At 42.1% G+C, this 60948-nt stretch overlaps 3 protein-coding genes across 5 annotated transcripts; 1 reads left to right on the top strand and 2 right to left on the bottom strand.

Moving 5' to 3' along the window:
* The first annotated feature begins 767 nt into the window (after nucleotides 1-767).
* Nucleotides 768-14542, top strand: LOC106579029 (delta-1-pyrroline-5-carboxylate synthase). Of its 3 annotated transcripts, none has more exons than XM_014158459.3 (18): nucleotides 768-890; nucleotides 1081-1215; nucleotides 2911-3062; nucleotides 3233-3382; nucleotides 3550-3654; nucleotides 3760-3912; nucleotides 4520-4610; nucleotides 5134-5258; nucleotides 6179-6323; nucleotides 7126-7199; nucleotides 7513-7612; nucleotides 7857-8077; nucleotides 9775-9912; nucleotides 10249-10444; nucleotides 10935-11056; nucleotides 12121-12307; nucleotides 12983-13078; nucleotides 13166-14542. In XM_014158459.3, the coding sequence occupies exons 1-18, from the start codon at nucleotides 872-874 to the stop codon at nucleotides 13369-13371; spliced, it is 2415 nt and encodes an 804-aa protein (XP_014013934.1). In that variant the 5' UTR covers nucleotides 768-871; the 3' UTR covers nucleotides 13372-14542. The 3 variants fall into 3 exon arrangements, with proteins under 3 accessions (XP_014013934.1, XP_014013933.1, XP_014013935.1); XM_014158458.3 differs by having other exon boundaries at nucleotides 3760-3918; XM_014158460.3 differs by having other exon boundaries at nucleotides 773-882; nucleotides 3760-3918.
* A 1603-nt stretch (nucleotides 14543-16145) lies between these two features.
* On the bottom strand, nucleotides 16146-21458 carry LOC106579031 (gamma-crystallin M2). The gene is made up of 3 exons (XM_014158461.3): nucleotides 21328-21458; nucleotides 17100-17342; nucleotides 16146-16769 (listed from the first exon to the last, which is right to left on the bottom strand). Exons 1-3 carry the CDS (start codon nucleotides 21334-21336, stop codon nucleotides 16494-16496), a joined length of 528 nt encoding a protein of 175 aa, XP_014013936.1. The 5' UTR covers nucleotides 21337-21458; the 3' UTR covers nucleotides 16146-16493.
* A 1022-nt stretch (nucleotides 21459-22480) lies between these two features.
* Nucleotides 22481-24406, bottom strand: crygmxl2 (crystallin, gamma MX, like 2). The gene is made up of 3 exons (XM_014158478.3): nucleotides 24298-24406; nucleotides 23239-23481; nucleotides 22481-22807 (listed from the first exon to the last, which is right to left on the bottom strand). The coding sequence occupies exons 1-3, from the start codon at nucleotides 24304-24306 to the stop codon at nucleotides 22532-22534; spliced, it is 528 nt and encodes a 175-aa protein (XP_014013953.1). The 5' UTR covers nucleotides 24307-24406; the 3' UTR covers nucleotides 22481-22531.
* Between the last annotated feature and the right edge of the window lie 36542 nt (nucleotides 24407-60948).

Below are 60948 nucleotides of genomic sequence, written 5' to 3'. Positions count from 1 at the left end.
CATAAAGATTGCAAACTTCCTAACATAACTAAGTGGTTGTTGGACACACACACTAAAGATAAACAATCTGTATTTAGCATCAAGTCTACAATATTGTTAGTTTACCTATGATTCATTTTTAATGTATGTATTGAAAATAAAATGTAATGAAAAGCACTATACAAAGTAAATGTATTATTTATTATGGTCTGACATGTCTGCAGGAATGTTGCAATTTTGTAATGTGTTTTGTTTGGTAAGTATGAACTCACATTTGTGGTGCCACTAAATAAACAATGAATATTTAAATCAATATTGTCAATATTGTTATTATTATTAAAATATTTTTCATAATGGAGGGAGGGTGGACAGGGAGTTAACAAATTGAACCCCAAAAGGTTCTTCGAGGATCCATTGTAAGGGGTTCTTCAAAGAACGTATAGGGGTTCCCACAAAAGTTTCTTCGAATAACCTTTTTCAAGGGTTCTTCGAATAACTTTTAGGGGTTCCCCCACAGTTTCAATTTGAAGAACCCCTAAAGGATACTCCAGGAACCTTAACTTTTTAGAGTGTAGTAGAACCCCCTCACTGCTTAAACTTTCAGAGGTTCAACTGTGCCTGTGTGAACACATTAGCAGCTTTTTTTTTATCAAGAAGGGGCACGTAATAAGTGATCCTGCAAGGAGCAGGGACAGTTTCATCAGCTACCCCATATAAACACATGAGGGGGAGGAGTTTCTGTGATTTAGGCCGGCTTCGACTCTGCCATTGGTTGAGGGCAGGTCTTGTTCATACTGTCTGGAATGTTGAATAAAAACGTTGGACGGTAACCCATTTCAAAGGAGATGGGCTTGATAGACGTGGCTGGATAACAGACATAAACAGGACTTGGATGCTAAGCAGGTATCACCGTGAGTTTTTCTTTCCTTTATCCAAATGCAGAAAGACTATGTCATTCAATAAAACGTGGAATACTAACTTCTGTGACTTTTTTGAAGTGTTTAGCTGTGATGTGAATTCTGCAAGTTCAAGAAATGAAAAGAGAGACAGAACATTGAAGATTTGACAGTGATTTAATGTATCTCTCTCTCTCCTCTCTAGCTGTTGTAGTGTCTGAAAGTGCGGGTCAGTTGACCATGCTGCTACAGAGGCTGTCTCTTTGTGCCGGGCTCCCCCTGAGCCCCAGGACTCAACGTACCACCATCTTCCCTCGTCTAGCCAAAGCACTGACACAAGGCAAGTGGGAGTGGCAAACATATGCATACATTCACATACCCGCACACATAATATAGGCCTACGTGCACCAGTAATTGAAGAGATGTATAGATGTCTATGTAGGATAAATGTTGAAAATAATAGGCTATTATTCCAGTGATTATAATTTCAATGATTTCAGTAGCTTGAGTTTTTACTAATAACATGATCATTTCCCCAAGCAAGAAGGATAGCCTAGTTCCCTAAATGTATCAAGTCCCGATCATTCAGTGATATCATCTTGCATACTTTGCATACTTGTGTATAAGTGTTTATCCTCCTGGGCCACTCTTAACATGGGATTGATAGCTTTAAGATAATGGAGGCCTGTCCCTTTCTGTCCATCTCAATCTATCTCTCTGATTCTGTTATTACCCCTCACCCCTGCACCCCAGTCTTTTTCTTTTTCCATCTCTGTTTCTATCTCCCTCTCTCCCTATCTCTCTCATGCGATTGGCTGCTCTTTAGTGGAGAGATGTGTGCAGTCAGCTCTGGCTTTGGCGGTTGCCATGCTGATGTGGCAGTTTGCACCCTGTCATTTTCCATCTCCATGGATACCAGGGAATTTAGGAGGGGGGAAAAGGGGGTTCCTGGCTGCTCTGTTAGCCTAACACTTTATATAATCAGTGATGGACCAAAACAGAACCCAGCACACACACTGGTAGGAGATGTACTGTTGTGTGCTTGTTAGGCACAGTGTTTATGAACATTGTCTCAAGCTAACATGGTGTGTGTGCACAGCACAATGTATGCATATGTAAAATGTGCGGAAAGCTGATCTGTTATCTTATATCTTTCTCCATTTAGGCCCTGCTTTAATTAATATGTCATCCAAGTAAGGGAGGGAGGCAATATACATGTATAAAGCATTTGAACAGGGCTTCCGACTAGAGCTGGGACGATAAACCAGAAATGATCGACAACGACCATACCAATCATTTATCGTAGGCATTTTGCTGATGTCGTTCATTGCGATAAGTAGCCTATACTAGAGAAATGTGAAGTTTGAAAATGTAATACGTTTGCTGCATGATTGTTGATGGGATAATTGATGGCTACAACTATCAAACTAGTAGTAGTAGATTAAAGGTGTCACGACTTCCGCCGAAGTCCGTCCCTCTCCTTGTTCGGGCGGCCAAAGTCACCGGTCTTCTAGCCATCACCGCTCCACCTTTCATTTTCCATTTGTTTTGTCTTGTTTTCCCGCACACCTGGTTCACATTCCCTCATCAGACTAAATGTTTATTACCCTCTGTTTCCCCCATGTCTGTGTGGCGAATTGTTCTTTGTGTAGGGTGTTACGCTACAGGCTGGCTTGCGCTAGGTTGTTTCAAACCTAGGTTTGTTTGTTTTGTTTAATCCGGTTCATGTTACCGTGGTTGTGCTTTGTGCTGCCTCGCCTGTGCCTTTGGGCCAGGGTGTATATTAAAGTTCTCCTGTTATCACCCATCTCTGCTCTCCTGCGCCTGACTTCCCGGCAACCAGTCACTCACCCCGTTACAAAAAGATAATCAGAAAAACAACTGTGGTGCACATTCATGTTATAAATCCATCGTTCTATTTATTGTTAGCGGATCAATTCAGGTAATTTAGCGCGATATAGATTTTTGTCCATATCTCCCGGCTCCACTTCAGACTGACACTATAAAGCACCAAAACGTGTATTCTTTCTCACAGTGTCCCTGGCGCGTGCCAACAGTAACTCCTTCGCCCACCGCGGGGAGCTCCGCAAGGCTAAGAGGATTGTGGTCAAGCTGGGCAGCGCCGTGGTCACCCGGGGCGATGAGTGCGGCCTGGCGCTGGGCAGGCTGGCCTCTGTAGTAGAGCAGGTGAGGAAGGTCTTAAGGCTGACGGGATAACAAGACCTCCACACTAGATGTCTTGAAGCTTGTGTTTTAACAACTGTCTGCTTATTGTAGTTTATTCATTGTTGCAAGAACACTTAAAAGGCTTTAGATGTGGCTCACTGAGGTAGAAAGTTGTTTGTGTTGTGTTGCAGGTGGCCATGCTACAGAACCAGGGGAGAGAGATGATGATCGTCACCAGCGGGGCGGTGGCCTTCGGCAAGCAGAGACTGAGGCATGAGATCCTGCTGTCGCAGAGTGTCAGACAGGCCCTGCACTCTGGACAGAACCAGCTCAAAGACATGGTGAGACAACAGTCCAGTTCTTATAGAACCTTACCAGCTCAAAGACATGATGAGTCCAGGTCTTATACAACCTGCAAAAAAAATATGGTGAAATCACTTATTATAAAATCAACTCAAAACATTCCTCCCTCTCTCAATCTTTCTCTCTCTCTCTCTGTCCGTTTCAGTCAGTACCAGTTCTGGAGGCGCGGGCCTGTGCGGCAGCCGGACAGAGTGGTCTGATGGCCCTGTATGAGGCCATGTTCGCCCAGTACAGCACATGCACTGCACAGGTACCTACGCTATCTCTATGTATTTGAATTCATACTGTGTTACCCAGCACAATTACCACTCAATAAAGTTTTATCGAAACAGGATTTGCTGTGATGTAATCCCAGGTCCTGGTCACCAACCTGGACTTCCATGACGACCAGAAGCGGCGGAACCTGAACAGCACGCTGCAGGAGCTGCTCCGCATGAACATCGTACCCATTATCAACACCAACGACGCCGTGGTACCCCCGCCCGAGCCCAACAGCGACCTCCAGGGGGTAAACGTGGGTAAAGGGCACAGGGGGGACCGGAGGGGGAAGGACAGGGGCGAGAGGTGTGTATAGCAGAGTAGTGTTAGCTGCTAGCATACTAGCATACTAGCATACAGCTATTATGTTTCACCGCCTCGCCTCGCTCTACCCGCCCTCTACCCCTCCTTTCCCCCCAAAATATGTGCATGCAGGGAGGGCTAGAGGAGATGGGAGGGGTGCATGCATCGCTTTAGTTCTTTTATGGATGGTGGCGGACTGGGCCTAGAAGTGTGGCTGTCTGGGGCTGACTCATGGAGGTAGAAGCACACTTCTATACTCTTTTCTCAAGCCCAGGCGGAACTAACAAGTTCTCCTGCTGTTGAAAACGCACTACTACTAGTAATAAACGACTAAACATTGTAGTATCAGTGGCTTTGCTAACCCACACAGTAGACAAGCTAATATCAACGATAGCTTATCATGAAATGCTTCGATTTCAATTATGTATTTTCTTATACATTGTCCTGAATTTCAACTGATAAGAAACATCAGTAACAGTCTGGTCATTGACCCTTGACCTCATAAATGTCTATCTCTTGCTGTGAGACTAACTCATTTTTTTCCTCCCCTGCAGGTCATCAGTATAAAGGACAATGACAGCCTGGCGGCACGCCTGGCCGTGGAGATGAAGGCAGACCTGCTCATCGCTCTCTCTGACGTAGAAGGTACGCTGCTAACACAACACATTTTATTTAACTAGGCAAGTCGGTTATGAACAAATTCTTATTTACAACGACAGACTAGGAACTGCCTTGTTCAGGGGCAGAACAACATATTTGACCATATCAGCTCAGGGATTCAATCTTGCAACCTTTTGGCTACTGGCCCAACGCTCTAACCACTAGGCTACCTGCCTTTAGGCAGCACACCAGCTGCCAGCGCTCTGGGTCAAAACCACACACGCTCATTTAGGAGCATTCATGTAAGAGGGAGAACTACAGGTCTTTTGGGTTGTGTTTATCAGGCACCGAATGGAAGAAAACAGACAGAAACAGGAAGTGACAACTTGGACTTGTACAATAGGAAACACACATTTTCCATTGCAAAACGTTTTAAAACGTTTTCCATTGCGTGCCCGAATAAACAAAACCCTGGTTGTATTTGGAAGTATCACTGATGGATTGGACTGGAAGGTAATCTTTGCAAGTAAACAATCATGTAACCATAAAAACCTCCGATCTCTCGTAGGACTGTACGACAGCCCTCCTGGAACGGATGACGCCAAACTCATTGACATCTTCTACCCTGGTGACCAGCTGTCGATCACCTACGGCACAAAATCCAGGGTGGGGATAGGAGGCATGGAGGCCAAGGTATGTACACAGATGTCATTGTTTACATTTAGTCTAGTTATTCTCAAAATGATGAAAATAATGGGCCATTTTAGTCAACTAAATACCCTTTTCATTTTAGTCACATCATATTTGTATTGCTTCATTAACCTATAGTAAACATAAATCACTGAATTCCATGTGCGCAAACATACGTAGCCTTATAAATAAAGGAAACACCAACATAAAGTGTCTTAATAGGGCGTTAGGCCACCACGAGCCGCCAGAACAACTTCAAGCACCTTAGCATAGATTCTACAAGTTTCTGGAACTCCATTGGAGTTCCAGAAATTCCATAGTTTTGTGTTTTGTTGATGGTGGTGGAAAACACTGCCTCAGGTGCTGCTCCAGAATCTTCCACAAGTGTTCAACTGGGTCTGGTGACTTAGACGGTCATGACATATGGTTTACATCGTTTTCATGCTCATCAACCCATTCAGTGACCCCTCATGCCCTGTGGATGGGGGCATTGTCATCCTGTGGGGGCATAGCCATGGTAGCCAAAATAGTGGCTTGCCCAGCATTTTGATACATGACTCTAAGCATGATGGGATGTCAATTGCTTAATTAACCCAGGATTCACACCTTTGTGGAAGCACCTGTTTTCAATATACTTTGTATCCATCATTTACTAAAGTGTTACCATTATTTTTGCAGTTACCTGAAGATTAGAATAGGAAAGTGTGTCGATCAAAACATGTAAGAGTGGAGGACTACAGAGTGTCTAGGTCTACATGTCTATAATAAGGTTTTAAGAAAGTCTTCTGAACTCAATGTGTGTCGGACTGAGATTTGGCTTCAACCCACTGTTAAGCAAGTCTTTACATTGGGGGCCAAATCTTTACTTGAGAAACAAGTGGGGAATAGAAAGTTGTCTAAGTGTTCCCCCCCTCTACCTCCAGGTAAAGGCTGCCCTGTGGGCCCTACAGGGGGGCACGTCGGTAGTCATTGCCAACGGCACCCACCCCAAGGTGACGGGTCACGTCATCACTGACATCGTGGAGGGCAAGAAAGTGGGCACCTTCTTCTCCGAGGTCAAACCTGCCGGTGAGTTCACCCCGGGTCATCTCTGTGTGACAGACACTGACGATGAAGGTTATTAGATTGATGATGATCACCATGACAACAATGAGCATAAGGATAATGGTGATAATTATGGTGAGGATCACAATGATGAGTATTGTGGTTCTTATAATGAAGAAGATGTTTGTAATTCTAAATGATGATGAAAATTATGGTCACCGTAGCCTCATCGAGAACCAGGCTTCCCTAATCGGGAAAGCCTGGTGAAGTCTATGGCAGAAAGTAGCTACAAAGGGGTGGAAACCAGTGATGCCTCGGAACACGTCAAACCAATGAAATGCCTTGCTTGAGTGGAGCTCAAAAGTGTGTGAAGATGGCTGGGAAATCGCAGATTAAAACCCCATCGAAATATGTTGATATATGCCGTGTTTGTGGTGGCTTTTAATTTCAATAAATGGCAGACAGTCGGCCACACTTGATACTCTAAACATTTACCATATCCTGTGGGTAGACATGGGATAATGTCTGTTGAGTGATCAAGCAGAAGAGTTGCATTGCCTTCATCGACTCGGAAAACAGTGACGAACCTAACACACGTGCTGCCCTTCTATGGGCATGTGCGGGGAGGGTTCTTGAAATGTAACATCCAATAAAAATGTAGCCGCTCCTCTGGAATCCAGCCGACCGTTCTAGTCGTTTCGGCTAGCACGACATTATCCAGACTATGGCTACACGTGACTATGGTTACGATGATGCATGCGGATGTTGGTCCCTTTTGTTGTTGGTTTGTGTTGCCTGTGCTCATCACTGTAGTGTCTATCTCCAGGCCCCACCGTGGAGCAGCAGACTGAGATGGCCCGGAACTCCGGCAGGACCCTGGCAGCCCTTCACCCAGACCAGGTCACAGTTCTACAGTATACAGTCAGACCCTCATACCCAGTTGTACAGTATACAGTCAGACCCTCATACACAGTTCTACAGTATACAGTCAGACCCTCATACACAGTTCTACAGTATACAGTCAGACCCTCATACACAGTTCTACAGTACACAGTCAGACCCTCATACACAGTTCTACAGTATACAGTCAGACCCTCATACACAGTTCTACAGTATACAGTCAGACCCTCATACACAGTTCTACAGTATACAGTATACCTGATTCTATTCTTACTGCGGTTTGTTTAATCTTATTGAATTGTCTCCACCCCAGAGAGGTGAGATCATCTGTCACCTGGCAGACCTGCTGGTTGAGAAGAAGGAGGAGATCCTTGCTGCTAACAAGATGGACATGGACCTAGCAGTCAGTGCAGGTAACTATTCCTATCTTGTCTATCTCTATGAATGGGTTCATGGTATTTGTCAAACCAGCTCATACTTGTAGGGTCATTTACTTGTCAACATCCCATTGTGTAACTATGTGAGGATGTGGATCATTTGAGGGTGTGGTTGCATTTAAACGTTCTGTATATACGAGCTGCGCTAACTGAGTGGTCAAAGTGATCGTCCGGTGTTTTCTACTGTATTGGATTCTTTGTGTTCTCCATCCCCTATCAGGTCAGTTGTCGTCAGCCTTGCTGAACCGTCTGAGCCTGTCCCCGGCCAAGCTGAATAGCCTGGCTATAGGCCTGAGACAGATAGCCGTGGCCTCTCAGGACAGCGTGGGCAGAGTGCTGCGTAGGACCAGAGTAGCCCACAACTTAGAGCTGGAGCAGATCACTGTGCCCATAGGAGTACTGTTGGTCATCTTCGAGGCCCGCCCCGACTGCTTGCCACAGGTCATTTGTGTGTGTTTCTGTGTGTTTGGGCTTGTCTGTGTGTGAGAGAGAGTTTGGGGTTCTGTTTGTGCACTGCTAATCATTTTTTGGTAAGATGGGGTGTTCGTGCTGGGGGTCAGGCTATATGTACAGTACCAGTCAAAGTTTGGACACACCTACTCATTCAAGGGTTTTTCTTTATTTTTACTATTTTCTACATTGTAGAATAATAGTGAAGACATCCAAACTATGAAATAACACATATGGAATCATGTAGTAACCAAAAAAGTGTAAAACAAATCAAAATATATTTTAGATTCTTCGAAGTAGCCACCCTTTGCCTTGACGACAGCTTTGCACACTCTTGGCATTCTCTCAACCAGCTTCACCTGAAATTCTTTTCCAACAGTCTTGAAGGAGTTCCCACATATGATGAGCACTCGTTGGCTGCTTTTCCTTCACTCTGCAGTAAAACTCATCCCAAACCATCTCAATTGGGTTGAGGTCAGGTGATTGTGGAGGCTAGGTCATCTGATGCAGCACTCCATCCCTCTCCTTCTTGGTCAAATAGCCCTTACACAGCCTGGAGGTGTGTTGGGTTATTGCCATGTTGAAAAACAAATGATAGTCCCACTACGCGCAAACCAGATTGGGTGGCGTATCGCTGCAGAATGCTGTGGTAGTCATGCTGGTCACCATCACACCTCCTCCATGTTTCACGGTGGGAACCACACATGCGGAGATCATCTGTTCACCTACTCTGTGTCTCATAAAGACACGGTGGTTGGAGGAACCAAAAATATCAAATTTGGACTCATCAGACCAAAGGACAGATTTCCACCGGTCTAATGTCCATTGCTCGTGTTTCTTGGCCCAAGCAAGTCTCTTCTTATTATTGGTGTCCGTTAGTAGTGGTTTCTTTGCAGCAATTCGACCATGAAGGCCTGATTCACGCAGTCTCCTCTGAACAGTTGATGTTGAGATGTGTCTGTTTCTTGAACTCCTTGAAGCATTTATTTGGGCTGCAATTTCTGAGGCTGGTAATCAAATGAATTTATCGTCTGCAGCAGAGGTAACTCTGGGACTTCCTTTCCTGTGGTGGTCCTCATGAGAGCCAGTTTCATCATAGCGCTTGATAGTTTTTGCGACTGCACTTGAAGAAACGTTTATAGTTCTTGATATTTTCCAGATTGACTGATCTTCATGTCTTAAAGTAATGATGGACTGTCGTTTCACATTGCTTATTTGAGCTGTTCTTGCCATTATATGGACTTGGTCTTTTACCAGATAGGGCTATCTTCTGTATACCAACCCTACCTTGTCACAAAACAACTGATTGGCTCAAATGCATTAAGAAGGAAAGAAATTCCACAAATTAACTTTTAACAAGGCACACCTGTTAATTGAAATGTATTCCAGGTGACTACGTCATGAAGCTGGTTGAGAGAATGCCAAGCGTGTGCAAAGCTGTCAACAAGGCAAAGGGTGGCTACTTTGAAGAATCTCAAATATAGAATAAATTTGGATTTGTTTAACACTTTTTTGGTTACTACATGATTCCATATGTGTTATTCCATAGTTTTGATGTCTTCGCTGTTATTCTACAATGTAGAAAATAGTACAATAAAGAAAAACTCTTGAATGAGTAGGTGTGTCCAAACTTTTGACTGTTACTGTAATTCTGTGGCTAAAAGGCTATTGCTCTCATTTGCGTGTAGGTATCAGCTCTAGCCATAGCCAGCGGCAATGCTCTGCTGGCGAAGGGGGGCAAGGAAGCAGCCAACACCAACCGCATCTTACATGAGCTGACCCAGGAAGCACTGGATATCCACTGGGTCAAGGAGGCTGTACAGCTGGTAAGTCTCAGCTGGAAAAACATCCCATTTAAGAAAAACAGCATGGAAGTTATTTAAATAACATTATTAATGCTAAAATCGGAGTAATTCTGTGTTACTCTGCCGGTAGTAAATGCAGTCAGACACCATGCAAAAGCATCCTTTCATTCCTCATTTACTAAGGTGAGTGATTACAATGTAGCACAGTGAATTTCCCTTGTAGAAAAATACAAAATTAATCCTAAAATACTGTAGGGGTTTATTTTGAGTCCAGATATGACAATCTGTTGATAGTAATTGGAATGCATACACAATTTGTGTGTGTAACTGTGTGTACATATTCTATGTGTGTTCCAGGTGAGTACCCGTGAGGAGGTGGAGGACCTGTGTAGACTAGATGAGATGATAGACCTGATCATCCCGCGAGGCTCATCCCAGCTGGTCAGGAACATCCAGAGCGCAGCCAAGGGCATCCCAGTGCTGGGCCACAGTGAAGGCATCTGCCACGTCTACATCGACTCGGAGGCCGCCATCGACAAGGTCATCAAGATCGGTCAGTGGGACAACACACACAGACGCACATAGGCCAGATCTGGGTTCGAATACATGCTTATTTAATTATTTGTATTTTAAAAATGTATTTGCTGTGTATTTTAGTATTTTCAAATAAAGTAGCCGAATCAGCTACCTCTTTAAAGTATTTAAAAATACTATTTGAAACTGTTTCTGAGTATATTTCAAATATCCCTATGACGTAACAGACCTGGTTCAAATGAATGGGAGTATTTAAATATTTGTATTCGAAAATATACTTGTCTGTATTTTCAAATAAATGTCAATACTTTTCCAAATATTCAACTACCTGATGTATTTTCTAAGAAAACATATCTAAATACTTAATGTAATGTATTTGAAAGTAATTGAAATACCTTTTAACTGGTATTTGAACCCAGGTCTGACACAGACACGCCCACATAATTGAATGGCTGTTTTACTACCAATGAAGGAGAAGGAAGTGATTGATTGACATTTTCTCTCTCCAGTCAGAGACTCTAAATGTGACTATCCTGCGGCCTGCAATGCTATGGAAACACTGTTGGTTCACAGGGACATACTCAGGACTCCTCTGTTTGACCAGATCATAGACATGCTCCGCACCGAACAGGTAAGACCACACACACACAAACAAATACACAGGTACAGACACACTGACATAAAGTGATATTATCCTCCTTTTCTCCAACTAAAATACAGGTTGAAAACACTCAAAGGCTTGGTTAAATAAGATAATGATTAACTGACTGGTTGTTTGGTGATGTGGTTTGTTACGTTTTACTACAACTTATTATCAAATATTCCTTTTCTTTCCCTGGGTTTGGGGTGAGGTGGATGGGTTTACACTTGTTGATTAACCACATTAATCATGTCTCATTGTTGATGATTTATGCTTCTAAAACCAAATTCACAAAAATGAACACTAACAGCTTACTATGCAGTTAATGATAATCATAATAAGAAGACAGACTACCAAGTATCACTAAAACTTAGTTTGTGTTTCACAATAGCAGATCAATCTATGGCACTCTATGGAAACTTTGGTCATTTATACTTCAACTTTTAAAAAAATGATCTAATCAACAATGACATCATTTGGAATTATTTCTGCAGCTCTTCCAACTACTGTCTTTTTTTCACAACTGCCACCAGTTTGGTGTCAAAACTACCAGCAAAGACATATTGACATAGTAAAATAAATACAAGTGTGTAAAATATAAATAACATTCCATGCTGAAACCCTCATATTAAACACAAACGGTATTCACTAAGTTGATGGGTTATATTTAGAATAATGTTTAACAGCTATGTTATTCTATTTAAAGCATTATTATTTTTTTATTATTATATATTTTTTTACATTTTAGTCATTTAGCAGACGCTCTTATCCAGAGCGACTTACAGTAGTGAATGCATACATTATTTTATTAGTTTACATATTTTACATGTTAGGAAAATTCCATCAAATCCTTAAACGTTTCAAAAATTCCAGTAGTTTACTGTTAAACTTTGAAAGTTACCGGTAATATACCCTCCCTTTGTAACCCTAGATCCAAGCAAGTTGTCTGACTCAGCCAGTTTAGCAATCAGTCAATCCTAACTCCCCGATTGATTGATTAATTGACCATTCGTTTTATGTAATGATGACCCCCCTCCCATGTGTGACCCCTCTAGGTGAAGATTCACGCTGGCCCCAGGTTTGCCTCCTACCTGACCTTCAGCCCATCAGAGGTCAAGTCTCTGAGGACAGAGTACGGAGATCTGGAGTGCTGCATCGAGGTGGTGGACACTATGCAGGAAGCTATAGACCATATCCACAGATATGGCAGCTCCCACACCGACGTCATTGTTACTGAAAACGGTAGGGCTGTCTGTCTATGTAATTGTTGTTAGAAGTTTCTGTTTTTCCTCTTCTTTTTTTAATATATATATTTTTTATCCCGTTGACTAATCTGGGTGAGAGAGACCAAATCTCTCTTTCAAGAGAGACCTGTCCTTCAATCTCCCCACCACTTCTTTCTCAAAGTGATGACAGCACTTTTTGTCTCAGTGTACAACCTCCCTATGAGACTACTTTGAAGGGGACAGAACTGATTTGAATGTAGAACAGGTTTTGCTAAGGGAACAGTGTTATTAATTTATATTTAGTTGTATGATTTATTGTCATCTTAAATGTTAATGTACCCTCAAGTTTGACAATTCATTTTGATTGAGTACTTTACTAACAATATCCAATATAGGTTGGGTTATAGATGTTTTTTTCTTAGTTGGTTCCCTGCAGAGGACAGAAGTTGAGTTATAGATGTGTTTTTTTGTCAGTTCCCTGCAGACAGAGCATTTCTGCCTCAGTTCTACCATCTAGTGGCCACAGATTGTACAACACGTAGAACTACATTGAATTCTCCATTTTGTGTAATAGAAGAAATATACTGTATATAGCTGAATAGAGATGTTGATGTTTAATGATGATGACAGTGACAATGACGGTAGTTGACTATGAAGATGATGGTAGTTGTGATGATGATGATTCTTACAGAAGACACAGCAGAGCGGTTCCTGCAGCAGCTAGACAGTGCTTGTGTGTTCTGGAACGCCAGTTCGCGATTCGCAGATGGATACCGCTTCGGACTGGGTATGCATTCGTTATTATTTTTTTATCACCTCACTTACTGTTCAACCACCCTACTCACTCATTCATTCTCTTTCTCCCTCCCTCTAGGTGCTGAGGTGGGCATCAGTACAGCTCGTATCCATGCCCGGGGTCCCGTGGGCCTGGAGGGTCTCCTCACCACTAAGTGGGTCCTGAGAGGAGACGGCCACACCGCTGCAGACTTCTCTGAACAGGGCACCATGAAGTACCTCCACGAGAATTTGCCAGTCACACAGCCACAGCCCAGACAGATAGCTGCCCAGAGTGAGGACTGACAGAGGACCTCCAACTAGAGACACACCTAAACACACTAAACCCCTTCATGAGAGAAAAGATTCCCCCTGGTACCAAAGAAACAATCCCATTGTCTTATTCATTCGGTCTGGATCAGAGTTTACATTCATTGGATCAGAGTTTACATTAATTCTACATCAGCTCTCAGACGTTTTATTGCAGTGATTACCTCACTCAGTATTCAGTGAGTCAACTCATGATTGGTTACATTGACCCTGTTAGACTGTAGAAGGTCTCACATCATTGGTCTAGACATTAATTGGTCTAGATCTTATGCACAGTAGTGATGACTTTGGTAAATATGCTCTCCAGGACCCACACTTAAAGGGAATTTTTGCTTAAGCTAGTTTACATCTGTGTTATTATCTCTATCAAGAGGCTCCCCTCTTGGTTTTAGTTCCTATTGATTGGCCTGTTGTGCTGTGCTCTATCAGATGAGACCCTTACCCTCAAAGTATTGGTTTGGTCTCGCACAGGATACTCACATTACGTTTAGGGATATCAGAAGTGATATGAATGCACAACCAAACAGTGTTGATGCTAGGTTTAAAGCTCAACCTAAGTTAGGAAAGTTACTGATGTGTCATTTAAATCGGGCTTGAATTGTAGGTCCTCAAGGCCACAAATTGTATGAATTGCTATTAACATTAATACTGCATCGTTTGCAGTTCTACCAACACAATCCTTATTTATATGCAGTTAAATGACCAGTGATGAACCATTGGATAAACAATATTTAATAACCTTAAATGTGTTTTTATCATAGATATGGATGAATAAAACATTTATTGACCCAATCTGATTCATAAGCATTCAAGTTAGATTTGATTATATAAGAAAGCACATTTTTTATTTCCCTCTTTTCCTTAAAACTTTTTATGTCCTTTTGAATGCAAATGCTTTATTCTCCTGCTTTTGCTTTTTTCACACTGTCTATTTATGTCGACTTTACAGTGCCCAGAGCCTCTGTCAGATACAAGAGCTGCTTTCCGTCTCCTTCAGGGGACTACTGCCTTAAGATACAGTGCTGCTGTTACATTCCAGCTTATGAGCTTTATATCTGATGTCAAGCGACGCACACTACAGATCAGTTGTTTTTTTTTTGTAATTTTTAGACCATATTGTAGAATAAAAGTTTTTGTTGAATAACAATGGGATTTTCATTTTTCTTTAGTCCTTTGATTAGGAGATAAATAACTCAAGAATGCCAATGACTTTACATGTATGTTCGTCTCTGTCCTACTACCACTCTTTCTACTAACACAAATAACAAATTAGCACCAAAGAAAGAATACTGATCTGAAAACAGATGTCAAAAAAGGGACTTTTTAATGGTTCTCATCTGGGAATAAGACTTTTCCGTAAGTGGGGCATGGAAGATGGAAGACAATACTACAGAGGTTTAATTATCCAGCTATCAGAAATGAAAAGAAAGAGGGAGAGAACTGAGACTAATAATGGAATCACAGAGTAGGCTCTTCTGTGGTTCTTCTACTCTCAGCTAAAGAATTCATCCTCCAAAACGCACTACTTACCCTTCAATCAGCCCTCCATCACAAGTCCAAAGGGTTCATTGATGAAGAATAAATGAAGACAAGACAGGATCTTGTCAGATCTCACTGTTTTGGTACTTCTATGGAAGGAGCTTGATATTTGTAATGGAATGTATTGTATTAATGACTTGCAGAGGTAGAGAGTCTGATACATGGATATTTTTCTGTTCTAGAATAGTCTATTGATGAGGGACCATGCAGCTTTATGCCGGCCTAGTAGGGCCTATAGTATACGTGTTCTTTGCATGTAGCGTGTACGGAGGTAAACATACCGAGACACACAAACATAACGTGCATGGTTGATACTAGATTTGAATCATGTCAGGACCCCCTGCATTAACTTCCATTTACGACAGACGCCAAACCCCCTGTGAATCTTTTGTCGAACGTTTCCCCGTTTAGGCAGAGCCAGATCCCATGTTTCACCCTGTTGGCGCACTGACGACCGTGGGGATTGGGGTCCACATATATCAGAGGACGCAGGGCATATCACTGGACTTTTACAGTCCTTTAATTGAACATTACTCAAGGCCAAAACTCATATTTCTTGTTTTGTTTGATCTAAAGAGACTCAAAAGTGTTCCCAGCTGAGCTTCAATTTTTTTAATCAATAATTCATTGTCAAAGTTATTTATTCATGTGTATCTTCACCAATTATGGGCGTCTAATTAACAATTTCAATAATTGATGTTTATTTCTGAAAGGGTTCCTTATCACACTGGCTGCTGAAAAATGCATGAGCAGGGAAGCAGACTTGGTTTAGTTTTTTTGTTCTGAGAGAGCTTGATGCTTGGGGCTAGTACCAGGACACTTTGACTCTTCCCCTTTGAGTTGGCGCTAGCCCTGTGATGTGGGTCTAATACGGGCTTCTTTCATGGACCCAAAGCCCCTGCTCGGCACCATGTGATCTCATAAAGACTCCTACATGCCCATTCTCAGATACCCTTTTTTTGTTCTTTAATTACCGGCTTCAAATAATAATGTTTCCGTGTTCATTTTGCTTTGTGTATCGGGGGATGATGATGATGTCACAACAGTCTGCAGAGTTGGACCTTGAGGTATATGCCTCTATGGCTATCCAACTCCATGGCTTCTGTTTAAAATGCCAAATAATGAACTTTAATAAAAGTATGCAAAACAAGACTGTTCCCGTCACCTATTTTGATAATGACAGTAGTTAATAAAAACAAATGGCTCCTTGGTTGACTTTTATCAACTTTTCATTTATTTTGGTTCCTATAGGACAGGGGGTTGGGGACTGGCAAAGCACATCATTTTGCTCTGTAACAACCAAAGCTAGAGAGACCATCACCGGTACCATACGAGCATCGCCTGAGCACCGAGTTCTACTTTCCCCAGTCTAAGCAAAGCAGCGAAGACCCAACACCAAATGGAACAAAACCCCCAATCACATTAATGTGATTTCAGGGTCAGATGACCACAGTAGATACACAACAGTCAAACAGTGCTAGCAATAGAGGGTAGGGCTTCAGTACAGAATTTAGAATTGGGCTGCATTAGGGGAGGAAGAGGGGGGTCTTGGTTGACCTTCAGGGGGTCTCGGTGACACGTCTCAGGGAGCCGATGGTGGGGCTGGAGCTTCCCCACTCGTTGTGCCTCCTATACTCGCCAGGGCGAAGGAAGTACTGACGACCCCTGTAGTGGGGGTGCTCATGGAGGATCCAATAACCCTCCATGACGTTGGCAGAGGAGATGTCCCGGCTGTGGAAGCTCTCGTGCAGGTCGGGGCAGTCCTCCATCATCTCCATGTTCTGACCCCTGAAGTCAGAGCGCTCGTAGATCTTCATCCTGTAGTTTCCTCGATACTGGGAAAGAAGAAGACAGACAAAATGGACAATGGATATATTAAATGATACACAGACAGTATATAAACGATAATGTAAGTGTACCATAATGAGAATGAAATATAACTTGAACCATGACATTTGTGAAGAAGAAATTGACTGTGTTAAAAAAAAAGGTGTTAGGTGGCATTTGTGAATCTATTTGTCATAGCCTCAGCCAAATGTCAGTAAGAATCTAGCCAAGTAATTACAATAAATGCTAAGAAAGAAAAAAACAGTAGGCACTGAGGCCCTCAGCTCAAGGGACTGAAAACAATGTGGGACTGAGGACACACGATGTGGTACACTCACAGGGGGCACCATACGGCAGGAGCGGATGCAGTCGTTGAAGCCAGCCCAGCGCTGGTAGTCGGGGTACTCGCCCTTGTTCAGCATGTACTGGTAGCCAGTGTAGTTGGGTTTCTCGTAGGCCACCCAACAGCCACTGTCCACCTTTATGGAGTTACAGCGGCTGAAGTGGTTGTGCATCTCAGCACAGTCGCTGCTGCACTCATAGTTGCGGCCCTGGAAGTTTTTGTCCTCGTAGAATATAATCTAGAAAAGAGAGATGGAAAGTTCAAATCAAAATGATACACACAATAAGCTAACGTAGCAGACGTAAAGAAACACCTGAGCAGAGTTTCCACATCCGGTTTCCAGCGGAAAAGGAAGCTAGGTTGAATTAACTGTATCCCTGAAAACCAGATGCATCCTGTTGTTGGCAACACCGCTAAGGTTGGGTGCACACATGATAACACAGATATTGAGGAAATGTTTTGGCTGTCTTCTGAAAAATGTAAATAACCTAGCACAGAATGAAAACAGAATTACATGTTCATTATCAGGAACTGCAATCCAATGTACACCATTTATGATGTGAAATTGAAATAGGCCAAGCCTACCTATAATATATACTTTTAGTACATGTTTCGAAGAAGAGAGTGTCATTGGACCAATAAGAAATTATCCACTGCTCATTTTCACATCCCAAAAACTGCACTGAGGTACATACACATCCTTTAGGGCAGTGGTTCCTAAACCTTTTATAGTCCCGTACCCCTTCAAACATTCAACCTCCAGCTGCGTACCCCCTCTAGCACCAGGGTCAGCGCACTCTGAAATGTTGTTTTTTTCCATCATTGTAAGCCTGCCACACACACACTATACGATACATTTATTAAACATAAGAATGAGTGTGAGTTTTTGTCACAACCCGGCTCGTGGGAAGTGACAAAGAGCTCTTATAGGACCAGGGCACAAATAATAATAATAATCAATAATTTTGCTCTTTATTTAGCCATCTTACGTATAAAACTTTATTTGTTGATCAAAAATTGTGAATAACTCACCACAGGTTAATGAGAAGGGTGTGCTTGAAAGGATGCACATAACTCTGCAATGTTGGGTTGTATTGGAGAGAGTCTCAGTCTTAAATCATTTTTCACACACAGTGTGTGCCTGTATTTAGTTTTCATGCTAGTGAGGGCCGAGAATCCACTCTCACATAGGTACGTGGTTGCAAAGGGCATCAGTGTCTTAACAGCGCGATTTGCCAAGGCAGGATACTCTGAGCGCAGCCTAATCCAGAAACCTGGCAGTGGCTTCTGATTTAATTACATTTTCACAAAACCGCTTGTTGCAATTTCGATGAGGCTCTCTTGTTCAGATATCGGTAAGTGGACTGGAGGCAGGGCATGAAAGGGATAACGAATCCAGTTGTTTGTGTCGTTCATTTCGGGAAAGTACCTGCGTGATTGCGCACCCAACTCACTCAGGTGCTTCGCTATATCACATTTGACATTGTCCGGAAGCTTGAGTTCATTTGCACACAAAAAATCATACAATGATGGAAAGACCTGTGTGTTTTCCTTGTTAATGCAGACAGGGAAGAGCTCCAACTTCTTAATCATAGCCTCAATTTTGTCCCGCACATTGAATATAGTTGCGGAGAGTTCCTGTAATCCTAGATTCAGATCACTCAGGCGAACATCACCCAGATAGGCCAGCCGTGTGAGAAACTCATCATCATGCAAGTGGTCAGACAAGTGAAAATGGTCAGTAAAGAAAACTTTAAGCTTGTCTTTCAATTTTAAAAAACGTGTCAATACTTTGCCCCATGATAACCAGCGCACTTCTGTACGTTGTAAAATAGTTACACGGTCGCTGCCCATATCATTGCATAGTGCAGAAAATACGCAAGAGTTCAGGAGCCTTGCTTTAACAAAGTTAACCATTTTGACTGTAGTGTCCAAAACGTTTTTCAAGCTGTCAGGCATTCCCTTGGCAGCAAGAGCCTCTTGGTGGATGCTGCAGTGTACCCAAGTGGCGTCTGGAGCAACTGCTTGCACGCGTGTTACCACTCTACTATGTCACCCTGTCATGGCTATGTCACCCTGTCACCCTGTCATACAGATACCAACACATTTTGACCACCAAAGTCCATTTGATGTCACAAAAATTGTCCAGTACTTTAAAAATATCCTCTCCTGTTGTCCTGTTTCCAGTGGTTTGCAGAAGAGGATGTCTTCCTTAACAGACCCCCCATAAACATAACGGACATATACCAGTAGCTGTGCCAGACCCGCCATGTCTGCTGACTCATCCAACTGTAACGCATATAATTCACTGGCTTGTATGCGAAGCAGTAATTGTTTCAAAACACTCCTACCATGTCATTGATGCGTCAAGTGTTGTTTGATGAAGACATTGTCTGTATAGTTTTTTGGGCCTTTTCCCCCAGCATTGTCCCAGCCATATCTGCGGCAGCAGGAAGAATTAAGTCCTCCACAATAGTATGGGGCTTGTCTGTCCTAGCCACTCTGTAGCTCACCATATAAGACGCTTATAGCCCCTTGTTATTAATGGTATCTGTTGCTTACTACTCGAAAGTTGTCTTAATTCTCGCTCAAAAACTCCTGTGGCTTATTTTTCAAATTGGCATGTTTTGTTTCTAAATGTCTGCGCAAGAGTGAAGGTTTCAACGAGTTGTGAGATAGTACTTTTGCACATATAACACACTGTGGCTGAGGAAAGGCACTACTCCCAATATAAGTGAACCCCAAATCAATGTAGTTCTCATCATATTTGCGCCTCTTTGATGGTCCAACGTCCCTGTCTGTTTTTCGGTGCTTGGCTCTTCGGATGCATCAGATTCACATCTGTCAGTGTCCATTCTAGCTGGGTTAAAAACAAATGTAGAATTACTGATGCTAGCATTGGATGTACTCGTGGAAGCAGAACAACTTGTGTCGTCGACAGGTGCAAGTGTAGTACTGCTGGTAGTATTGTCTCTATGGATGCGGGCCTTACTTTTTTAAACCATTTATCAATTTTCGAGCAAACGGAATGAGCAGCAGCTACATTTGGCTACATACAGAACCGTTAATGGAATTCCCATGAGAAAGTAACAGTTAATGTGATTGAATGTTAATTATTTGACTAGGCTACCTGTATTTGACATTGTGTTGTTATTTTGCTGAACACTAGATGGTTAAATGTTATTTTTGGCAGTGAAACAAGGCTACTCAGGCGAGAAAAAAACCTCACCCAAATTATAGCCCCGTTGGAAAATATAAACGGACTGTTTGAAAATGTGAAGAATGTGAATCACATTTTTATTTGGCGTACCCCCGACGGCATTGCGCGTACCCTATTTTGGGAATACCTGCTTTAGGGCATGGGACAAAGGAATGTGTTGTATCGTTGGAAAAAACTGTGTTGTGTCAATTGTGAGTTTGCCCATGTTGCTGGGGATCAGAAGTGCCCGGTACGAGAGAGATAGATTGAGGTTGCCAGGGTCAGAGTAGAACAGAAGGTTTCGTATGCTGAGGCAGTGAAGAGGATGATGGGTCATGGATGAGTAGTAGGCCTAGGCCAATACAGAGTGAATTTGAGACAAAATATCTAAAGGATCGTATTATTAAACAGACTTTTCAAACATGAGTCTGTTGTAGACCCACTTCCTCTCTGCTTACCTCATGTTAAAATAATAGTTCTGCATGTGCGCCATATGTGGACAAAAAAGGAAAAACTTGTGGGGGACTTTTATTTAGTCTGTTTAATAAAACAATCCTTCAGGTCCCTCAAACTCAACTCGCGCTCGAAGCCAGTTCCACTGCATTTTTTAATTGTTCTCTAATCAGGGACTGATTTAGACCTGGGACACCAGGTGTGTCCAATTAATTATCAGGTAGAATATAAAACCAGCAGGCTCCAATGCCCCTGCTTTAGATAACAAATACACCCGTGTTGCTAAAATAACCTACCTTTGAGACTATGCTGCCCTCCTCTCCGTCCAGTCCATTCATACTTGCACATTAGCTTTGAGCCTTTAACACATTCTATTCACCATCTCCTAAAATCCCCCTCCAATATCATTAATGGCCAATCATTTCTAGGTAAATTGCAAGCTATTTAGTTATTTATAATAGTATCCAGCGAATCCAAATGTGAAAGATGTATCACGGTTTATCATAGAAAATTGTTAAATGAGCCTCTTTCCTGTATTTCCCCATGAAACGCATAGTGTGTTCACGCTTACCTTGCTCATTGTGACTGTGTTTAGTTCGGACCGGACCGGGGTAGTGAGCGGTACTGGACCTCTTTATAGACCCTGCAGGGATCAGGCCTTTGTAAATGTGACACAAAGCTTTGTCGTGTCAGCACAATGTGCTCTACAGGCTACAGAAAACTATAGGGCTGCCCACAGCAGCAGCTCTTTGTCTCTGTCAAAAGCTCTCTATCTCTATGGAAAATACTGTACAACGGCACTTTCCGAAGTCACACAATAAGAGTTGCAACCTCTGCCTTTATTGGCATTGAGGCTAACAATGTACAGACAGACTGCCAGAGAGAGAGAAAAATACTAAGCCATCCTTAACAGCTTTAGAATGAATTGAACTTGTTGCAATGAGTTTCTGATTTGCAGTTCATTCATTCAATCAGTTAGTTAATCAATAATATACTTAATGTTAAGGCTGTGACATACCAGTATAGCAATATTTTTTCCTTGGCAAAAATGAAAACAGGAAGCAGACCAAACTCTTTGGTCCTTTAAAAACCTGCTGTATGTAAAATATTGTGTGCTATAGTTTGGAAAATAGATAAATGTGACTCTAGATGACAGCATAATGATTTTTGTTTCCAACATTAGGGCTGTTTTACTGTTTTCCTTGCCACGAAACTAACGAGTATGGCGATATTGGTATCATCCCTGCCCTACTTAAAGGAAAACTCTACCCAAAAACTATCTTTTTGTATGTTTTCATTAGTCCATTGTTGATATACTCCCAAAAGATTTGCATGTCAGCAATCAAGTTTTCAAGATATATAACTTTCAAAATACAGAAATACAGCTGGATAAATCGTTGAGGGTGCAGCCAACTTTTAGTGTTGATTATGGTATAGTATACATACTGTACACAGCAATTCACCTGTCTAATAACCATACACTAATGCCCCCGGGCGCCGAATACGTGGATGCCGATTAAGGCAGCCCCCCACACCTCTAATTCAGAGGGGTTGGGTTAAATGCAGAAGACACATTTGAGTTGAAGCCATTCAGTTGTACAACTGACTAGGTATCCCCCCTTTCCCTTTCCCTTAATTGCTGAAACTTAATTACTTACACAAAAGCTTTGCTATTGTTTTGCCATTAATTTCAGATGGAATGAAAATCACACAGAGAAGTCACATTTAAAAACCAGCACGTTTAATCACTTTGTTACAGTCCAGATGTGAGAAGCTTACAGGCCACTCCTCATTCTCCTGAAGGAGCCCACCATGGGGTTGTGGCAGGCCCAGTCGCTGCAGGCCCTGTACTCCCCGGGGCGGAGGAAGTACTGACGACCCCTATAGTTGGGGTGCTCGTAGAACACCCAGTAGCCTTCCATGACGTTGGAGGAGAAGATGTCACGGTGGTGGAAACGCTCATACACGTTGGGGCAGTCGTCCATGAACTCCATCATGTGACCAGACATCTCAGGCCTGTTGTAGATTCTCATTCTGTAGGCTCCTCTGTACTGTTGGTAGAAGAGACAGAAAGGAGGGAATAAAGAGGGCAAGAAGTGATTAGGGGCGAAATGATCACAGAGGTCACAGTAGAGTTTTATACACTGGGCGATCTAAGAATTTCTACACGTCGATTAATACCAGAGACTTGCTTCCTTTAGAAATAGATCTTCAGTCAAATGAGGAGAAACATCTCAAAGCAGAAGTATAATACTGCCAAAAACACTGAGTGATGATGAATAGAATGAAAATGAAGAAGGTAAGTCTTTGGGGTGTGTTCCTATTCCTTTAAAAAATGACTGGATCTCCTTGTGGACTTTGATGCTTTGACTCCTCTCTGTATCTATAAATGACATCAAAAGGCTGGTGATTGACGCTGATTTCTAAAGTGCCGTTTGATGTGTGGCAGGAGTAACCCTATCCATCAGTTTGACTGACTTACGGGGGGGAACATCTGGCAGGAACGGATGCAGTTGTTGAAGCCCATCCAGTGGTGGTAGTCAGGGTACTCTCCCTTGTTCAGGATGTACTGGTAGCCATTGAAGTTGGGCTTCTCGTAGCCCACCCAGTGACCGCCGGTCACCCTGATAGAGTTACAGCAGTTGAAGTGTCTGAACGTGTCAGCACAGTCACTGTTGCACTCATAGTGTCGACCCTGGAAGTTGTGGCCTTCGTAAAAGATTATCTATGAAGAACAGAAATGTATAAAATAGTTTATGTAGAAAGTTATTTATACTGAGTCGGCGATGATGATAGTAAAATGACTTTTGACTGAAAGCCGGACTCATGGACGTAGTGTTGATCCTCAACAAGCTAGCTCCCTCACCAAGCTAGCTCCCTCAGCAAGCTAGCTCCCTCGACAAGCTAGCTCCCTCAGCAAGCTAGCTCCCTCAAGCTAGCTCCCTCAGCAAGCTAGCTCCCTCAGCAAGCTAGCTCCCTCAGCAAGCTAGCTCCCTCGACAAATGCTATTTGATTTGAAACTATGGCAAGCTTAAGAAGCATTGTGCCTAAGCCTATGTATGCTTGATTTGGTCTGTAAAGGGTCGCTGCACACCACAGATATCTCCCACAATCAACAGCCTGATCAACTCTAAGGAGATGTATAACGCTGCATGAGACAAATGGTGGTCACCCCAGATACTGACTGGTTTTCTGATCCACGCCCCTACTTTTTTTTTAGGTATCTGTGACCAACACATGCATATCTGTATTCCCAGTCATGTGAAATCCATAGATTAGGGCCTAATTTATTTACTTCAATTGACAGATTTTTCTTATATGAGCTGTAACTCAGTACAATTTTAGAAATTGTTGCATGTTGCGTTCATATTTTTGCTCAGCGTAGTTTTACAACTTAAGTCTTTGACATAGCTTCATAAATTGTATGCGTAGCTTACTTTGCCAAATAGCTTCCCTATACCTTAAGCCTAACAGTATTTGGTGATCTCCCTGATTACATCAGCAATTATCGAACAAGTAAGCTAAACCTGTTAGCTCATACCTTTCCCATGGTTGGAGGGCTTGATGTCTGCACCGTAGCCCTCAGCAGACTCTCAGGCCCTTTTTTATACTCTTCTACTGACAGTAAAATAGACCTGTGTCTACATTGTAGTATCTAGAAGTTACCTTTTTAGACGTCAGTGACCATTCCAATTGTCTCTTAAACCATAGGCTACTCTTTACCCGCAAGTGCTGGAGTTTACCTATACAAATACAAAACCTCCCCCTCCACCCCATATGCCTGCCTCATTCTGTTTTCTTTACACCGACCCTTTTTCAGCCATGACATGGTAATGCGCCCATTGAAACATCACACAAAAGGCCTTTAGGTGCTGTATGTAGTGTGAACAACCAAGCTTTTAACATTTGCAGGAGGTTAGACTGTTCGTGCACTCTCTAGTAAACGAAACAAAGCCATATATTCTACAAATACTTGGGGTTGATGTGAAAAAAAATGATTGAATGTTGATATGAAAAAGTTAGGAAAATGTTAAACGGATTATCATAGTTTATTTCAGTGTGAGTTCATGTTTTCACTCTCTCTGATCTCAGGTCACAGAATCGTGGTTGTGTTCCGTTCGTAGACCTGTGTGTGTGTAAGTGATTCTGATGTTATTGATTGAATCAAGCCCTTGTGTTGATGTAATCTAGAGTGATCTGGTCTCTTTTTGCTTCCATAGCCTGCAGACCTACTCTGATGTCATGTACAGACAACTGTGTGTGTGTGTGTGTGTGTGTGTGTGTGTGTGTGTGTGTGTGTGTGTGTGTGTGTGTGTGTGTGTGTGTGTGTGTGTGTGTGTGTGTGTGTGTGTGTGTGTGTGTGTGTGTGTGTGTGTGTGTGTGTGTGCAAAAGGAGGGCATAGTTGTGTCTGAGTCTATGTGAAAAGTAATAGTGCTTTGGCTTGTAAAACATACCCCAGAGCGGAAGGGAAAAGGCCAGAAAGAGTTGCCCTTGTGTGTTCTGTTCCCAAAGCCCAGCTGATGCCAGAAAGTTCAGTCTCATCCTTTAGCCTTTCATGAGGATAAGAGCCCATGCACTCTCTCTACTTCTGCATTTTGCTGCTTCAAGTCTGTAGAAAGACTATTTTCTGAAACACAATAGCCATTCTGTTCCTGGGCAAAAACCTGCTACTCTGGCAACGTTTCTAACCAAATGTGACTCATTATCAGAGTTAAAGAACAGTCGATAAGCTTTCATTTTTTGATAATGGTTGCCTTGAAATTCCCCTAGGCTTCTTTAGGTTTCATGTTTTAAGCAGCTCTCTTTTTCTGTGACATAAGTAGATAATTGATATCCTTTTATCACATTGTGCAGTGTAATTGTATCTGATTTATCAGATGTCTGCTTCTGTAAAGGTTCTTGTGAGAATTTTTGGGAGGTAGAAAATGTGACCAAATTGAGGTCTTGGGTGTATAATAGAACTCAGTCTTCATCAGACTCTTCGTTAGACTCTTTATCATTCTAGCTGCACTCTTCTTAAATGTTTTGCTAAAGCTTTTGGACTGCATATTCATCGTTGTCATTAACACCACTATCATCATCATCATCATCATCATTATCATCCTGATCCTCATCATCACCATAATCATCCTCCTCATCCTCATCCTCACCATAATCCTCATCATCATCATCCTCATCATCATAATTCTCATCATCATCCTCATCCTCATCATCATCATAATTCTCATCATTATCTCAGGTTCTTTGCTGAAACCCTAGTTCTGAATCTTTATTATCATACTCATCATAACAGCATAGTCAACCAACATCTTTATTGTCATCATTTTAACCCTCTGGGATGGTGTCCAACCTTTCCACTCATTAATTCTGATCGCAGCATCTGTGTGCCCCTGTGTTTTGCAAAGGAGAACCTTATTTCAGAAGCTCTCAAATTATCATCTTTAGCAGTGCTACAAGACATCTCCTTCCCATCCTGTAGGGAAAGCAACATCACAGAGGAGAAATAAAGCAGCCACTGTGGAGCATTCCACTTTTCATCTTAGAACGAGAAAGATGGAGCGAGGGAGAGAGAAGTTAAGGGGGGGGGGGGTGCATTGCAGCCATCTCTGTGTCGTCCAAGGAACACATAGTGCCGGGGAGTTACATGTAATCTGTCTACAAAAAACTAACTATAATCAGTTACCATAAAAAATATTGTAATCAGATTACATATACTTTAGAAAACCTAGCTGATTACTTCTTGGATTACTTTTAAATTTAGAAAGGATGTTTGCCAGAAAAATAAATACTTCTTGGATACTCTTTTAAATTCAAAAAGGATGTTTCCTGAGGGAAAAAATACACTATGACACCTTTCTGTGTCATAGTAACTGAGAGTAATCAGATTACGTTTTTGAGTTTGGGTAATCCAAAAGTTTCAGTACTGATTACAATTTTGAATAAGTAACTAATTACATTTAGAAAGTAACCTACCCAATCCTGCAATATGTGTAGGCTAATCACATAGGAAATTATGAAACTCTCAACCTTTTTTTTTATTTTACACACTTGGGAAAGAAAGCGCCATACCACATATTTGATAGGCTACGTAATTAAACTGAGCCTATAACATCCTGCAAACACATTTTAGTCAAAACAAAGAGACATTGAACTGCACTAAAACTGAAAATGGCTTCAAATTCCAAACCATGATGTCTTTAAACTCACTGTCAAAAACCATCACAATATATCCCCAGAATATTGCAGGCAGAGATAGGACCAAGTAGGCCTCCAATGTCGCCCATTCTAAGCAGTCATTTAAAGAACACTATCTTGCTGGCTCTTCTGGGGTGTAAACAAGGGGTTTGTATATATATATATATATATATATATATTAATTCGATGGAGGCTTCTCTTCAGAATTGGCTAATCTGGTGTTGAAAACGCGGCGTGATCGCTCTGTGCTCGCCAAAGCCTATCACGTGAATAGAGTGAATACCTGTTTTGCTCAGAGATCATCCTCCCCATTCTTCCATTAAAAATCTCCAGGCGGCCTCTCTCTCTGGCGCTGCCAGCGCGCGTTCTATATCGGGCTTGCCAGACGCAGACGCGGGAACTGCTATGAGCTCGTGCCAGGGCTGGGATTTACCGCGATGCGTCTGATGTGCTCCATCTTTTTGCTTGGGGATAATTAAAAGAGGAAATGGTGCTGGAAGAACAGAACGGAGGAGGAGATGGAGGGGGGAGCAAATGGATGCAGCTGTCATTTCTTTTAAGCCGTTCATACATGTTGTTTTTCCCTCATTTGTGACTTTGCTTAAAACTTTTCTCACCTGAGGATTTTGTACAAATCACTCACCCTCCAACAAGGAATGCAACAGACAACACACAGGTGGACATTTTAGCCAATATGCTTTTTTCAGAGGTTAAGCTTAGCCTATGCTTCATTCAGCCTATAGGCCTACATTGCCTATAGGCCTTTTTTATTAAATAACCCTGATATTTAGCCTACTTGGAAAGACCATAGTCCACAATCTAAACACAGCCTGAACCTTGCACCATAAACTAAACTTACTAAATAGTAAACCCACTTCTTCTTATCCAAACATTCACATTAATTTCACATGTGGGAGTAGCCTAGATCCGAAATGGATCTTGGTCTCAAAGTGTTTCCCCATCTTTAAACTCTATGTCTCCCATGCCCCAAAGCTTTCAGTATAAAGAGCAACTTTTTACCCTGTGATCCACGCACCTTTTAAACAATTCATTCTGTTTACTGACACATGACAAAAAAAGTTCAAATCCTCTTCATATCTCCTCTTACAAGGATAGGCTACACCTCACCTCAGCCGTGCTTGTGCATTTAGAGCCCGGTAGATGACTTCAATTGGGAAATTCAGTTTGAAGGAGCTCTAACTTTTACCAATCCGTAAATTTATAATCACATGTGATGCCATTTCTTACTTCCTCAAATGTGTCATCAAAGCAAATGTGTTCTGACAACAGTAAGTGACAAGCGCGCCAAAGGAGAGGCGGGAAATCAGCCGTTGCGCTTGCTATCAATTATTGATCGCGTCGCGCCCGACCAACCAGCAGACGTATCGTGATAGGCTAATGAAATACATGAATTTAAAAACAAAAAAAGAAACCAAGGTCGGTCCCATTGTTGTGTGAAGGCTTGTGAGTTTGATTGACTGACTGCACATTTTTCTCGTTTGCTAGTGCGGCTGATCAAAGGAGGGCCCTTATTGCCCAAGGCCATTTGCAATTTATTTAGAGGGGCTGTGCCGCTGTCCCAGCAGGTAACAATACTGGGCGAAGCCACTCAAGATAATCACAGCTTTGAGGTGTCTCCCCCTCCCCCATAGGCCACACACGCACACACACACGCACGATTAAGAGGACACATCCATATTAGACTGATTTAGATCACATTGGTAATATGCAAGGGTGTATTTTGGGCTCAAATTCTGAAAAGCCTCAAAGGAATATCAACATTACCTTGGTAAAAATCCATAGGCCAACCAAGCGTTAGTGTTTGTCATTTAGGCCTATAGCTTGGACTTTATTTATAGTTAATTTCGGACCCATGTTCTGATTTCCAACAGACCCATATGTGCGGAACATACCACGTGACAATTCTTCCTTCAATTGTGTTTACATTTTCATTTGAATTATTATTAATTGTTTACTTTGAATACGGTAGCCCAGGCCTAATAAATTAGGCTATCCGTTACAAAGAAGTTGAGTAGCATAACCAGCAGCTAGACAAAGAGAGGAGGGAAATAACGTGCAGTGTCACAAGAAAACGATTCTAGGATATTAGAAATTAAAGGAAAATGCTTTCCATTAAAAAAAAATTACTCACAACGGAATTCTAGTAATAGGTTACTAAATTTAATGGGGGTAAACACATTTGAACATGTGCGAGAAATAAATAATATTGGTGCATCCGGGAGTGGAAAACAAGTTACATTTTCGCAGGAGCATAGGGTTGTCTTTTTAGTAGGCTACATCTGCATGACACCTTGATACGTTATTTTAGAAAGTGTGTTTGAAAACCCGTCCCGTGTACCACATTCATAATACACGATAGAGAGCATATTAACAGTGCGCCTATTCTGCGTCCAGACTCACTCGGGTGCTTACGAGGATGTGCTATAAACAACCGTCTCAGATCTCTTCCTCATAGAAACCGTCAAAAACAAAAGCCTGAAATACTACACCAGATTTACTCGTCTGACGAATCTTTTATCTCAAAATGTTCTAATTACAGCGAGGCCATCATTTCAGAAACGTTTTTAATAGTCAGAACCCAAGAGAGAGACCTTTTTTTTTTTTTTTACTTTTGCGAATACAGGTTTGAGTTCAGGTAGCATAGTGATCTGAACAGATAAACTATTGTACTGAATTGTGTTGTATTGTATTATATCTAATATTAGTATAGTAAATGTAGTCTGGCTACGTTATAGGCATAGCCTAATACTAGCATAATTATAGGCCTATAGGTGTCATGCTTTGATAAGAGGTAAACTTAAAAACGTTCGATACAGACTTAATTTTTGGTTTCATTATTATAAACCTGTTTCTTTTTAATTCACTCTATTATTTTAGACAAATAGGCTAATTTACTATAATTTATTTAGTAATATGTTTCATAGGCCCTGTCAAAATATGATATTTATGTTTCGATAATGTAGCCTAATATTGTCTGATTGCACAGGTTATGGCACTTTTGGATATTAAAAAGGTATTTTTGGATGAAGACTTTTTCTCTTAAAGCACCATAAACATTTAGAATGTTTTTGATGTCTTATATTAAGAGGAAAATTGAAAATGAAGGCTAGGCTACGATCAATTTTAATAGAGGTGAATTTCATAATGATGGTTCTCTTACCTTGCTGATGACAGTTTTTTTAACTAGACGGATACAGCTTTTGTCAGATGGGACTTTTCGTAGCAGGTTAGGAGAATTAACGTAGCAGATTGTGATAATTAACGTAGCAGGTTAGGATAATTAGATTAAGGTTAGGAAAAAGGTTAGGGTTACCTAAAATGTATAAAAAAAACTTTTGACGTTAATTTGACAAGCTGGATTGCTTCTTGCCATGACCCTACTGCCCTCCCACTAATGAGATTTATTCAATCTCTTGAATTTGAATAGACTCCAATTAATTAATTCAAAGTCCATGTGATGTGGCATCACTTTCTCTCATTGCTTTTTTTCCTATCATTTGTCGAGCAGGAACCGTTTATATGGACGAGTGAATACTGTAATAACATTGCTTTTATGGATTTATCTTTTTTTGTGAACATGAAGGATGAGCCAGACCACGTGTTTCAATCAGTACTCAGCACTAAGTGAAAACACTACCGACTGCATCTGTATGCAACCTGCTCTTTTATGAGTTGAAAATAATGAAGTCCTTTGGTCAACTTTTTATTGCTCTTGTAGATAGAATTCAATGACATTATCCGTTTGGGATCTATGTGTTATCAAGACTCTAATGCTTTGTTGTACGTCTGTGGATCCAACGTGTTAGAACGTTGACTCTTTACCACAAGAGGGCACTAGAACCCAAAACATAGGCCCTTCTCAGATAATCTGTCTCCTGCCTTTATGCTGTATCTCTGAGGCGGTTTACTGAGAGAGAGTGAGACTTTGGGACACAGTCACAGATTTATATTTGCTGAGGGGGAGATGCAGGGGCACACAGCATAGATCTGTGTTTACTGGCTCTGTGGTCCCTCTCGCTGCACTGAATCCTATCAGTGTGTGCAGACACAAGGTTTTGCTCAGTGGAGGCGGCACCAAGTCGTTTTAAGCAGCCACTGAGAGAGAGGTGACCGGTCACCCAGAACATAACAAACATACATGTACTGCTGATGTCAAACAGGCTGCCACGAGAGTGAGTTTATCTATGGTACATGCTCACATATCTACATTGTCATACCATTGTGACACACGCACGCGCACACGCACACGCGCACACACACACACACACACACACACACACACACACACACACACACACACACACACACACACACACACACACACACACACACACACACCTACAACAATGGGCAGTTGGCTTTGTACCAGTTTGTAGCTCAGTGGATGTGGATGCTGACTGAGAGATGAGTGGAATACCTGCCGGACTGCAGAGATGCCAGTTCTCCCATTGGGAGTAGCTCTGTCCAGGCCTTTTGTTCTGTTGACCATTCACTCCATTCATTTAGCTTTGTTCTCTCAAAAGCACCAGTGTGACCAATTGATCATTCAAAAGTATGTCCTCAAACCAGTCTATCTGTCCTCATAGCATGCCATATAAACTGTGTGCCATATGCTTTCAGGCACATTTTTTTATGTAGAATAGCTGGGTAGCTAGTATACTCTACTACCTCATTCAAATGAAATATAATGTTATTGGTTGCGTACACATACAGTGGCAAGAAAAAGTATGTGAACCCTTTGTAAATACCTGGATTCCTGCATAAATTGGTCATAACATTTGATTTGATCTTCATCTAGGTCACAACAATAGACAAACACAGTCTGCTTAAACTAATAGCACACAAACAATTATACGTCTTCATGTCTTTATTGAACACAACTTGTAAACATTCCCAGTGCAGTGTGGGAAAAGTATGTGAACCCTTGGATTTAATAACTGGTTGACCCTCCTTTGGCAGCAATAACCTCAAGCAAATGTTTTCTGTAGTTGTGGATCAGACCTGCACAGCGGTCAGGAGGAATTTTTTACCATTCCTCTTCACAAAACTGTTTAAGTTCAGCAATATTCTTGGGATGTCTGGTGTGAACTGCTCTCTTGAGGTCATGCCACAGCATCTCAATCGGGTTGAGGTCAGGACTCTGACTGGGCCACTCCAGAAGGTGTATTATATTCTGTTGAAGCCATTCTGTTATTGATTTACTTCTGTGTTTTGGGTCGTTGTCCTGTTGCATCACCCAACTTCTGTTGAGCTTCAATTGGCGGACAGATAGCCTAACACTCCTGAAAAATGTCTGATAAAATTGCAAATTCATTTTCCCGTCGATGATAGCAAGCTGTCCAGGCCCTGAGGCAGCAAAGCAGTCCCAAACCATGATGCTCCCTCCACCATACTTTACAGTTGGGATGAGGTTTTGATGTTGGTGTGCTGTGTGTGTTCATTCCAAACAACTCAACTGTAGTTTCATCTGTCCACAGAATATTTTTCCAGTAGAGCTGTGGAACATTCTGGTGCACTTTTGCAAACTTCAGACGTGCAGCAATGTTTTTTATGTACAGCAGTGGCTTCTTCCGTGGTGTCCTCCCATGAACTCCATTCTTGTTTAGTGTTTTACGTATCGTAGACTTGTCAACAGAGATGTCAGCATGTTCCAGAGATTTCTGTAAGTCTTTAGCTGACACTCTAGGATTCTTCTTAACCTCACTGAGCATTCTGCGCTGTGCTCTTGCAGTCATCTTTGCAGGATGGCCACTCCTAGGGAAAGTAGCAACAGTGCTGAACTTTCTCCATTTATAGACAATTTGTCTTACCATTGACTGATGAACATCAAGGCTTTTAGAGATACTTTGTAACCCTTTCCAGCTTTATGCTAGTCAACAATTCTTAATCTTAGGTCTTCTGAGATCTCTTTTGTTCGAGGCATGGTTCACATCAGGCAATGCTTCTTGTGAATAGCAAACTCAAATTTTGTGTGTTTTTTAAAGGGCAAGGCAGCTCTAATCAACATCTCCAATCTTGTCTCATTGATTGGACTCCAGGTTAGCTGACTCCTGACTCCAATAAGCTTTTTGAGAAGTCATTAGCCTAGGGGTTCACATATTTTCCAACCTACACTGTGAATGTTTAAATGATGAATTCAATATAGACAAGAAAAATACAATAATGTGTGTGTTATTAGTTTAAGCACACTATGTTTGTCTATTGTTGTGACTTAGATGAAGATCAGATCAAAGCTATTCCTCTTGTCCAGATGGGATATGGCAATTGCGTAATCCGTGGATCTGTTGGGGCGGTATGCAAATTGTAGTGGGTCTAGGGTGTTGGGTAAGGTGGAGGTGATATGTTCATTAACTAGCCTCAAAGCACTTCATGATGACAGAAGTGAATTTAGGACCGCATGATGAATCTGAATGAAGTCTTCCATGTTCCCTTATGATGTATTGAAAATGCACATCTCTATTCTCTTGTATAGCGTTTTCTGTACATCCCCTAAAAAACAGGCACATTAAATTGATATTTGCATGTGTTTTCAGGTGGGAATCAATTGTTGTGCCTTAAGACGGCTAGATGGAATCAAGCAGTTTGTTATTAACATTTGTGTGTGCAGTTGTTTTGTGTCGGTGGATATGGTAGTGAGATGCTTGAGAAGCCTGACTATATTATGCGAGAGATAGGTCTCAGAGGAGTTAAGAGTAGCGCTTCACATCCCTGGACTACAGTGGAGAGAGGTCCTCAACACAATCCCTGGAAGACCCACCACTCCACTCACTCACTTGGGATTTTCAACCAAATTAGAAAAGCAACGCGAGAACGAGAGAGATTCCAATGCCAATTCCCATCAAGACCCACATTCATCCTCTTATGCTTATAACTCTCTCTCTCTCTCTCTCTCTCTCTCTCTCTCTCTCTCTCTCTCTCTCTCTCTCTCTCTCTCTCTCTCTCTTTAACTCACCGCAGTGTTGTTTTCTTAGTTTGTTTTCCGCTCCTACTCCTCTGGCTGTCGCCGAGCGCTGCAGCCACTTTCAAAGGCTTGGCTGTCACGCACCGGCTTTGAGTCACATTTGAATTTTGAACATACATGTTGTCAGGAATGATTGACAGGTTTGTCCCAGAGCCGCACCAGGCTTGGCAGGCTAGCTGTCTTTGTCAGAGGCAGCTGAGGGAAAAGCAACAAAGGAAAAAGCAGAGGTGGAAAAAACACACATAGGCCTGAATAAAACAAAACAGCTCTTACACATTGCTCAATAAAGACCAAATTAGATTCAACTTAAGGCAGGCAGGCAGGCAGACTAAGGAATACACTTGATATTTTCCCCCTTTGTTCATCTAGTATTGGTTTGATGGTATACTGCTCAGAAGCTCTCTCACCAGGACCCAAATGGATCTTAGCAAGAGTTGCTTATAGGAATGGTAGATATTTAAGTGGAAAATGGATTGGATTTGCAAAAAAGTATTCAATGTTAAGGGAGTTTTGTATTTTTTTCACCCAAATATTTACCTAAATCCAATGACATGGTGAAATTATTTTTGATTTCAATTCATTTCATGTTAGTTGACAACTCAACAAAATGTAAATCAAAATCCGACGTTGAAATGACATCCGTGCCCAGTGAGTCACCTCGTTTTGTAAATATGAGCTAAAGCCTCAATGGCCTTGTTCTGAATGAGCGACTGCTGAATACTTTGATAAGGGCTGTGGATGTAAAGCTGTTACTAGGAAACAGAAATAAAAAGCTAGTTTCAAGGAAGATGATGATGGACACTTTACCCATGCTAAGAAATAATCAATCAATGGTCTTTATTTTCGTATTATTGGACAATTGAATTGAGGGCCACAACAACAAGCATACCTTGACTGCTCAATATATACTTGTCTTCAAAAAGATAGAAAAAGTCATCCAAATACAGCCATGCATTGTAATTTTGCAGGAGGCAGATTCAGCAGGAGGCAGAAGATTCAGGTGCAGAAGTGTCCATATCTATTTACATTGCTCACCTAAATCAGGCTCATACCAGAAGACACTCCCTGGAACATACCAACAAGGATGGCCACCTATAGCAACCAAAACGGACAAATTATACAAATGTAACTGGCATTCTCATAGTAAAAACATGACATAATATTCCATTTAAACCAGACGTGATCACTTCCATGTACACTTCAAAATACCTTTTCTAATGAACATTTCATAGCAAATTGGATATTAACCAGAAATAGAACGCGCTATTGTGGCAGATTAGATAGTGCATGTGTTTGTGACGAGTGGGCATAGACACATAAATGTTTATTGGTTGGGGAGATGTTTGAATTGTGGGTAGGTTGTATGGCATGAATAATGCTAGCTAAGGACTGGATGATTGCTTCTGCATCAAGTCTTGCCAGTGCTGCTGATCTTGTCAAGCTGAGCCACATCATCCCATCTCCCCACGCTTTACATGTGTTCTGTACTGTGAGGGGAGTCCAACCAACATCAGCCCTGAGAATTAAATCAGGCGTTTGCTGGGGATTTAGTGGTGAACAAGTTGTCCCTGTCAGCCGGTCCAGGCAGATGAAGACACAGCGCCTCTTTACAGACATCATGGGGGATGGATGTACATGTAAACATAATGTGGGAGCTACTTTGGAGTGTCAGAGATGACAGGGGGGGCCTTGAGCCCCATCAGCACTGAGGAGGACTCTGTGAGGAGAGGAGTGGCTGTCTGGGCTCAGTCCATGGACAGCATAACTACAGTAAGACCCCTCATTGCCAGTGGTACAACGTACAATATCTAGATGGCTGTTGTTGAATAGTCTGACAACTTCCTGAGAACTTACCCTTACTTGGCAATTTAAGTAAAATGTCTGTTTTTGGTATCCCTTCTTTGCAAAAAAAAACATTTCCTTTTTTTTGTGTGGTGAAATTCATGATTTACTCCCAAACAAATAATTGTTTTTGCCAGGCAGCAAGTCCAACCAGTCAAGTTTCTTTTATAATTTAGAAGCATGCCTTGGTGTGTATTTTTGTCCACATGGATTTAATCATCTCAACTGAATCATCTCAACAGCTTACGTCAACAGCCGTAGATTTCAATTTTTGAGGTGAAAGTGTAAGCCTGGTAAAAAGGAAGGTTTTTAGTAATCTATTCTAGAGGACTGCACTTGATGGAGGAAGAGTGACTTCCACTCCCCCACTGAAAGGTAATGCTTTTCCTTCTCCCGGCATCTTTCCTAAAGAAAACATGTCTGCCGTTTGATAACTCCTTGACATTTGACAGTCTTTTCAGACCAATCAGTCAGCGTTGACTGTTTTTTTTTTAATGCTACCCGTCTCGAGAAGTAGCACTTGGGGAAAAACATCCTGTCACTCTCCTCAAGCCTATCAAAGGCAGCTCTTCACCACACCGATCAACATCAGATACTGTGCTGCCATCCCTGTTTTATTTACTTCTTTTATTTTTATTTATTTCATTTTTTTTCTCTTAAACCAGTCTTCTGAGACCTCATCGCTAACATCAGAGCTGAATCCTGACGGAATGAAGTGACCCACTTTCCAGTGTCAAAGGGTGGCAGGTGACTCTCTCCGTCCTAACCTTCTCCCAGTGTTGCCAGAACGTTGCAGTGACGTAGTTTTCACCAGAGGCCTGACGATTCAACTCAACTATTCCGTATTGGAGCTTAATGCTTTTATTCTCAGAGGGTCATTTTCCCATATCCTTTCTATATAGTCGTACAATTAGACCTACTGGACATTATTTACTGTATATTATCTTGGAGGAGAGCGAGGGCTGCGGGGACAAAGCCGCCAGTCTCTCTTACATTATTCATATCTGCCATATTCAAACAAAATTTAACAATTGTCATTCATCTAGGCAGGCGTGTGTGTGAAAGCACAGATAACTCCAAAATAATAAATTAATAACCATGTACCATGGGATCATGTGAATGAGCATGTTTAGTCATTCTGTTTGACAACAAAAGGAAATGGCCTATTCCGGGGAGTGGAAGTCAAATTCTCACTGATATAGTTCCCTCCTCCAAACGATGGAGTCTGGGACCTGTGCTGGCAGAAAAATGGTGCAAATACACTGTATGGAAGCAACTTTTGTTTGCCCAGAAAGAGAGGAAGATATTCTCTCAGCGTCCTTGGTTTTAGAAAGCATTATTTGTTGAAGAAAACATGAGATAATGATTGCTTTTAAAACTCTATAAAGGATTGGGAACCTTGAATCTGGAGGTTACAGGATGTGCTTATTTATATATGCAGGGTTTAGTAAATATTTCAGTTTTATTTTCATTGTTTTTTGTTTTTTTTTCTCCTGTGAAGCACATTGCATTACATTCCATGTCTGAAATGCGCTGTATAAATATGGTATGTTGTTGCCTGGTATTGTATACAACCGGCGCAATTATTTGAGAAAAGGTTGCTCCGATTCGATATGTTTCAAGGATGGTGGAGAGAAATATTGAGAAAAAGATACTCAAGTGCACCCTCAATATGAGCAATATTAGGCTGTAGCAATATAGACTGTTGTTTTTTAAGACACATTTGTATGTAACCTAATAGAAGCGAACTGAATCAACAGGTTTTTGGTATGCAGTTTTTTTATTAAACACAAACACACACACAAGACCTGTGTTGAAATATTATTTCAGGTACTGTATTTAAATTACATTTCAATACATTTCAAAACAAGTATTCAGATAACCTTTATTTGAAAAAACAAGTAGTTCAATATTGTAATGTATTTCGAAATACACTTGGAAAGTATTTGAAACTACCATGCATTTAACCCAGGTATTCAAAAATGGAATTTGAAATAGGTATTTTAAAATACTTTCAAATACAATTTGCTGAACTATTTGTTTTACACAAATATATACTCAAATAAAAGTACTTGTTTTGTGCTCAAATACATAGAAAAAAATGTATTTAAATAACAAATAGTCAATTATACATGTATTTGAACCCAGGTCTGACGCATGCACACACACACACACACACACACACATACACACACAGCAAATTTCACACTATCACTCTGCCTGTAAATCTTTCTATCTACCCTGTCAATAGAGAGAGTTCGTCTGAATGCGGGCTTGTACATCATGTGAGGTGCGACTGAAGATTTGATTAAAAAAGACAGCGAGAGAGAGACATGCCAACTTCCACTTATCACAGACTCTAAAGTCAGCCAGGTGTCGAGTGTTTGGGAGAAATCATTTGAAATTCTTGTGAGAGAGAGTGAGAGGGAGTGGAAAAGGGAGACTGAGTGAGTGAAAGACTCTTATCCCTCCCAGACAGACCGGTTATGAGTAAGAACAATGCGCTACAGATCAACAAACCTTCACATCTCAAACGAGAAGTCTCAAATGTGTACGTTTTGATATTTTATCATCGCCAGTGTTTTTGCTCTTATCGGCATGAAAGGCGGCTTTCAGTGCGCTCCTCTATCACTATATGTGCTTACATATTTCATGTGCTCTTGTTTGGATGAGTGCACTGGATGACAGAGATATTGCCTCTTTCTAAACAGAAGGATTCTGAACAACTCTTCCTGTCCTTTTTGTCTGGGACTACTCTGACCCCTGTCTTGCACCAGGTGTGGATTTCCTTGATCCCTTTCCCTCCTCCCCTGATACCCACCCCCGCCACCCGCAATGAATGATTCACTTGGAAGCCCCCCCCCATCAGAAAGGATCACAACCAACAATACACTACAGCCAAGCTTCTACCTCTCTGTCTGATCTCACTCTGTTGTGTAACACTTGAAAAACCTTTGCGTTCCTCGTACTTCTCGCTCTTTTTCACACTCTCTCTCTCTCACTCCGAGTTACATACAGTATTGACTGTTTATGCTTTTTAATGTTTTCGATAGGGCCCCAGGCTTGCGGATGGTGGGGAAAAGCGTTCTTCTTGACACACTTACGCCCCCGTAGTGAACTTTAGCTCCCAGCGCTCTCGCTAGTACAGAGACCCTCTCTCTCACTCGCCCTCTTTCTCTCTCTCTGTCTTTCTCCAACCGGGGGCTCTTCTGAACATTGGCACCCGGGCGTTCCTCCTTTCCAAAGATCACCCAATGGAAGATTAAGACACAAACACTTGCGCAGAATATTTACACAATAACCCCTTTTTGCTGCAAAGCGGAGGCAGTTGGGTTTTACTGAGTTCTCAGGGGGGCTTGTAGTGTGTGTAGTGCAGAGTCACCCTAGAAAAGGCCAGGCCTCAGTCAAACCTGACTCGGAACAACAAACATGGTCCTTCTTATTTCTCTCCTTCTCCATCCGTCTGTCCGTCTTTGAATCAGTCTTTGAGTTGTTCCCTCTCTCCATACCTCATATTATCGTTCCACTGGGGTATCTTTGGACCATGTCTATTGAGAAATATATCGAACCTGGCGTTACATATTTTAACTCACACAATCTTGAAGTTATACATTGGGCTATTTGCAAACACAATTTAAACATTTTGTCCGTCAACATGCATTATGCTGCATTAGAGAAAGAATCGACCCGCGTGGGCTTTTCTCAGAAGATCAGTGTGTCGAAATGAAATGGGTAAATATGATCACTTCTTATCTCCCAGTCAAGTATGACCAAGCCAGACATTCAGCACTGTGGGTTGCTGGGGTCAGCCAAGTCTTTCAACTCTTCGTCTCTGGGCTTTTGCTACACATTTATGACAGCAAATTCATCCTAATTTGACCCCAACTATAATCATATTCCTTAATGTAATATGTACAGACAGATAGTGACCCGCTTAAAGCACAGTGTAGAATCAGCCCACGATGGCCAATATGAAAAGCAGCCTGAATTCACAGCCATGATGTTGTATTGTTAGCTTTTCTTGTACTCTACCCGGGCGCTTTGATATCCAGTGATTGACTTCTAACTGGCATTTCAGAAAGAAAACACTTTTCAAGCCCCACACATATGCTTAAAGAGCATTTGATAGCAGGAAATGGTGAGCCTTCTCTACTGTAGAACAGAGAGCAGCCTGTAATGGAGGCTGTTTGGTGTGTGTTTAATGAACACTGGTACACAGTCAGATCCATCAATGTGGCACTTTGCGGTGACAAGAAGATCCTGTAATGTCACCATTTGGAGATTATGCTACAAATTAAACAAGTGCTTCTGTCCCATCATGCCCACAAGGGAATATATGTTACAGCCAGCCATAGAAGAAAATACATCCCCATTCAGCGTAGGACCAGATAGATTCAATATGTCTTGACTAAATGAGATTCTAATGTGAAAATAGCCAGGGTGTTTAGCTCCTTTTTCATCGAGTGTGATGACAAACCAAATATGCTTGCACAGACAGACAAAAGCTTCCCCACAGCCGCTCCCTCTTAAACCTAAAGGAAGACATCATAATGAGTCAATGACCTGAGACAGTTAATGACCCTCCCTGCCCCCCAAGGACTCCTTGCCCCCTCCAGCCCCCCTGTTACTTCTGGCCGGGCATAGGCTGCAACTCAAAGGGATGACCGCTCACACGTTATCGATCGGCCGCTCAATAAAAGGTCACGGTAGCCCTCCTCTGCTGTGGGGTCCAGCTCTGGGAGTAAGCCCTCTCTTCCTCTCTCTAGACGCTCCTCCACACACACACACACACACACACACACACACACACACACACACACACACACACACACACACACACACACACACACACACACACACACACACACACACACACACACACACACACCGCTGTCCCCCCCGCCACAGACCCTGCCATTGCCTCAGCCACCTGGGGGATAAGCAAACAAGCTAATCATCTTTCTCTGCTCACACACACACACACACACACACACACACACACACACACACACACACACACACACACACACACACACACACACACACACCTCCTGACTGGCTGACAAATGTCAGGGTGACTTGTATGGGATTTTTATGAAAATCCTTGATTCATTGAACTGGTTAATTAGGTCCCTGAGGGCTGCAGGCTAATTGTGAGCCAGAGAGCTGGCGAGGCAAGAAAACCCAAACAAAAGAGAATGGCCCAAACAAACAGACAAGCGCTCAAGAGCTAACACACACACACACGCACACACACACACACACACACACACACACACACACACACACACACACACACACACACACACACACACACACACACACACACACACACACACACACCACACACACACACACACACACACACACACATACACATACATTTATGCACACTCACTCACACACACATAAATTAACACACAACTGTTTTCATTTTTTACTCTTCTCGGCCTTCCCCTTCTCCTCACATAATTCCGTGACCTGCCAAATGTTCTCTCCTTCTTGATGTGCCGAGGAAGGAGAGAGACGCACAGCCACTGAAATCTGCCACATTGCACAAAGCATCTGTCACCACACAACACCCTGCATTTATTAAGTTTGTACCAATTTAGCGGCGATAACTTAGCACAAACATCCATTTGTGCTTCCCACGTTGAAAACCCCCCTAAAGTGGTGTCCCTCGATGTTACCCATGTGTCACCCAACTTTATCTTCCACAAAGTCGCTTGTTCTTGCATAATTAGAGCTGTTTTTCTTCTCCCATCTTCTCGCTGGCTCTCGAGTGCACCTTGAGAGGCGGGCGGCGTGCTTTGTCAAAAAATCCCACCAAGGTTGTCTGAAAGACTCAGGGGCGTAACTTTTACTGGGGATGTCCCTCCCACATTCTGAAATTGCATTTTTTGTCACCCCCAGTTTTATGATTGTAATGTGATACAAAATGAGGCAACGGTGTGCTATAGGACCATAGGGTAGGCTAGGCTGTTTGGAGTGTTTATCCGACTGGATTAAAAATATATATAATTATGTCCCCCCCACTTCTAAAACCAAAGTTGCGCCCATGGAAAGACTTGTGATATGGAGACAGAGGTGGAGGTTGATTTTAGGGACCAGAACACAGAGGGAGCACTCCACCACTTCCACAGTTACACCTGTTTCAACAGTTAATCCACACTTTGATAAGGAGCTGAACTCCTTGGATCTGTGTTTGGTTGAGTTCACAGAAAAGTTTTAGTCTTCTTCTTGCCGTAGTCTTGTGTTTTCCCAACTTTCAAACCTCAGTAGTAGAACAATATCTGAAGGGATGCTGATATTGATGGAAAAGAAGCTGACCTGCTCAAGTAGATTTTAAAGATGGGCCAACTCCTTTATTTTGATTATTTCAGCCACTTGGTAAGGCACACATAGTGTTATTAAACACATTGGACTTACAGTAGACAGGGCATGTGGACTAGATGAGTGTGAACTTACCCGGCGGTCTGCTGTTACAGTTCTATGTCACTAAATCCCTTTCTAATGATGAGCAGCACCAAGGTCTTTGGTGCATTCCTGCATTTCAATCTTTGTGTGCTGTCCGGGCCCTGGCTGAGCCACTCAAGGCCATTCAGAGACTTGTCCCGAAGACACTCCTGCGTTGTCTTGGCTGAGTGCTTAGGGTCGTTGTCCTGTTAGAAGGGAAACCTTTGCCCCAGTCGGAAGGTCCTGAGCACTCTGGAGCAGGTTTTCATCGTGGAACCCTCTGTACTTGCTTCGTTCATCTTTCCCTTGATCCTGACTAGTCTCCCAGGGCCTGCCGCAGGAAAACATTTCCACAGCATGGTGCTGCCACCACCAAGCTTTGCTGTAGGTGTGGTGTCAGGTTTCCTCCAGACGTGGCGCTTGGTATTCAGGCCAAAGAGTTCAATCTTGGTTTCATCAGACCACAGAATCTTGTTTCTCATGGTCTGAGAGTCCTTTAGGTGTCTTTTGGCAAACTCCAAGCGGGCTGTTGTGCATTTTACTAAGGAATGGCTTCAGTCTGGCAACTCCACCCATAAAGGCCTGATTGGTGGAGTGCTGCAGAGACAGTTGTCATTTTGGTAGGTTCTCCCATCTCCACAGAGGAACTCTGGGGCTTTGTCAGAGTGACCATCGGGTTCTTGATTACCTCCCTCACCAAGGTCCTTCTCCCCCGTTTTCTCATTTTGGCCAGATGGCCAGCTCTAGAAAGAGTCTTGGTGGTTCCAAACTTCTTCCATTTAAGAATGATGGAGGTCATTGTGTTCTTGGGGACCTTCAATGCTGCAGAAATGTTTTGGTACCCTTCCCCTGATCTGTGCCTTGACACCATCCTGTCTCGGAGCTCTATGGACAATTCCTTTGACCCCATGGCTTGGTTTTTGCACATAAGACGAGCTCCGACTTATGTGGCAGGGCCTGCAAACTATTACAGACTACAAAGGGAAGCACAGTCACAAGCTGCCCAGTGACACGAGCCTACCAGACAAGCTAAATCACATCTATGCTCGCTTCGAGGCAAGCAACACTGAGGCATGCATGAGAGCATCAGCTGTTCTGACGTGAGTAAGACCTTTAAACAGGTCAACATTCACAGACAGATTACCAGGACGTGTGCTCCGGGCATGTGCTGACCAACTGGCAGGTGTCTTCACTGACATTTTCAACCTGTCCCTGATTGAGTGTGTAATACCAACATGTTTCAAGCAGACCACCATAGTCCCTGTGCCCAAGAACACTAAGGTAACCTGCCTAAACAACTACAGACCCATAGCACTCAGGTCCGTAGCCATGAAGCGCTTTGAAAGGCTGGTAATGGCTCACATTAACACCATTATCCCAGAAACCCTAGCCCCACTCAAATTTGCATACAGCCCTAACAGATGCACAGATGATGCAATCTCTATTGCACTCCACACTGCCCTTTCCCAACTGGAAAAAAGGAACACCTACGTGAGAATGCTATTCATTGACTACAGCTCAGCGTTCAACACCATAGCGCCCTCAAAGCTCATCACTAAGCTAAGGATCCTGGGACTAAACACCTCCCTCTGCAACTGGATCCAGGACTTCCTTAAGGGCCGCCCCCAGGTGGTGAGAGTAGGTAGCAACACATCCGCCACGCTGATCCTCAACACTGGAGCCCCTCAGGGGTGAGTGCTCAGTCCCCTCCTGTACTCCCTGTTCACCCACGACTGCGTGGCCAGGCACAACTCCAACACCATCATTAAGTTTGCAGACGACACAACAGTGGTAGGTCTGATCACCGACAACGACAAGACAGCCTATAGGGAGGAGGTCAGAGACCTGGCCTGGTGGTGCCAGAATAACAACCTATCCCTCAACGTAATCAAGACAAAGGAGATGATTGTGGACTACAGGAAAAGGAGGACCGAGCACGCCCCCATTCTCATTGCGGGGCTGTAGTGAAGCAAGTTGAGAGCTTCAAGTTCCTTGGTGTCCACATCACCAACAAACTAGAATGGTCCAAACACACCAAGACAGTCGTGAAGAGGGCACGACAAAGCCTATTCCCCCTCAGGAAACTAAAAAGATTTGGCATGGGTCCTCAGATCCTCAAAAGGTTCTACAGCTGCAACATCGAGAGCATCCTGACTGGTTGCATCACTGGCTGGTACGGCAACTGCTCGACTTCCGACCGCAAGGCACTACAGAGGGTAGTGCGTATGGCCCAGTACATCACTGGGTCTAAGCTGCCTGCCATTCAGGACCTCTACACCAGGCGGTGTCAGAGGAAGGCCCTAAAAATTGTCAAAGACCCCAGCCAACCCAGTCATAGACTGTTCTCTCTGCTATCGCATGGCAAGTGGTACCGGAGCTCCAAGTCTAGGACAAAAAGGCTTCTCAACAGTTTTTACCCCCAAGCCATAAGACTCCTGAACAGGTAATCAAATGGCTACCCAGACTATTGGCATTGTGTCCCCCCCAACCCCTCTTTTACGCTGCTGCTACTCTCTGTTTATCATCTATGCATAGTCACTTCAACTATACATTCATGTACATGTTACCTCAATTAGCCCGACTAACCGGTGCCTATATATAGCCTCGCTACTGTTATAGCCTCGCTACTGTATATAGCCTCGCTATTGTTATTTTCACAGTCTTTTTACTGTTGTTTTTATTTCTTTACTTATCTATTGTTCACCTAATACCTATTTTTTACTTAAAAATTGCACTGTTGGTTAGGGCCTGTAAGTAAGCACTTCACTGTAAGGACTACACCTGTTGTATTCGGCGCATGTGACAAATAAACTTTGATTTGATTTGACATGCACTGTCAACTGTGGGACCTTATATAGACAGCTGTGTGCCTTTCCAAATCATGCCCAATCAATTGAATTTACCACAGGTGGACTCCAATCAAGTTGTAGAACCATCTCAAGGATGATCAATGGAAACAGGATGCACCTGAGCTCAATTTCGAGTCACGTAGTCTCAAGGGTCTGAATACCTATGTAAATAAGGTATTTCTGTTTTTTATTTTTAATAAACGTGCAAACATTTCTAAAAACCTGTTTTTGCTTTGTCATTATGGGGTATTGTGTGTAGATAGATGAGGAATTGTTTTATTTCATCCATTTTAGAATAAGGCTGAAATGTAACAAAATATGGAAAAAGGGTAAGGGTCTGAATACTTTCTGAATGCACTGTATACTTAGTGTGATTGTCTTCTGCCATTTAAAACCATAAAATTATTATAATTTATATGTTCACTGTCGGGTGTATGGTGATATCGTTTACAAGCAGAGATTGTATTTGAAAATAAAAAATCATTTCATATCTTGATTACATTGAGACATGTTCACATCTCTTTTTTTATTTGTGGGAATGGGAACAGATTTGTAAAACTAAATAAATGTTTAGCTGAATTCCTGGTGATGTTACAGTATTTGTTTTAACCAAAAATTCACATTACAGAACAAACAGTCGTGTAGGCCTACATAAATACATGACTCTTGCATTTAACATGCGACTCACATAGACCTACACATAATAAACTATAGGTCGACAGGTTAGTTAATAGACTATGGGATTAGAACATAATGCCCTGATATGACAGTAATAATCACAAGAGAGGCGCATATTGACTCAAAACAAATGTATTTGTTTAATTACTCTGCCATTTTAAAGTCATGTCCCCCCTCCCCACACTGTGGTTGTTAGAATCTTAATGTCAGGAACAGAATGTGTGTTATAAGCTGCTTTAAGAGCGTAGGCCTGTGCAGCTGATGATGGCCCATCAAAACTACAACTAAACTATATTTAAAAAAGACATTTCACACATATAATAATAGATTTAGCCTAAAGACAACATTGAAAATAGTCTGATGGGTAACAATATTATCAACGGTAAAATTGTTTATGAAGAATCTGATGAACAGCACAGTTTGGAATTGACAGAGACAGGGAAGCTAATCAGAGTGCCAAAAAGAGACTTTTGCAAATTCTCCTACAGTCACAAGAAGGTTAGACTTTTGATGTCTGTATAGTGTCAGAAAGAGCAGTTTCTGCAGTTTCCAAAACACCTATCCTTACCAAACTCTCAAAAAGTACTCCTTGAGTGTTTTTTCAAAATATAACTTTTTGGCAGAATTCATGTAGAATGTTGACTTTCAAAAGAAACATCATTGGCCTGAAGGGGGGTCCAATAAGGCTTTTCTAGTGTTAATCACTGGCATGGAGGCCAATCAAAGCAGATCAGGTTTGCATTAGGATACACGCTGCATATTAAACATCATCAAAGGAGACCTAACAGTATGCTAATACATATGGTAATAGGTCAGAGTCTACATAGACTAGAACAGTGGTCACCAACCTTTTCTTAGTCCAGATCACTTTCTGAGTCAAATTGCAAGCCAAGTGCTTTTCTCTTCTGGGCGCAGGAGATCAAGTGTGCCTGCAATGTTTTATGTGATTTCAGTTAAATGATCAATACCATATAGGGCCTAACTGTAGTACATGGGTGGAGAAGCACAGGGCAAAGTTCTATTTCCAATAAAATGTACTTCCTAAAAATGATAGGCTATTTACATTGATTGGAAATATTGTTTCATGCATTTGCCTATTTTCATATATAATAAGAAGCTAGGCTGTATGATAACACTGGTAATAGGTCAGTCGTTGTAGCCTACTACTTGTGAGGCACATCAGAGCATAAATGTATATATATCTTCTTTTTTTACTGGACTGATGGTCAGTGTCAGCGGAAGGAGGGAGGGAGATAGTGCGACTCGAAGTGGAGAAGCTTGTTTCATGATTTCTAAAGGTGTCGAATAAAAACATTGTCCCCTTTGCTGTATTCTTTGACAATCTCTCTCTAAGCATGGTTTTGAAATCTTACAGTAGCCTTCTTTACTGTCACTATGAACTTTGCTGTGTACCAGAAGCTGCTGTAGACATGGTGATCTAAGCTATCCGATTGGCCAGCGGTATGCCTACAGGTACACTTGATCTAGCTCTCTGGGCGGAGTTTGTATCTTCGGACAAATAAAAAGGTTTTAAACACTTCGCCTACCCGGCATGCAGGGCAGTTGAATCAAGTTCACCTATTGCATTATTAGCGAATAGGCTAATAATAAAAATTGCCATTTTGATTGACTGAGTGACCAACCCTCTTGTACCTTTTGTTTAAGCTGCTGTGCAAAAATAGTTAGTTCTGCGTCCTCCAAATGCCATAATGGGTACTTGGGTGACTGTATCGCTGTCATTTGACCAAATTAGTCTAAACAGGGCAGACAGGCACCTGGGGCCTTCTTCTTCATTGTCCAGTATGAATCGTTCTGAAAAGGACTGTTGAGTTCCAGAAATTGTATGTCCAATATCTCATTCCATAATGCCTGTAAATTCGAGTTGCTCCTAACAGGGTCTGCTTTCCCCGTTGTAGATGTAGCATGCAAGTCCCTTTTTTTTAGCTTTTTGTTTCGGGAACTCGTACAGTAGCTAACATCTCAGTTGTGGATTTTATTTTGGACCATCAAATCATCTGTAATCTTAATGATTTTATCAGAATCATCTTTAGAATTGTCTTTGAATGTAATACAACTGTCTTCCTTCAAACTGCATGCAGAGACATAAAAATTGTATACACAAGTTAATTTGACTCAGGGTAAGTAGATAAAGGGCTTTGTTGCCAAAATCCTGAAGTATCCCTTTAAGGCCCTTGATTAGATCTATGCAATCAGTACTTTAGAGATAATATTCTATAGGAGGTGCAGGAACTCCTCAGTACTTTAGAGATAATATTCTAAAGGAGGTGCAGGAACTCCTCAATACTTCTGAGATAATATTCTATAGGAGGTGCCGGAACTCCTCAGTACTTTAGAGATAATATTCTATAGGAGGTGCAGGAACTCCTCAGTACTTCTGAGATAATATTCTATAGGAGGTGAAGGAACTCCTCAGTACTTCTGAGATAATATTCTATAGGAGGTGCAGGAACTGCTCAGTACTTCTGAGATAATATTCTATAGGAGGTGCAGGAACTCCTCAGTACTTCTGAGATAATATTCTATAGGAGGTGAAGGAACTCCTCAGTACTTTAGAGATAATATTCTATAGGAGGTGCAGGAACTCCTCAGTACTTTAGAGATACTATTGTCACGTCCTGACCAGTATAAGGGGTTATTTGTTATTGTAGTTTGGTCAGGGCGTGGCAGGGGTGTGTTTGTTTTGTGTTATCAGGGTTTTTGGGTATGGTTCTATGTTTTGTATTTCTATGTTTTTTCTATGTTGTGTATTTCTTTGTGTTGGCCTGGTATGGCTCTCAATCAGGAACAGCTGTACATCGTTGTTGCTGATTGGGAGCCATACTTAGGTAGCCCTTTTTCCACCTGTCTTTTGTGGGAAGTTGTTTTTGCACTGCTATGGTTAGCCTGCAATACTGTTTAGCTGGCTTTCGTTTTGTGTAGTGTTCTAAATAAAGTAAATATGAGCATTCACGTAACCGCTGCATTTTGGTCCAATCCTTACGACGGCCGTGAAAAATATTTTATAGGAGGTGCAGGAACTCCTCAGTACTTCTGAGATAATATTCTATTGGAGGTGCAGGAACTCCTCAGTACTTTAGAGAAAATATTCTATAGGAGGTGCAGGAACTCCTCAGTACTTCTGAGATAATATTCTATAGGAGGTGCAGGAACTCCTCAATAATTCTGAGATAATATTCTAAAGAAGGTGCAGGAACTCCTCAATACTTCTGAGATAATATTCTATAGGAGGTGCAGGAACTCCGCAATACTTCTGAGATAATATTCTATAGGAGGTGCAGGAACTCCTCAGAACTTCTGAGATAATATTCTATAGGAGGTGCAGGAACTCAAGCAGAATAACATTTCAGCACTGGTACTCAATTCAAGTCAAGTACTGTGTTTAGGTAAAAAGACAAATAATGTTAAAATCTAATTTGTTCATAAAGCCCTTTTTACATCAGCAGATGTCACAAAGTGCTTATACAGAAACCTAGCCTAAAACCCCAAACAGCAAGCAATGAAGATATAGAAACACGATGGCTTGGAAAAACTCCCTAGAAAGGCTGGAGCCTAGGAAGAAACCTAGAGAGGAACCAGACTCTGAGGGGCAAACAGTCCTCTTCTGGCTGTGCCTGGTGTAGATTATAAGAGTACATGGCCATTAAGGCCAGATTGTTATTCAAGATGTCCAAACGTTCATAGACGACCAGCAGGGTTAAATAATAATCACGGTGGTTGTAGAGGGTGCAACAGGTCAGTACCTCAGGAGTAAATGTCAGTTGGATTTTCATAGCTGAGCATTCAGAGGTCGAGACAGCAGGTGCGCGAGAGAGAGAGAGAGAGAGAGAGAGAGAGAGAGAGAGAGAGAGAGAGAGAGAGAGAGAGAGAGAGAGATAGAGAGGGAGGGAGAGAGTCGGAAACAGCAGGTCCGGGACAAGGTAGCATGTCCGCTGAACAGGTCAGGGTTCCATAGCCGCAGGCAGAACAGTTGAAACTGGAGCAGCAGTACGACCAGGTGGACTGTGGGCAGCCAGGAGTCATCGGGCCAGGTAATCCTGAAGCATGGTCCTAGGGCTCAGGTCCTCCGGGAGGGGAGGGAGAGAGGGAGAAAGAGAGAATTAGATGGAGCATACTTAAATTCACACAGGACACCAGATAAGACAGGAGAAATACTCCAGATATAACAGACTGACCCTAGCCCCCCGGCACATAGACTATTGCAGCATAGATACTGGAGGCTGAGACAGGGGGGGGGGGGGGTCGGGGGACACTGTGGCCTTGTCCAACGATACCCCAGGACAGGGCCAACCAGGCAGGATATAACCCCACCCAATTTGCCAAAGCACGGCCCCCACACCACTAGAGGGATATCAACAAACCACCAACTTACTACCCTGAAACAGGGCTGAGTATAGCCCACTAATATCTCCTCCACCCCACGAGCCAGAGGGGGCGAAAAATGTTCAGTTTGGAACACTGACAAGTAGAGCATTAAATATATATATATATATATATATTAAATATATATATATAAAATGATAATAATTGCTCAGTATGATTCAGTGGGCCTGGGCCCACCCATCCCCACCCGTGCCTATGCCCCTAGTAACAACATTGGTATTAAGGCCTCTCAAAGGATAGCAAAAGGGAAAAGTCAAGCAGCACTCAATGCAGATAATGCTCATCTTCTGAATAAGGTCCAGTACCACAACAAGGTCAATGTTTGATTCCAGGGTAATTTTGGAGCCCTTTGTAACAACCCTCTTTAACATTCATAAGCATTCATCACCCCAAGAAACGAGCGCTATCGCAGTGTGATTGCCTGGTGAACACTTCTGCATTGTTCAAATCGCCCCCCCAGCGTTTTCACAGTGCCCTCTGCAAACTCTGTCTCTGACCCACAATCCTTCACTCTTAAGGGAGCGTTCATCCTCTATCTCTGCAAGAAGAGAAGGCTGATGGAGCAAGGGTCAGGTGCCAGAGAGCCGGAGAAAGAATTTTCAAATAAATGGATGAATAAATAAATCATCAGAGAAAACCAGAGATTGCGTCGTAGTAAAGGAAAAAGGAATAAATTACACATTTAAATGGTATATGTAAAATACCTTTTCCGGTGTTTTCATGAAATGTTTAGATACTTTGATTCTCTCATTAACATGCCCCAGGCACTAGAAACATACTGTTTTTAAGTTGATGACATGCAATTGTTGAAATGAGAAAGCATAGAGAAAGCCTGTGCTTAATTTTCTCTGTGACTGTTTCTGTTCATCACTCTTGGGAACAGTGGCGGTTCTAGACCATTTCAACTGGGGGGGCCAAGCTGGGGCCAGTTGTACTGTTAGAGGGGCCAGTTACATTAGACGTTATTGCTGTCATACTGTTTTCTTCACTGCATTGCAGGCATTAGCAGGCAAAAGACCATGTTCATAATCATTAGTGTTCTGCGTTGCCACTGTCTACTAACGGATGTAAAAAAAGAACGATAGCAAAAATTTGTTACGTAAAAATAATTTCATACTCCACATTTAGGGGGGCCACAAGGGGGTCCAAAATTGTTGTCACAGGGGCACTGGCCCCCCATGACCCCCCCCCCCGCAGAACCGCCCCTGCTTGGGAAAGGCCCTAACTAGAACTTTCCTAGGAACATAATGACAATAAAACAATAAAAAAGCGAAAACAATTTGCCTTGCTGAGACATGACATAAGCCTGTGTAATGTGAGTGGCATTTCAGTGGCGTAGTCCATCTGCAAAGCCTAGTTAATGATGAGATTTGGCTTTGAATGCAGGGCGCCTCAGAATCTTCATACAAAAAAGTCCCCTACACAAGTCCTGCTGTTTCAATCCCCCTCAGACTAGCGCATATCGATCGGGTCGTTATTGACATGACACCTGCCGAGCCAGGCTTTAGCTATTGATAACCGATGCTATTTCTGCTGCAGATCAAAAACGGCGTGTCAGCTTTCATGTTTGAAAACAGTATTGATTTGCATAATAACCTCAAAAATTAGTACCCCAGATAAGGCAAGGACAAACCTGTTTCAGCATTTGTTATGATGTACGCTGCATAGACTTACAGTAATAAAAAAATGAGCAGAGAACAGACTGTGATCGGCTTGACAAGTATGAGCAGCGCAGTCGACACCTTTTGTAATGCCACTGTTAATGAAAGCCATTTTATTTTATTAAATAATAAAATAACAATGTGAAAATAAAAAACACCCCTAGATAGACTGTAGACAAAAGCGCTGATGTGTCACTTTTTACACAGATGCAAATTATTGCCGCGTGTCGCAATCGTTTATTCATGAGAGGGCTGCCTTCCTATTGGTGGGTTCACCTGTATGCACGACATTGCTTTCTCTTTCTCCCCATCACACCGCCGTGAAAGAGATGTCAGACTCCAGAAGTGATGTGGAGACAGAGTTACTCTCCCTTCTGAAAGACGGGTCCAGTTAAAACCCACTGAATTATGCATCCTTTGTCTGTCAGAGTAACAATAGTACAAATATCACTGCATATCTCAATTTTCAGTCTTAATAAACGTATGACCTCACTGGGCTCCTGTCGTGGCGTAGTATAAGTAAACAGCTTGGGTGTTGAGTTCGTGCCTCACAGTAGATGCCACTGTGTATGTTCAGTATTATATATGTTCAGTATTATATATGTTCAGTATTATCACTTTATTTCAAGGAATATCAACCAGGGTCAACTGTAAGTCAGTTTTCTTTTGGCATGAATTACATGTAGATGAATTAAGACAATTGCTCTAGTTACCTGTGATTTAAGGGAAATCCTCTTTGGTTCATTTCAGTTTATTGTAATGTCCTTTGGACTCCATCAGGCACCATGAAATGTGCTACAACAAGGGTGGGATGAAGGCACATTCCTGTACCAACTCCCGTTATTCTATTATACACTGCAGCATTCCAGCGAGAATGACTCCCCAATGCAAGATGCAAAATAAGAAGCCTGGGTTTATGGAAAAATAGAGGGGTAGTGGTGTCTGACAAGCTTATAAATCTAGGACAGCTATCCTAAACAGGGGTGCACAGATACTCATTGCAGAAACATAAAAGCCCTTTGTAGTGAGTTAAAGAGGGAGATGCTAGAGGGCCGAGGTTCTTAGCCACTGAAGACTTCTTGTGCTCCTTTACGCTTGTAAAGTGTAGCTCAGAGGGAGGTTGTTGACTTTATAGGCAAGTGAACATACATGTTTATTCATCGTTAAAAAAAATGTTGTTAGGTGACAGGAAAGCGTTGGGAGGGATGGGGCTGTATTTCACGTCTGGTTGAATTCAGATAAAATGTCTGGCAGTATATATGTCAAACTGTACCAGCGTCTAGGCTGATCATATTATTGTGTAGACCCCTTTCCTGCAGTCAAACGACCATATCGCCCTCTAGTGGACTCATGGGTGGTATGTTAATATTATTCATAATTTCATCATTAATTAACATTGTACATTTTTTAAATGCCAAAATTCTGGTGTTTTTATGTCAAACGTTTTTTAAATATATTTCAGTCTTCTGTGATGTATATAAAGTGTAATATTGGGATGCAAACTCAAAATTAAATACATTTCAACTCTATATCTGACATGGAACAGGTGTCTTCTTTTGTTAAAGCCCATATCCATGTGTGTGAGGTGGATACCTTTGTTTCAAAGTAGATTTGTGAAAGACTACCAAGAATCACTCTGTGTGACCCTGATTTAGCCCACTGCAGTAAAAGGCTAGCATGTTCAAATCAGGCTTGTTTTTTTGATAATTCGAGCAGTTTTGTAACAAGTATGGCCATTTAGCACAGGTTAAACACTGTGTCTGGAAACAAGGCCAAAAAACCATATGGAAAAGTGGTACGATACTGAGGGACAGACACAGGAACAGATGCTTGAAAGAGGGCAGAGGGCTGGAATGGGGAAGACCGAAGACCTGATACAAAGACATGGGGGAGAAGAGAGGAGACGGGGGCGCTAGAGGGAGAGAGAGCGAGTGATTAAGGGGAGTGGGAGGAAAGAGTTGGCGAGGTTAGAGAGGGAGGCAGAAAAAGGGAGACAGAGTGTTGTAATGTCACTCAAAAAGACCATTTGTCGATACAGCAGATTGCCATAGCAAAATGGCTCTCCCAGACCTGCCTTGAAAAAACCCATAACATATGTGCCTGTTTATTTACAAAGTGCTGATACGAGCGCCTGAAAGAATTAGTATTCTGTTAGGTAAATGTTTTCCTCTGGGCTCCCCTCTCTGCAACTGCTTACAGATGTTTCAGCCATGCAGAGAGCGCAAGCCTTTTCCCACCGTGCTATGAATGAAAAACCATGTAGAATGTTCTCCCCTGGCCAAATTCTGACAGTGATCTATGACTTATATCTGCATACTCTTTGCCGTACTACCCCTAGCATCGGCAGAGTTTTGTCTGTCAGATACAGTATTTAATGCCGCTTTTATAGACCCCAGCGCATATTTTTATGCCACAAAGTTTTCAAGTATTAAGTTTACCTGGCAGCTATCCAACAGCAGATGTGTTGGCAGCGATGCAACGGGGGGGGGGGGGGGGGGGAGCTTACACCACACGGCCCAGTAACAGAATCATGCTAGACGCAGGTGACAATGACGTCTTGGCCTTTGTATGCTTTGGGAAATGCTAGGTATGCACCCGCTGTCCTGCAGGCTTAGATGGATCTGAAGACGTCAGTCACTGGCAACATGGCTGCTAAACTTGAGGGCCAAGTGGAGTTATGGAGACACATATCATAAAACACTTTGACTTTTCTTGTGTTTACACTTTTCTTGTGTTTACACAATATAGAATAGATTGAGAATATTTAGCTTTTTTGTCTGTGATATTGGAGATAGAAGGTACTGTGTAAGTAACACACACACACACACACACACACACACACACACACACACACACACACACACACACACACACACACACACACACACACACACACACACACACACACACACACGGAGGAAACGTAAAAGTAAACGACCCAATCTTGTTTACGAGAGCAGCGTTGGTCTCGCCAGACTGCCGGTGGAGGGGCACGCAGCCTTGACTCCCATTATTAATAGTAACTGAGGGAGTCGGGCAAGGAAAACATTCCTATCAGCAGGCCAGATAAAACCCCTCCAGAGGTAACCGGGGATAGAGAGCAGCCCTGCCGCTGGCCAAATAGAAAGATCATATCTCCGTGCACTGAGCTGAGCCAGTCAGCCAATCAGACCAGCAACACAGAGACTTTCTACCAGGGAGATGTATCGAGTGGGAGATAGAGCCAGCTGACCAAGTCTGGCTTTGGGATGGTTTTGGAGGGAAAGTGGACCTTCTCTGGCTTTTTGGAGACTGAGGGGCTAGACCAGGTCTGGTTTTTAGACGATTTGGACAGCACATAGACCGGACCTTGTTTTGAGAGGGTCTAGACTGGGGATAATACTGTAGACCAAGTCCGGTTTTAGATGGCTGAAGAACGCTCAACTCCGTTCTCATGTATGGAGGCGTTCCCCAGCTAGGTTTTACATGGCTTCAGAGAGCATTGAGATCTAATGTGGACTGAAGAGTGTTAGCAGGTGGGAGGGATACAGTACATAGTAACTAGAAGTTGAAAAGAGCAGGTAGAGGCCCATGGGCTATAGCCTAGGTTGTAGCTGTTTGGTGAGGGGGCACCGTGGATCAAAATGATAAGCATATTGAAATGAGAATAGACTGTTCAGCAAGATGTGACTTTCAATTTATAAGCACCAATACACCCAATCCAGTGTATGTCTTATCCAGTCTATATCTTATCCAGTCTATGTCTTATCCAGTCTCTGCCTTATCCAGTCTCTGCCTTATCCAGTCTTTGCCTTATCCAGTCTATGTCTTATCCAGTCTATGTCTTATCCAATCTATGTCTTATCCAGTCTATGTCTTATCTAGTCTATGTCTTATCCAGTCTATGTCTTATCCAGTCTCTGCCTTATCCAGTCTCTGCCTTATCCAGTCTATGTCTTATCCAGTCTATGTCTTATCTAGTCTATGTCTTATCCAGTCTATGCCTTTGGGGAGCTTGACCCATAAGAGTCTCAGCGTTCTGTTATTCTGGTATTACTTTTCAAGGAGGACATTTTGCTTCTCGGCTTTTGATAGAATTTGGATTACGTATAAGGCTCGAAATTTACAGCCGTCAAATGTATGATGTTATCCTTCTGTCCTCTCTTTCTCTGTAATTGTCATTTCCACATTTCCTTTGGATGAAGGAATTTTTACTATTTTCTTTTTCATTTCCGGGTAATTACTTTTTCGGATGTTTGAGTAGTCCCAAATTTGTTCAACTGACCTTGTCCTTTTCAAGGTCCACACTGTAAATCGGCACCTGGGCTTGACGAAGTGTGATAAATCAAATGAACACTGTATGGAGGGTGATAAAAACACATTTTCCAATCTCCTCCTCCTCTCAGGGTTTTTATTGTGTTATTCCTCATTCTACTTTCTCTCTCTCCAGGTTTGCTTATTTCCACTGTGCTCTACCTGTACCTTGCCAGAGATGAGGGAGGTGAAATGTTCTCTCTCTCTCTCTCTCCTCATGAAACAATGCGCTTAGTCCTCAGGGTATACCCAGGGAGAGTCAACTGAACAACAGAAAAGACCATCCAACTGCACAGATATTTATGTTTTTGCCTATGTCTCCAACGTGCACTGCACGGCGTGATTCATGGTGGTGGTGAGAGACCAAAAAGCACTCTGACAGACAGGATGCAGGTTTATACACTGATATGAGCGATGTGGGGTGAAGAGGCTGCACCTGTCATCACTAATCACAATGGCCTGGAATAAAGAGCAGGAAATGAGGAGGCTGGGCAGTACACATGATGAAAACGCACACACGTACAACATGAATATATATTCACACACACACATGCCGTAACGCACACAGACGATGCATGCTCACACAGAGCATTGCCTGTGACAGCTGTTGGCATAAATATCACCAGGAAGAAAGCCCTTTTATTTCTTTCATTCTTTCTTTTGGCATGCCTATCGCCGTACACACTGTGGCCATGTCCCTAGCTGTGTTCTTCATTTTACCTCCAGATTTTTTTTCTGTGAAATTGAAATGGAATAATTTGTGCCAACCAAGATTAGAAGGGAACCGGGAAAATGTTGGGGACAATAATAAAGAGATTTCTGTCAGTAATGAGCTTACTCTATGTATAGTGCAGGTGAAATGGGGTCTAATGATGACGTTGGTACAGAGAGAAGAATGGACTCAGGAGTCGCCAGACAGAAAAACCGCAGCTTTACCTCAGCATAACTCAGTTGCTCTATTCAATTATGCAGATTATCCCATTGTGCTCCCATTGCCTTTACTTTAATGATGAAGTGGTGCATAAACAGACATGGAGTTCATTTCTCTTTTTCTCCATTGTATTATTTCCTTCTTGTAAGAAAGTTAATTATTTGAGTCATTATAAAGTGGTTTCACTGTCATGCAACTGACAAAGTAGTCTGGTCTCATAGACTAGACGTAACATAGTAAATGTAAATCCGAGACACTCAAATGACTGTAATATGATATCTTATCGTTTGGTATGGTTCAAAATACAGAAGGTAATTTAAGGCAAAAATGGAAGTAGGAGGGTGGATGCGTGGGCGTATAACACGAATGTCTACCAACCCAAAGGTTTGGGGTGTTAGAATCTCATCACGGACAACTAGCATTTTAGCTAATTAGAAACTTTCCACTACTTACTACTTTGTAGCTACTTTGCAACTACTTAGCATGTTAGCTAACCTTTCCCCTAACTCTAACCCTAACCTTAACCCTTTAACCTAACTCCTTACCTTAACCCTAACCTTAATCCTTAACCCCTAGCCTAGGTAGCATTAGCCACTTAGCCACCTAGTTAACATTAGCCACAACAAATTGGGATCCATAACATATCCTACGTGTTTCAAATTCGCAACATATGGTACTAATTGCAATTTATAGTTGTAATTTTTGTAATTTGTAAGTTGTAATTCGTAACATCATACAAAATGGATGGTGGACATCCACAAATGAATACATACCATACGAAAAGTGACTTATCATACAAATTGGAGTGTCCCGGATTTACATCTACTATGTTACGTCAACCCCTGAGTCAAGGTTGGACAAAGGGAGAAGGGGAGACAGAGAAAGATGTGAAGAGACACATTTTTGCCTTTTGGGCTGATGAATCTATAAAATACAATCATCACATTTGATATAGGATAAGAACTGAGGCATCCTCATGTGTAACAACAGACAACGGAGCTTCCTTGGAGAATAAGTGGTTCCTCCCTTGTGACCACCGGGTGGCGGTAGAGTACAAGGGACATGCACACGTTGAAACCGCATCAGCACCAGAGCTCCATCACAAGAGACGATTGATTACTTTGTTTGCCTGTGTCTCAAGACATCTACAAAATCTATGCCAATAGGCATGGCGATTCATTGTTAACTTTTGAACGTAGGCTATACAATTTAGGCCTGCACGTTATTAGACTATTGACGCTAAGGACAGGCGCATTTAAAAAAAACATTTTTTTAATCTTAAAGCACTTTTTAAAGGTTTATTATTAGGGTCTACATGTTTGTGAAATCGAATATGCTGGCTAACAGTAAGAAATATGATAGTGTAGGCCTAGAAATTTTATCAATTTTAGGCTACTTTCCCTGCAGTAAATATGTTTATTAAGATTATTTATTAATGATGCATTCGCAAATCATTGCAGACCATGTCAGAGTTTAGAGAGGATGGTTTTAGGTTTGCCTTTAGTGGGAACTGAATGGATTGTATGACTTCATGGCCTAAAAATAGCTTTTTAAATAGCTTCTCATCCCGAAGGTTTCCATACTCTTACTAACACAATACAATGTTTAATGCTCTCTAATGGCATGTTAATATTATTATCGTTAATAGGCTAACCTATTGTTATTAGGCAATTATTATTAGGCTATTGTGGTTTTCAGTAGCCCATATATGGGTTTTATTATCAAAATTGTAATTTATTTTGTGCATTTTGAGAGCATAGGAAATAGGATAGCCAGATTGACTGTGTGTTATTTTTCACGGAAAATGGCCCAATCCCGAAACACCTCAAACTGCTTTCTGTAGGCTATTTCCTCAATGAATAGTTATTATATTGTTTTAGCGCTGGCCTATATGTGTTATATAGTATTTTCTGTTGCAATTCCTAACGTTATTTAGATAATGTACTTTGTTGTGCGCCTTCTGTGCCTCTTCGGGGTCTTTCTCCCTATAGAATATAATTTTGAGCTATTATTGATGCTCGCTATAGGCTATGTGAAATAACTTAGCTCTTATAGGATTCAAGAGACTATGGTAGTGTAGGCCGATGTTTGCAGCAAAGGCAAGCATACGGTCTGATCAATTGGGGGGAGATGACTGCATCAGAGCCTAATTATTTGAATGATGGAGAGAGAATTTAAGCCCGTTTAATGCAATGCAATGAGTTGGTATGGGACTGTGCCCAAGACAGAGCGATGCACTATATATAGGGCTACATCTTGTTTTGTGATCATGCAATATCTCAAAGGACATAATAACTTTTTTCCATAATAACTTGCATTCCTTGGAAGCATTGGATGTTGCTGAATGGAATGAAGGTGACACTGAAGTCGGCTATGCAGTTTAAGGTAAATATTAAAGTTAACCATTCCAGGTATTAACATTGAAGCATTCTGAAGTTGGCTTATTTCGATTGGGGAAGTGTGGCTATTTCATCCTTTGGTAGGATCCGGTAGGATTTGATCAAAATCCATTGCTGTCCTTCAAGTAGCCTGTTTATTCAGAATTGTTACAATGTTGGCATAGTCCCTTACTGTGTCCGGTTTCTTAGTAACCACGAAGAAACCACTAATAAAAACCTAATTCTTCAGTATCTGCAACCCCTAATGTCCCCATGTGCGCTGCATGGGAAATAGTCTCCATGGAGACTGTACTGCTGCTAGGCCTACCCAGGTTAACGAAAAAAATTACCCAAAGTTGCCATAATTAAGGGAAGGGGACAGAGGTAAAGACAGGTGTACAGTAAAGTTGAGAGCGCGGAGGGAGGATGCATTGATGTGTGGTAATCGCGCTCCATCTCGGTGACGGGCCCGAGCATTCCGCGCGGCGCGGCTTGCGCAGCGGGAGACGCGCTCTCCCTTCTCTCCTCTCTCCTCCCTCCATCGCTCCATCGCTCGCCGTCTCCGCGGAGGTGGCGTGCTAATCATTTAAACAGCACATTCAAAGGAAATAGAATGTTTCACACAAGGATTTTTTTTAAAGTAGGGAGGAAAGGAGGGAGGAAAGTGATTATTAGTGTTTGTGAGGCGCAGCGAGAGTGATTGAGTTGAAGGGGGACTTTGATTTGGGTCTTTCTGTTTTTAGATGCCAAAAGGTTCGGCTGCTAGTCTTCACGAATCTATGGTTAGCTGTCATCATGTAATTGTAAAGTTTTTAGCCACATCAAGAAGTCACGTTCAGTCGTGGAGGCCTATCCTACTTATCTGTTCAGTTCTTGAGGAGGCACGTAATTCTTTGTTTTTCAAACATGACTCTTTGATCTTTGTGGTATTTAATTTAAGAATATCATTGTCTTTATCTTCTGTAGTCTGTAGTTGTAGGGTACAAAAATGGGTGAGAAAATGACATTTGAATGCAAATTCAGGTAAGGGAGAAAAGTCACTAGAAAAATATCACATCTAAGTAGTGTGATATATATAAATAGTGTGGCCTTATTCACTTCCGTTTTGTTCTTAGACTACATAAAATCTCTTTCTGAAACCCACATGGGCACACACCCAAACACACAGCACTGAAGATGAATCACCTTGGTTTGTGGAGAGGTTAGTTAATATACACATTTGATGTCATGCGGCCCCACTTGTGTTGAAAGGGAGTGTTAGTGTGTTGGTATCACCTCCTGTGCATAAAGCTCCACTTTAAACAATAAACAGCGGAGAGCATATCCAAGCAGCCACAGTTAAACTCTTCCCTTTGATACCGATGCCTATTACTGTTGGGCTTATCTAATGGATTGGCTTCCCACACTATACTCTAGCACAAACCAATAATATGACAAAGTTAACGTGATCAGTGCATTAACTATAGCTAATAAAGCCGGTTAAATGACACCAATCAAATAGTGAGTTGTGACCTTTGACCTTGTG

This window comes from Salmo salar, chromosome 19 (assembly GCF_965601325.2).
Source record: "Salmo salar chromosome 19, fSalSal1, whole genome shotgun sequence".
NCBI lineage: Eukaryota > Metazoa > Chordata > Actinopteri > Salmoniformes > Salmonidae > Salmo > Salmo salar.
This window is presented reverse-complemented; position numbering and strand designations above follow the sequence as displayed.

Bases quoted from the DNA above. Each gene is read 5' to 3' on its own strand.
- LOC106579029 (XM_014158458.3), top strand. The intron at 3,063-3,232 runs GTGAGGAAGGTC...GTTGTGTTGCAG, and splicing joins TGGCCTCTGTAGTAGAGCAG to GTGGCCATGCTACAGAACCA. The intron at 8,078-9,774 runs GTCATTTGTGTG...ATTTGCGTGTAG, and splicing joins GCCCCGACTGCTTGCCACAG to GTATCAGCTCTAGCCATAGC.
- LOC106579031 (XM_014158461.3), bottom strand. The intron at 16,770-17,099 runs GTGAGTGTACCA...CTTCTTTCCCAG, and splicing joins CCTGCCGTATGGTGCCCCCT to TATCGAGGAAACTACAGGAT.
- crygmxl2 (XM_014158478.3), bottom strand. The intron at 22,808-23,238 runs GTAAGTCAGTCA...TTCTACCAACAG, and splicing joins CCTGCCAGATGTTCCCCCCC to TACAGAGGAGCCTACAGAAT.